At 37.5% G+C, this 54,390-nt stretch overlaps 2 protein-coding genes and 1 pseudogene across 3 annotated transcripts; 1 reads left to right on the forward strand and 2 right to left on the reverse strand.

The window, feature by feature from the left end:
* The first annotated feature begins 686 nt into the window (after window positions 1-686).
* LOC143892050 (ribosome production factor 2 homolog) lies at window positions 687-4,614 on the forward strand. Its single transcript, XM_077396522.1, is given in 6 exon segments — window positions 687-692; window positions 3,169-3,414; window positions 3,697-3,876; window positions 3,878-3,937; window positions 4,029-4,094; window positions 4,192-4,614. Coding segments are annotated over 6 exon segments (621 nt in total). The 3' UTR covers window positions 4,255-4,614.
* An 11,132-nt stretch (window positions 4,615-15,746) lies between these two features.
* On the reverse strand, window positions 15,747-26,979 carry LOC143892197 (protein argonaute MEL1-like). Its single transcript, XM_077396654.1, has 22 exons — window positions 26,372-26,979; window positions 24,967-25,175; window positions 24,711-24,860; window positions 24,459-24,592; window positions 20,496-20,605; window positions 20,172-20,278; window positions 19,848-19,986; window positions 19,621-19,737; window positions 19,308-19,415; window positions 19,134-19,205; window positions 18,486-18,605; window positions 18,234-18,405; window positions 18,017-18,147; window positions 17,769-17,906; window positions 17,540-17,682; window positions 17,404-17,466; window positions 17,020-17,083; window positions 16,797-16,932; window positions 16,639-16,712; window positions 16,457-16,551; window positions 16,343-16,374; window positions 15,747-16,251 (listed from the first exon to the last, which is right to left on the reverse strand). Exons 1-22 carry the CDS (start codon window positions 26,798-26,800, stop codon window positions 16,070-16,072), a joined length of 2,925 nt encoding a protein of 974 aa, XP_077252769.1. The 5' UTR covers window positions 26,801-26,979; the 3' UTR covers window positions 15,747-16,069.
* Window positions 26,980-50,809: 23,830 nt separating this feature from the next.
* Window positions 50,810-51,716, reverse strand: LOC143845926 (inactive poly [ADP-ribose] polymerase RCD1-like; annotated as a pseudogene). The gene is made up of 2 exons (XR_013234566.1): window positions 51,667-51,716; window positions 50,810-51,515 (listed from the first exon to the last, which is right to left on the reverse strand). The product of XR_013234566.1 is annotated as an inactive poly [ADP-ribose] polymerase RCD1-like (transcript).
* Between the last annotated feature and the right edge of the window lie 2,674 nt (window positions 51,717-54,390).

Consider the following 54,390-nt stretch of genomic DNA (forward strand, 5'->3'; position numbering starts at 1 on the left):
CGCCAAGCTGGCTTCAAAGAGCAGCGAAAACCTCCCGCTCTCGACAGTGGAAGGACAATGAGATAGTGTGCCTGGTTCCTAATACGCCCTCGTGGCTGGACTTAATTGGACTACCACTTTTAAAATATTTAAGATAGTGTCGTTTGAACGGTAACTCAGGCCTTTACAAAATTTATGTCTGTCAGGCTTACTCACCGAGTCGGGAGTTACACCCAAAGCCCAATATTAACATAGTTCTGAGTTAGGCCGAACCGCCGCCTCTCTTTTTTTTCGATTGTTGGAGATTTTATCAAAAATCTTTAGGAATTTTTTGTTAACGTAAATTTATACAAATCTAATAATTATAATGACCAAAATTAGTAAAAATAAATCATCAAAAAAGTTCAAAAATAGCCCTTCTTTAGGATCGAGGCACGCCGGAAATAGCGCTACCCTTAGAGGCGATACACCTCCTTCTGCGCGGGGTTTGTCAGCCTTCATCTCTCAGTGATACAACAATCCATGGGGTCTTTTCTGTGTAGGGAATCGATCCCTCGAACTCTCAACTGCCCGTATCGCAAACACAGATGTAAAAATCTAGAAGGAAAATCCATGCAGGGGTATTTCCAAAGAGAAGAATCGGGAAGACTAGGACCTTTTTTCCAAAGAGAGAGATTGTCCCTTTTGTGTGAGAGAGATTATAGGGAATGAAGGTATGAGATTTGGAAACGTCTCCAACCTCCCAAGATTCCCTCTAGCGTCACAATATCTCCTAATAAATCCCTCTCTTGTAACTTACCTGAAATTTAGATATAAAGTAAAACCTCTTAAGTTCCAAAAACATTAGGAAAGGTAATATTAAAATATCATTAAAGATTTTAAATCATAAAAAATCTAACAGAGAAGCGCTTAGACATTTCTGTCCAAAAACATCCTCTTCACAGCTGATTTAAGTGAGGGCCATTCATGTCCTTTCATCTAGCTCTAGTGAAGTATAAAACATGAAATTTTGAATTTGTGTTGTGGGGATTGGTATTTTTACCAATCTGAGATTGGCAGAGATTGCTACTGAGAACTAAGAACAGAGATTGCTACTGAGAACTAAGAACAGCTATTGCTTGTATCACTGTTTTCATGTTTTCCATCAATCTTCTTCCTCGTTGTAAGCAAGACATAACTTTCAATTCTCTGTTGTTTCCATTTCATCCCCTTGATTGGTGTTTCAACATTGAATTGCTATCATGTTGTTTGCAATTTCTGTATTGAAAATTATTAAGATCAAAGCCTCTTAGCAGTTCTGAGTTTCTTCTATTTTAGTGTCATCCTATGATTTGGCCGACACTTTGAATTTTAGTGCCATTATTTCTAGATTTTTAGGGGTTTCCATGTCAGATACCTCGTATCCATGTTGAAACTCGGTACACGAATCTCTGTCCACGAATCATGATTATATGTACTTTCTATTTTAGCGGTATCCCCGTTTCTAAATTTTGGGAGTTTCCCGTGTCCGAATCTCCGTATCCGTGTCGTCACGCGACACTCGTGTCCATGTCCACAAATCGTCATCTGTTGTAGATCAGATTCATTGCGGTTATTGTGTAAATTGCTGTTCGGAATTGATAGCAGTAGAATTGAGTTATGAAACAGCCTGCTGTTCACATTAGTTCAACCCAACACTGGTCTCCCTCTCAGCTATTTAATAAACCTCAGTTGACCTGAGCCATTACAAACTTTACAACGATAGAAGGATTAGTAGAATGGCTGAGCTATCCTAATTTCTGTTACAAATCAGAACTCACATTCACCTCATCTTACCGTCAGCTGGAGTTTCTATTAGAATGGTTGGAATTGAAGTTGTTACTTGTCTGAGTAGTTGGGTTCGTTACACTTATATCACAGAATCTGCTAGCATTTAATCGGGCCAGCCTTTGTTTTAGGAATTATCCCTGAATTCTGAACTATGAAGGCGGAGGAAATTTAGGACTGAATATTTCAAAGCTATTGAACCTAGGCATTCAGACTAATTTGTCTCACATTAGACAGCCCTCCTCAAAGGATATTTTCTGATGTTCTTGGTAACATTTCAATTTGCTGATTCCTGAGAATGCTGGCATGCTTGGGCTGTGGTGGACAGATTTAATGTCCTGGGCCAAGATATCTGAACTGCTTCCTAGTTGACAAGAAGCCCACTTCTTTGGTAATGGGAATTGTATTTCCTGATTAATGAGAAGCTCACTACTTTTTATATTGGATCCCTCTTTGTATGTATTGGAAGCATGCTTTCAAATCTCTTTTTTTGTACATATCTTATAAAGGTAGTACAAAAACTTGTCTCCTCTAAACATGTGTGTTTCTTCATAAAATATGGCTAGCAGTATGATTTTGGATAAAAGTAAGCACCCTTTTGAACATAGTTTGTATCTTAATAGTTGATAACTTCTACTTGAACCCTGTGATGTAATGATTGAAAATTTGAAAGTCGGCATGCTTCTCATTTTGTTTAGAATTTGTATCAATGTTTTTGTGTCTGCTAAATTGGTAATTATAGTTGAACAGATATCTTTTATCGGATGAATGTGCTTGGAGTTTAAATGTTCAGGAAATTAGGACTATAGAATACTTCATATAATTCTTCGTGTACTTCATCAGTTCTCCCTTTTCACATTGCTTCCTCTATGCATCTTGTCTTTTCTCACATCTTTTTATTCCTGCTTCCTACTTACTGAATTTTCCAGTTTCCTAGAGCAATCACTTCCCGCTCTAGCAACTATGATTTTGAGCGACATATATCACTTACATTGACACATGGGATACCTACTAGCTACATGCTAGAGAAAATCAGAAGGAAGAACAAAAACCATGGCATATTGCAATAGTCTGGCTCAATGCCACACCGTGCTAGGATACGTACTTTAGACATGCCTTTCCATTTGAAAAAAAAAACACGTTTTATTGGGTTGCCGTTTAATTCTCTGTTTAAAAGTTTTACAGTAAAAAAAACTCCCTTTTTTGAGGAAAACACGTTTTAACTCATTAAACACCTTTTTTGGCAAACTTTCGTGAAGCTTTTGGAGCTGGCTTGTATATGTGCGAAAGTAGAAAGAGTGATGCTTGGGGGTTTTTTTATCTTGTTCGACTGCTTTTGTTGTTGCACTCACTCAAATACGTCTTGCAATTCTGTTTTTGCAGTTTGGTTCTCATTCAAAGAAACGACCCAATAATCTAGTCTTCGGACGGACTTATGATCATCACATTTATGATCTTGTTGAGGTTGGTGTGGAAAATTTCAAAACCATGGAGTCATTTTCATACGATAAGAAGTTATCCCCAAAAGTGGGTTTGAAACCTTTCTTTGCATTCATTGGAGAAGGTTTCGAAAGCGTAGAAGAACTGAAACATTTGAATGAAGTCTTGCTCGATCTCTTCCGGGGAGAGGTGTGTGCCTGAAACACCTTGACATTTTTTACATCCTTTGAAACGTCAACTCAAAATCAAGCGAGAATAACAGGAACCATGGATATTTAACAATCCTGGCCTACATGTGGCACATATGACCCTCTTTTGGGTTGACTATTACATGTGGATTTTTAATATCAAGGAGTTTTGAACCCAGGATCTTTGCTCTGATACCATGTGAAACAACCAATTGTTCCAACAGCTTAAGCTGCTGGAGATGGTGTTATTTAATCTTTTTATACTTTAACTCGATTTGTGTAGGTGACAGAAAACTTGAATCTAGCTGGGGTAGACCGTGTTATTGTATGCACTGCTGTTTCTTCAAACACAGTATTTTTCACTCACTGTGCTCTGCGAATTAAAAAGCCCGCCACGGTTGTCCCAAGGATGGAGGTAGAGGTGGGGCCCTCCATGGACCTTATAGTTCGGTGACATCGTCTTTCCCAATGTTGAACTCAAGAAGGAAGCTATGAAAACTCCTTCTGAACAACATAAAAAGAAGGTTGATCACTTGACCCCCACTGGTCTAAAATCTGTTTTATGTTTAATGTTGTTATGATGTGCTGATTAGGAGTCCCATTCTTTACTTTCAGGTGAAAAATGTTAGCTGCGATGTAATTCAGGGGAAAATTGGGAAGATTTACATTCCAGACCAGCAGGTGGGGAGATTTCTATGCTTTTAATCTGCTCAAGCCCAGTAATAAGCATTGCCTTATCTGCCTTTTGTTTGCTTATTGTGGTCTAATTTGTGTTAAGGTTGGAGGTATGGCGCTGCCCCACAATGCTAAGGGGATGCAGAGGGAATGCCCGCGAAGCTAGGATGAACCCAGAGGGGGGAGGCATGGACCAAAGAAGCAGAAGATGGGCCCAAAATGAAGTTTTTTTTCTGCAACTTTTTTGTCATAAGATTTTGGGATTACATTTATGCATGTTCTTCACCATCTGTGAGCTTAGATGGTCTTTGACTTATTTTGACATGGTGGTGATAGAACACCGTTCTATCATATAGAAAATAAAGAAGAATATTGATAGATTGAGAGGAAAAGAGAGAAGAAAGTGAGCTAATTCGAGGAAACTCAGGCCTCCAATGAGTTAATTTGAGGAAACGCGACCTCCAACGTGCCCAGCACTAAACGTGATTTTATTTCTTGCTCAAAAAGCCATCCGGCATCTACATCTTATAGAAAATAAGGATAGCAAAATAGGAAATAGGAAAATAGAAATACAGTGCAATATGAAAATCTAGCTTAATTAAAATCTTCTAAAAAAAGGAAAGTGATCCTAACAGGTGGGCTGGTATTAATTTTTTGTTTTTTTAATGGGTTCTTGTAATTCCCATGACTATGAGAGGTGAAGAGAGTATATTATATGCGTTTGAAAGATGAGCTACGTTCCTTTTCTTGCTGTCTTGTAAAAGAGCTTTGTTTTTTTTTACTTCTCTTTAAAGGAAAGATTTTATTAAAACCAAAGGTATAAACAGGAGTATCCAGGAGAAAAGGTGTCTCCAAAAGTTAATGAAAGACGGATACAGCTGAGATAGGAATACAGTCCGCTCCCCGCCTATTCTTCCACCCGGATTTCTGCAGTTTTCTTTTCTCTCCCTCTCTCAAATTTATCTGCTTCACCTTGGAATTTCAGTTCAATTGATGTAATTAGATCCTTGGTTTCAGTATAGGGTCTAGGACGAACAAGTAAAGGCATCTACTCGAGGGTAAATTCTTCTTGGAATAATATATCATAAAAAAAAATATCTTTCCAAGCATATAGGGTCTAGGACGAACGTGTAAAAATTCAAAATTAGCAAATCCCAAACAAATATTGATGTTTCCCTATATAATATGGGTTTTTTACCTTCTTTTGAATCTTGCATCTAAGTCATCGGTGATCACCCTCCATCAGATGATAAAAAAACTCATCATTAGATGTAGGGGTGCAAGTTTGGCCTTGTCAGGCCTTACCCGCACCGAGCCCAAACAGGGTCTGGGCTAAGATTTTCCAACCCTGAGGGTGAGTCAGGGTTCATTTTTCAGGCCCTGACTCAGAGTCTGGTCGGGTTCAGGGTTAATACCTCGAGTTAGCCCGACCTGTTCCGACCCTAAGTTTTCTATTATAGAATTGAACCATCTATCTGTGTATGTTTCTTTTGCTAATGTTTTTTATTATCTTGGATTGATGTTTCTTTATATTATTATTAATTGTCTCTGCTGCCCGTCATGTTGTTGAATTCATTTTGTCTTATTTGTTCCCTTTCTCTGTTTATTGATCATTTTGTTCTATATGATATGTGGTTGCTTTATTTTTGGCACTCTTAACAGGTATTTGCGCTAGGGTCGATCAGGGCCGGCCCGGCCCACCCAATCAGGGCCAATAAGGGTGGGCCAGGGCCGCGTTGAGCCCTGTAGAGCGGGCAATGTGTTGAGGTTTTTCGGTCCTGACTCAGGGCGGGTCAAGGCCCGAGATAATGGGATTCAGGGTTGGGCTAGGGTTTTGAAAAACCCTACTCAACCCGACCCTGTTGCAGCCCTAATTAGATGTTTGAATTGGATGGTTAGCATAATTTTTTTTCGCACACAGGAGATCCAAAGCAAGGCCTATCAAGTTAACAATCCAAATCAATCATGATAGGAACCCATTACCCATTATGCCTTAAGAGGACGCCCCACATTGTATTACAAAGGGGTAAACGTCAGGTCGAGTTGAGGCCAATCCGAACCGACCTGAGGAATCATTTACTCAACCCGAACCCGAACCCGACCCTAGATACCATTTTTTCCAACCTGAACCCTACCCAGCCGAGCTTTTAAGCTTACAACAAAAAAAAATGATAAAAATTGTAGGGTTTCACTCGGTTAGGATTGCCCGAGCCCTAAACCCGACTCGAGAAGCATCTGTCACTTCCCCATCTCTCTCTCTCTCTCTCTCTCACTCTCAGAGCTTTATATATATTCCCTCTCTGCTTGCCTCTCTTATTTCACTGGTTTCACTTTTGAGGGAAAAAAGGTAAATAGAGAGGCATCCATAGGAAGCCATGAAGCCTTCTCCAACATATATGTACCAGGACTACGTTGAAGACCACGGCGGCGTGGCCGTAGGCATGGATTTGGACGACGCCGATTCCCTCGAGTTATTGACCGACGTTAGCACCATTCTCGACAACAAACCCGCCGACTCTGATTTCTTCAACGCCTTCGACGACGATTTCGATGACACCGATATCAATTGAATCTGAAATCCTTCGGTAGGGTTTTGTTTTCTCGATATTACTATATGTTTGATTCCATGTAAGATGGAAAATTGGAGTTTGATTTTCATTGTTTATTATCATATCTTTCAATGTTTCTGAATTGGGGTTTCTAGGGTTTTGATTTTTTAATGTCTCTATTTCTCTCTTTATTAGGTTTTGGATATGTGTGGATTCTAATAGAATGCTATATGTAGGTCTTATACCGTTGCTAATGATATCATGCTACTTTGACACTTCGTTTGCTATTATTGATACATGTACATATAAATGAAGAAAAAGTGAAGAACCCTGGCACTGAGATGGTCAGATACAATAGAAAACACACAAACAAGACTACTAAGAAATGTATCTACAAATACAGAGTACTTAAGGGGGAAGATAATCGAATAAGCTCACATGCAACAGCCAGCCTTGAAATGCCTTTCTGCAATCGTCCCTAGCAATTCCCTACGTATAATAATAAGAAAAATAACAGAGAGTAAGCTTATTTGGTCTTGTGGGCTTGAGCAGTTCATTAACAATATTAAACTTAGACGCAGATGAGAACTCTGCCAAAGTATATCTAAGTTGACTCGGGCCCGTCAAAGGTGTTGGCTCAAGGAGTTTTTAATAGTGCATTAAACTATATATAACATTGGTATATTTAGTTGGAATATACCATTACCTTTGTTTTTGCATAATCTTACATTTGAGTTGTTTGAATTTAAGAGTGTTGATACCGTGTTACAACCAGACTGATTAAATTTTCTTCTAATGTTATTATCATAGTGTGATTGTGTTAAAATCATTTTTTTGGGGCTCCTTTGTATTTTAATTTCTAGGATTACATCAACTCTACTACTATCCTTCATATCAAAATTACAAGGTAGATATTTCTTTGTGTCTTTAATTGTTTTTGATGATATGTGATTATATTATTTTGCATTTGTGTTCTTGACCTTGAATATAAAGCCTTCAACTTGGTTCATATAAATTTCGTCATCAAGTTCTCTAATAAAAAATGTTGTTTTGAGCCAATTGTTGTATTTCAAAGTTATTGGTTGCAGATGTGGCAATTAACATTCAAATTGTGGTTATTCTAGTAACCGATTAAGTGTCTAAGAAATTGACATCTTTTCGTGTAAAACCTTTAGCTACTAATCTGTCTTTATATTTTTTGATAGAAACATGAGTTCTTAGTTTCTTTCTAAAGATCCATTTACCCCTAGTTGTGTAAACGGTAAACCTAAAGGTGGATCTAGTAATACCCATGTATTGTTATACACGATTGACTTTGTTTCACTCTTGACTTTTTCTTTCCAAAAAGATGCATTTGGATATGAAACAACTTCTCTATGGGTGTGTTCCAGTGAGAGTAATAGAGGGTAAAACATTTGTTTGCCCCCTACACAAAAGTAGTGATTGTTTCGATGACTGTATGTCGGAGAAATTACCTTCTCAATGGCCGTAATTGCCTTTCGTCACTCTCTTCATTTACCCCAAAATAGAGGAAGTCGCATGCCCCTATTGAGGTAGTAAGTGGAGGAAGAGCAAGTCGGAGTTGGCATAAGGGTAAGTCAGAGCGCTTAAGATGAAACTCGGAGTTTGCGGGCTTGGGGGCAACAAAAAGTGTACTCTTTGAGAGCAACAAAAAGTGTACTCTTTCCCATTCTCGAACCTTTCCTCTTTCTCTCTTCCAACCCTCTCTATCACACATGCTCTTTGTCTCTGTCTCACCCTCTCACGCTGGAGCTCCCCCTTTCCTTTCTCAACCGATCTATTTCCTCCCTCTCTCACCGCATCTCCTTCAATCCGAGGTGATTGCGCGACTCTTTTATGGAAATGGTGAGTTGCTGTGATTTCCTAGGGTGGCTTGGATATGACTTGTCAGTTGAAGTGCTAATGTGTTTGGAGTTGGACTACCCGTCGATCTTGTTCATGCTAGTTCAAGCTACCACAGCCTCTTCTTTGCATTGGTGGGATTCTGCAGATTGAGCTGATGGGCAGGGTTCAGACACAGGAATTGCAGGGGTTATACTATATGTGTGCGCCATGTTAGAATGCAATGATCACTCACTGGTTATGTGGGAATTGAGGATTTGGATCCTGTTGCAAGCGTGATGTTTGTGATTATGCCTATGAGATATGTTGTTTCTCGCACTCAATATTTGTCATTAGGCCTATTAGATATGTCACTTCAACTGCTTGTCGTTCATATACACACCTATGATTGTGGGCCATGCAAAACACTAGTGTTGAGTGTTAGCGTTGAGAGTGTGAAGTGTTCTTGTAGCAAAGGTTTAGTTTCCCACATACGGACTCACCTAGCAAGACCCCCTTGAAATGCCTAACATGCTCACCCGGGACACCTTGACTCCCATGACACCAACTAAAATTTTCCATTCTGCCACCCAGTAAATTTTGTACCAGGTTTATAACAAAACAGAAGTGTTGCACACATGCCCAAGGATGCAGCATCCCGCAGTTCCCTTACCAGTGTCATGGCCGATAGTGGACACCGAAAATTGCGCAAACAATGACATGGGGCAAGAGTCGTAGAAACACACCATCTGGTTTTTCTTCGTTGTTGAGTCTTGACTTCACATTTACCATAGAATCAAGTCTTTCTATTCGCAACGCAATAAAAATAGTGATCAATGAATCGATGTTTGATTGAATTTACCACTGTTAAGTAGCCCAAGGAGTCTAAATCTCAACAAACCAATCTAGACTATACAAAGCATTCAACTGGAAAGATAAAAGGATGAAACAAAATACAAGGAAACCAAAGCCAAAATTAATAAGTAAGAGAACTTCTAAAAAGCTGAAAACTAAGTCCTTCTGACAACATGCAAATTCAAGAACCAGCATAAAAATGACATTAGTTTCGTATACCATCAAACACAGTTGCTTCAAAAATGTTGCTGGAACAACAAAATCACAAAAATTGCAATATGCATGATAACCCTTTTGGTTAAGAAGAACTGATGATGCTCTTACTGAGCCAAAAAGAAAAGGGGGAAGAGAAAAGGACCCAGCTACTTGGTGTAAAAATGGACGGATTGTAAGAGTTATACATTCTCCCCTACAACATGTGGTCACTGGAACATTGGAAATCAAATACCCCTCTTAGTTTACTATGCACATTGAAACAACGGAGATTAGTTCCCAGGTAAATCAATGCAGGGAAAGTTGATTCTTTCGAAATGGTTTACGCCGAAATTGATTACCCTCTAGTATTTACCCTCACTGGAACAGATCCTAAATGTAGATAGATCTTCTTGTCAAATACAAATGTAAAAATCATGACCAAAGCTAGTTTCTGAAGTCTTTCCTAGCTCTCTCATTTCTTCAAGGTTCCATTTCTTCACCAAATACATTATCGCCACTAGGTGTAAGACCAGAGTGTCTTTTGAGAAAAAGATCCCTAGAACTGGAATTTAAAACATAGTTTCAAAACTCCCCCCTGCTGTCGTGTACTCCCGGAGTCAACTCCCTTTTACCTTGGCCGTGTTTCTTTTAGATTCCGCATTTTGCCCTATAAAGTCAAACAAAACTCCTTTGACTCTACCGAGTTGTGACCGCATCAGCCGGGTACTTGACTGCACCGTGCCAAGTTAACTCGGATTTTCTTTGGCTGCATTTTGACCAGAATTTTACTTCTCTGGATTCTATAATTGAGCTTGTCTCTAGATTGTCTAAGACATGGTCTAGCATTCAAAAGGTATATAGAGTAACATCATAACCTTGTCTAGTTGTGTCCATGCCTAGCATTCAGGATTCTGACAGGATACCGAACCAGATCCGGTTGAACAACACTTTCCGACTCATTCCTTAAAAAATTCAGTCTGGAAGGCTATGAATCATTCTCACATTTGGAAAGGTTGAATCTCAAAATTTTCTACAAGTTCCTAGATGTAGAAAGTGAGTGCATGACAGATGGATCCTGATACAGTCCATCTGTTATGATAAGCTTTAGGGAAGGGGCGTGGGACCCACATAAACAAAGATGGGTACCTGTAGATTCAGTAGCTTAAAAGCAGTATGTGAATCCTCATGTGTCTGTAAGTAGTGTTGGCTAGAGGATATCTGTTGTTTGGAGATAATTCCCACTGCAACTAACACACCTCCATCTTTCTGCTTGTTGGACAAGGTCTGATCAAATGTTGGTCTCGATTGATTGAATGTCCTTATAAAGATCTCAATATTCTCATATGTTTTCTCCTATTGGCTGGTACCTGGTGGTTGAGATATCGCTAGTTTTTAAGCACTCAAGACTCTTAATTAGGGTTATTGACTTGAACAGAAGGGAAAAAGTGCATGCCCCAAATTGGAGTCAAGAGTAGATGTTCTCTATGTTTCATTTGGCGACTGGGGAAGTGTTGGGAGATGACACAAAAATCAATGGTGGGAGGAATCCTACTTGCAAGATGGAATGACAAGTTGGACAAACAGCCCGTATTGTAGGTCCAGACCTAAGTGGTACGCATGGTTTTAAAGTTTGGTTTTGGGTATAATTTCGGTGTTCACCGAAACCGTAATTTTGGTCTGACATTTGGGTAGAAGCTCACGAAATGTCGGTTTTTTGGCCGAAATTCTGTGAAGAAATAAAAATTAGTATTTTATCGAAATTTGGACCGAAAACTGGCTGAATGGCTGTGTTTATTGCATTTAAAAAAAACTCAAATGCAGTCATCAAGAACATGCCTAAGCCAAAATCGGGTTGACTCCGGCAAGCTAGTGACTGACCCAACATTATTTTTTTGATTGACTTAGGTGAGTCGAATGAGTTTTTGATTGACTTGGTAGTGTTGGATGGATTCAGTTATATGTGGCGAGTTTTTAAGCATTGGTTTACAGTTGGGATCATGTGCAGGATCTGTCAGTTTTTTGGGTTGGATCATGTGCAGGATCTGTCAGTTTTTTGGGTCTTCCAATCGTAGGGAAAGAATTTATTTAGTTCGTTGGCTTTTGTAACAATGGATTGCTGATTTTAGAATTTCAAAGGACAAGGTTGGATGTTGTAACAATGGGTGCTGATTTATTTAGTTAGGTTTCAAAGGACAAGGAAGTCATTTTAGAATTTCTTACATGGATTGCTGATTTGCTGGTATATAGGCGTTGTTGCAAGTTTCAATGGAATGGTGGGCTCCTTGAGGGATAGTGATTTAGTTTGTGAGAGTGGGGTTGGGTTAGGGGGCCTTATGCTTAGGGGAGAGGGTCTTATCTGTCAAACAATGGGAGGTAGGTAAGGTCGATGATACCCGAATCCTTGGAAAACCTTTAGTATGCAAGTATTAGATAAGGGTAAGGGATATGCTTTGGACAACTAGATATTGCTCAATTCAGATTATCTGTTTCGGATGCTCTTATTCTTGCATAGGATACAACTTATCAGATTGCTTTTTTAGGACATCATGGGCTTTCATCTTAATTTATTCCAGGGTTTTGAGCATGCTATGTTACTACCGGAACATTTTTCACTTACCACTTGAACCAACGGTCCATTGGATTGATCCAAAATTATATTTTTGGATGTTGAATCTGTTTGCAGTATTTATATGGCCTATAATCCAATCTGTCTGATGAGGCTTTCAATCACACCTTGCATGTAATATTGGAGAAATACTCCTTACTCTCAGATTTACGTCCGAGTTCATGGTGCCTCCTTTTAAGATGAAGGAGATCTTCTTCTTCTTCTTCAAATCCTCAGGATGTGTGTTTTTTCGATCCTTTTTTCCGTATCTCCCACACTTACCAAAAATAGCAAGTTTTCGTACTTGCTATAAATAGTAAATTCAAGAGTTATTAAAAATAGTAAAATTGGTATGAATTATCTGTCCTTCCTACAAAATGTAAGATGGATTTATTTTCTCTTCGCTATATTTTCTCTTGAAGATATTTTCTCTCGTCTTTCCAACAAAATAGGGGAGAGACCTCCTCTTAGATATGTCACCTCAATGATGCTTATCTTATTCTTTACACATGTATAACCATGGTTTCAAATCTCGGTTTCAGAATGCGTTTCGGTCCTCACAGAAACTGTAATTTCAGACGAAATCCAACAAAATCAAATAAAGCAATATTTTATTGGGGAAATATTAAATAATGAATAAAATCCAGATTTTGTTGTGATATTCCTTAAATTTTGGAACAAAATTTTGCAACGTTTCGGGTTTACCTGATTTTGGTTTCGGTCTCAATCGAAATCCAAAATTTTGGATTTCGGTCAAAATTTAAAATCATGCTAGTAGTTAATCCCCAAGTTCAATCAAGAGAAATAGTGAAATTGGAAGCGATCAGCTACCAAAAATTCTTGAACCTTAAATCATCTAAGACACCAGGAAGGTCTTATACAATGCATTTATGATGGGAATTGGGCCTCTACCTACTTGGCACCTTCAGATGGCTCCCTTTTGTCTTTTGTGTGTAAAAAATGTGAAAATTTTAGCCCGTGTGGGTGTGGCTCTTTGGCTTAAAGTCAGGTATGCTCCCATTCCCATTGACGCGATTTCAAATCCTCCGGGCTTGCCCAATGCGTACATGATTGCGTGCACACATAGGGAATAGTCCGCCCTAAAAATTAGGGTGGGGATACCCTATGTCATAAAAAAATGTGAATTTTTTTACCATATCTCTGTTTTTATCATGGTCATTCTGGTGGAAGAATTAAAATTAAATCTGTGAGTATCTTTCTTGTGTTGAGATGCCGAATAATAATGTAATCACGTAAAAACAAGGCAACTTTCCCAACATTTTGCATGATGATGTAATATGTGTAGACTCATGCCCACTAAAACATGACCATTTGAATGAGCTCTTCCTTGAGCTAGGTCATGCACTTTGTAACATTAATCATGGGATGGCATACTTAGTAGATGTGCTTTTACAGTTTTACATGCTTTGCCTATGGAATGCTTAGAGTGGCATGTTGTCTTATGGTTCCCTTATTTTTCAAATCACCCAAGGAATTTGATTGTGCACAGGTTTCAATGTTTCATATTGGGCATGATTCGTTCGTGCACCAGCAAATCAAGCCCAATATGGTGATTTGAAAGTGCATGTTGGCACGAGCAAATCAAGCCCAATATGGTGCCAATATGGAACGTGTGCACAATCAAATCCCTTTGGTAATTTGATAAATAAGGAACCCATACTATGCTGCCACTCTGATCAAGCTTTATAAGTTACACGGTATTTGATTTTACACGTTAGAAATTGATATGTTTGCTTTTACAGGTTATAGGTTTTTTGTACCTAGTTTGTTGAAATTTTCCAAAATTTAAAATATTTTTTAGAAAAATTCTTCTCCCCAACAGTAATGACAATTTATAAAATAAAAATAAAAATAAAATATTTTTTTACTTGAGGTCGTATGTCAGACATAAACAAATTAGCGGTGGTCATGACCGCCGGCATATTTATTTTTTTTCAATGATTGTTTTAACCTGTTTTCAGGCAGCCATGCCCGTCGATAATGACGAACTTTTACCTGTGTACACAAATAACTGTCGGTGAAACCTTCACCAACGCCATAGTGACCGAAGGATCATGTACCACCATAATTCGCCGGAAAAAATATTACTGGCTTGACTTCTACGGGGTCCTACCCGCCGGTAAAACCATACTTTCTTTCAGGCTCCTTTACTTTCTTTCACAGATGAAGAAGAAATATAACTTGAACCGACGCTGTTCAATTTTTATTCAGTGACCTTCAATTTGTGATGATATCCCTCTAAATTAATAATAATCATATAATTTCCCTCTAAATTAAAATAAAAATAAAAATTCCCAGAAACATTTTTCTTGTGAAATGTTTTTTCATACAATCCAAATATGGCTAATATTCCTGCTCCTGAATAGAATGAAAAGCAGTCATTCTATCACAGTAGCTATAATGGGAACGAAAGGAAAACAATTTTCATTCAAAAAAAAATATATTACATAAGTTGGGTTAGGCCAAGCTTCTCATTCTCTGTGGAAAATCACCTTTTTCTGCCTACTTTGGCCTTGCATTAAGCAGAAACAGGATAAACGTGTATCTTTAAATTCAGATGGAACTGAATCCTCTGGCTTTTTCTTTCATTCTCAACAGTGGAAAATCCGCATAAGCCATTCCATGAATAGTTGCCGAATGCAACTAATAGAATCAAGCTCCTATTTCGGAGAAATTTTAGGGCCTCTTATTTGTATGTAATAGTATTATTATAAGCTAATCTTATTTGTTAATAGGACATTAAGCCTAATTTGAAACCTTAAAAATGTAACTAACAACTGCTATTTGCTTATTAGGTTTAGGAGGCTAATTTGGAAGCCTGAAACTGTAATTACAACAATTTGCATATCAGGTAACGAGGCTGAGTCGCCCAAAATCTCGAGTGTACGCAAACAGACCTTAATTTAGAGAGACGTATGCAAATTCAAACAATGCTTAGGCCCCTATCTCATGGGGTAGTTTGTACTCAAGAAAAATTTGGGAAGCTGCAATTGAAAAATTACAACATTTTGAACCATTGATTATTCCTAGATACAGGACGATCTCTAGAAAGATGCACCTTCTGAGTGTGGACAAATGGAGTCCAAATCTACCGCTTCGTATAGAAAGACACAGATCCTCAGTAAAATAAACCATGATTGGTTTTGGAAATTGTGTTGCCCAACCCGTGAAGGGTGCCAATCGAACAAGGGGGGTTTTATTAAACAATGGGTGAACTTCAATGTGAGACTACAAGCTTCGAGTTTTGATAATCTAACTCGGGTGAATGAAGATAAAATCTGCTTAAAAGTGAGTTGGAGTGGCTGCTCTCACATGCAACAGGCCATCCGCGAAATGCCTTCCGAGAAGGACACTAGCAAATCCTCTGTACTTTTCATATTCCAATTATCAAGAATCTAAAGTTTAGAACAAATACCTTGCAGAATCAGTCTACATACAGAAGTTACTTTATTCATAGAGGAACAACTAAATTCAAGCCTGCAACTCAAATTTTGTTCCCATTGCAAAGAATATATTAGACTCATATTAGAAACCGTAGTCATGATTTTCCAACTCATGTTCTACACGGCATCTTAAAAAAAAACCTTCACAGGCAAAAAGATAGTTTTGGTACTTCTCATATTCCAATTATCAAGATTTTGAAGTTTAGAACAATTACCTTGCAGAATCAGTCTCTATACACAGAAGAAACTTCATCACTAAATTCAAGCCTCCAGCTAAAACAATTCTTAGTAGAATGTTCCACCTCTATTATAAAAGAAGAAAGACTTCAAAGTGGTACTCCAGCCAAAAACAATAAAGCTGTGAGAGCTCACTTTCTACCAAAAGGTGCTCCAGCAAAATGAAAGAAAAAGTTCCACAAGGAAAATTTCTACTAGGCCTTCCCACCTATTCAAAATGGAGGAAAACTAAAACTAACAGTAAAACATAACCTCTTTTACGTTTTCTTTAATCCCTGGAAGTGGCCGAACCACCAAGTTCCGCTCCCTCAGATTGTTGCCACCAGGCCCGCCACCAGAAGAACCAGCATCTGATTCACCATCCAGATAGTCCCTTGCCCGAAAGGCTGCCAAATGTGCGTAATACGCAGGAGGAACTGCAAATTTTGTAACGTTCTTCCAATTAAGATAGAGACAGCCAAAAATTAAATCAATAGATTCAAAATTTAAGATAAATTAACCACGAACCTATGGACACTGACCGAGTGCAACGAGCATACCTAAAAGCAGATCAAGGAACATTAAGACAATTATAAAAATACAAAAAAGAGGATGAGTAGAAACAATGAAGAAAATCCATACGTGTAGCACAACTTGTTAGTCAGCATTTGCAGCTCATCAGCGGTGAACTTGTTTTCATCCAGTAGGACATGATAGTGCGTAGGCCGGCTAGTCCCCTGAAAACCAACAAATCATGAACAAGTGAGAGAATGAACCAAGAGAATGAACTGAGGCAACTGAAAATTAATGATTTGGGAGGTTACCTGTATCCCAGCATGACTACAGAGATAAAAGTCAAACTCGGTTGGGTGGCATATCGTAGTATCGACAACAGTTCCTGATCACAAGAAATTTGCATGACAATCTTGACCAAAGATGAGCATCCTAACAACAAATAATATAGGAACACAAATTTCCCTACCTGGCAAAATGTTACCACTTCTGTCAGTCAAATCACGATTACCATGCTCAGCTGGGAACAAACGAGTGTGGTGCCTCTTTTGAACAACAACAAATGTCACGGGTGGTAGATAGCCTTCTTGTAAAGAGGCACAAGCCTGAGAGGGACAAGTGAATGAGGGGCAAAATTTCATCAACAGTAGAGAAAGAACAATGAAGTTCAAGTTTTTAGTAAGAAACAACACCTTTCGAATAGCAACCATCTCCTCAAGGAGAACTTGGCTAAATTGACCTTCACTAACCCCATCCCTGCACTTCCATCAGACAAAATGGATCAAAATCCTAATAGTTTTTAAAACATGAAAAATTTAGGCATTATTTCATTTAGGGAAATCACATCAGCACAACCTATTTTGATATTTTCACAAACCATCTTGTCCTTTAGTATTTAATGAGTTGTCAAAGGGTTATTACATTTCCAGAAAAGCTCTCACAAGCCAATTATAGAAGAAAAGACAGATGGGTTTGTGCAAAATATCAAAAACTGGTTGTGCTGATAACATTTCCCTTTCTCTATACATGATTAAAAAAATATATCTTTTGTAGAAACACCAACACTGAAAATTTACCGATAGAATATGATGCGATGAGGCTTCCGCCCCGTTGTTTTAAAAAATGCAACCAAATGTTCCCTGCAAATATCAGAAGGGATTAAAATATTGAATTCATGTCAACAAAGCACTAGCTATACAAATAACAACTAACCTTATCAATCCTCCATGTACAACGCCTTTTTTAGGATCTGTTGAAACATTATACAAATCTGCAATTATCTCCTGCCGATGTTGCTGGGCTGAAACAAGGGCCCGGTATTTAGTGACCTCTGGCCAATCCATCGAAGCCACAACCTACAACATACATACTAAAAATTAACATTTACCAACCTAGCAATAGCAGCAATAAGCAAATATAACATTAGCATAGATTCACGCACCGCGGCTATTGACGGACTAGAATCTTCACCAGGCTGAGGATGTGTGACATCAGCACCAAATATGATAGTAGGAAGATCGGTTACATGAGGTAATCGGCCAGACAAGGCATCAACTAGAACTGTGTTTCTTCCCCCTACCTATTTACATCATTTCAATCCATATCAAAACATCAAACCCATCTATAACATGAAACCAAAACATCAAACCCATCTATAACATGAAACAAGAGCGTAAAAGAAACACAAACCTTCACATTAATTTTCAAGGCTACATTTTCAAGATATTGTTTGTTATCACCCCTGCGGTTGAAGGCATTTTTTGGCAAGCAACACTGAGACACTATACCTAACTCAGTTTCACAGATACGCTTGATCATTCCTGAAGGCAAATAGTAGAAATCTGATCAGTTAAATAACTGATGCTTACTACATAAGTCCAGGACTCAGAGGCTTGGGTGAACTTACCATATGACCCACTAACTTCGGGTAGCATAACAATCAACAATTGAAGTTGTTTCACCTTTGTTCCCATGTTAGCAAGTTGTGAAGAAGATTTTCTTTCAATATCTTCAAGAGCAATTTTAATCCTATCAGGCCGGACAGAAGCAATTGGAACAAAAGGATTTGGGCTGAATTCCTACCAAGAAAGAGAAATAAATTCAAGGTGCAAGTACTAACAATAAGGATTATATAAATAAAGAAAAGACATGTCCCTACCATTCCAATAGCATTACACATGCTAACCAATTGCTGGCAAAATGATAAAATGTCATTTGTATTTGCACGTGACAAGTTTAAGCAGGTCCAATAGTCAACCTTGCCACCATTAACCATTTTCTGCATGTATTCAACAATTAGATTACTTCAAAAATCCAGCTATATGGAAACAAAATCTTCTCACATGCACCTTTCATAGACGCATGAGAATCAATGAAAAAAAGATTTGAATGGGTAAATTTGTATAATTGAGCACGCAGATGAGACATTAGTTAACCATGACAATAGCTAGAACAGGTAAATTCGTATCTTTGAACATCCAAATGAGACATTACTTAACCTTGCAAGGAACAGGAGAGAGAAAATATTTACATCAAGCTAACTAAATAGTGCGGCATAAAAAAAAAACCCGCACTAATGACTTGGGATTAAATAAATACACCTTTTTCAGACTTGTATCAATGAGAAAGCAAGAATGTACCAAGTAAGACAAGTTCATTGCATTCAATGGAACAACATAAATAAAGACAAAGAATGCACAAAATCAGTGTCGCATATGTAGGCTTAATGAGGGAAAAATGAAGCAACAATTCCAATGAATACAAGGTGCATGTGAGAAGACAAAGCATGCACAAAGCCGGTCATCACCTTATTAATCATGTTCCATTGTCCAACACGAGGCCGACAGTTTGGCTCCCGGCCAGTTGAATGATACTTCAGCTGAAACAACAAAAAGAGAAACATTAACATTCAAAATGTAACGTACAAATCAGCCAGTGCATATATCGGCTAGTAACGGAAAGTTACAGATTAAATAATTACTTCTGGCGGTGGTAGGACTCGGGCTTCAACAGACGCAAGTCTGTCCTGAATGCGAATCCCAAACTCTTGTGCATACTTATCATTATTGTAATTGTTTTGCTTAACCATCTGCAATATAATACACCAAAGAGCTTAGACAAATACAAGGAACTAGTAAACAAAGAGAAGATGATTTACTAGAGCGAGATGCTCATATTTTGATCTCAAAAAATGGCTATCCATTCAGAAGGGATAAGATAAACCCCTTTCTTTAATTGTGTGGCTATGGAGGCATGCGCATAGTTATTTCAGTTAGCAATATTGAAGAGCGTACCTTGACAATATTCCCCTCCCTAACATTGGGGCGCTGACATGTTTCTCGCAAAATCGCAGTAACCTGGCTTTTAGTTAACTTCTTAGAATACTTCTGGCCTTCATCTATTTTGCATACCTGAAACACAGAAATGTCAATGATAGTTCAAGACTGAATTTTGCACGGAAAGTACGGAAATTGCAAAGAAAAGAAAAAATAAAAGAGCAAAAGGGCAGCAAAAAAAATACCTCCATGGGTAAATAAATGGGCTTGTTATCGCTGCCCGCTTGAAGACAAGGCCAGTAAAGATGCCTTAGATGATAATTGTATCTGTCTCTGAAGTGTTGAACAACAGATGTCATATGCCCCTGGTCATCAACAGGAAACCTAAAAAGAAACATCGTATATTACTCAATATTTAAAAGCCATTGATAAAAACACACCCTGACAAACAATTATAAAGCAAAGCATTAACTGAAATATAGTGACAAAACATTGAGTGATGTCCGGAGACATAAGTAGAAAAGCACAATAGATGAATACCTGGGTAAAAAAAGAAAAAATATGCTCACCTCAATTGGCTGAGTGGTAGAGATGTGACCCCTGAAACTCGGTACTTTATTGTTGCATCCTGCCTATGGGTCGCTACAACTCTTACTCCTCTCAAAGCCTTCTTAATCTGGCAAAAACACAGAAGAAAGGACAATGAAGATTATGATAGCAAGCTCAATGAAATAATTCAGTCGAATACACAGAAATTTTATAAGCTACAGACCAGATTATTAAAAAAAATAAACAAGTAAAAAACCAAGTGATTTATGATTTAACTTGGAACAGTAACACCGCTGAGGAATACACTTCTAATTTTGAAAGGGAAAAAAAAGGAAAAAAAATACCTTAATGCGATCAGTATCTAGCATTGGCTTGGAAACATCACGAATATTGAGAAACTTGGAAGCAAACTCGATTATCGGAATCGGCTCATAAAAAGATGTAGCTGAGATGTCTGAAAAAAGAAAAAAATGGGGTTGTTAAATGGCCTAAAGACATCAAAGTATAGCAAAAAATTAACTTTGAATCTCCATTCAAAAAAAAATTAACTTTGAATCCTTTGCATAAACTTCAAAGCAAAATAAACACCAAGAACAAGGGTAATATCAGTTAAAAGCAAAACATACCCAAAATACAAATAAGTGTTGCACTGGAGTATATACATGGGATGGCCCATACAAACAAGTGTTGCATGAGCTACTGAGAAATTAAATAGAGAATATGTTCTTGGGATGGCATTTGGCCTCGGGCATCGTCTTGCTGCAAGGGTTCATAAAAGCTCCCCCTTTCCACTCATATCTTTTCTCCTTTCTTGATATTAAAATATTTCTTGATCTTGATCCTAATCTCTTTCTTGATCTCGATCTCCCTTTTCATGATCTTGATTGTCTTTTTTAAAAAAAAACAATTGTCTATTCTTTTCTCTTTATTCAGCCTGAGATCAGTCTCTCATCTCATTACTCTAGCTATCCCTCTTTCCCCTCTTTGAGACCACATGCATAAGCACGAACAACTGAGGCCCGAAACACAATCTCAGGTGTGGATTCTTTCTTTTGGTTCCTATTAGCCCACCCATATTTTCCCCTTAACCTTAACCCTTATTATTCTAATCTTATTTCCTAAGCTTCATAACCTGATCCTACGAACCTCATTAGTATTTTATCCTGTTAGACACCTTTTGGGTCATAATTAGAAATTAGTTAGTAGATATGATTTGATTTATAGACTTATATAGAGATTCTATTTTTTTTTTATTAATTATTTGATTTCCCTTTGATTATAACCCATTATTGGAACTTTGTTTGGGTTAGCTGACTTTCTATTGATGACTTATTTAAAAGCTATGAATTTTTATGAAAATTCTAGCTGTTTTTGGTTATTATGTGTTTAATTTGGTTTGGGAATGTATGTTGCTACTAATCTGAATTTATAAATCATTCTTATGCTCCGAAGTTCCTAGAATATGATCCATTAACTCTAGGTTTGGATCAAATCTGGTATTAGAGCCTAGGTTTGCATCAAATTCTTAGCTTCATTCCAAATTATAATTTAAATAGTGTCTGTTAGACGACTAGATTGGCTTCTTATATACTATCGCTTAAGGCATTTCGCGGATGGCCTGCTGCATGTCAGAGCGGCCACCTCATGAATGAAGATAAAATCTGCTGAAAAGTGAGCCCATATGGCCGCCCTTTTTTTTTTAAGTCCAGCTAACTTTCCCACAGAAACCCAAGTTTTACAATATTAATGAAGCCAGAGGCTAAAAGAGAGAAGAAAAACACAGCGGTAAGATTCTCTTCCAACAGACCGAACTGTTATGACTCTTTAATGGGTGTTGCTCATCATTTCCAAATTGTGGCAACTTGCAAGATGTTAGAGATGCACAAAATATGAGTTCAAAGCGACGAGAGAAAAAAATTTATGTGCAACATCAGGCAAGAGGGTTTGCATCTGATTAATTGCCACTCCAATGACCTACACTTTAAAGCAAGATATCCTAACATGCATGTTCTTTCCACCCATTTAATATACTCAGCATATATCAACATCAAATGCATGTGAAATCGGCTGTCCAACAACTTGGAAATGGTACCCACTTAGCACACCCAAATAGAGAGCAATTAGGAACATACACCAAGTTTGTGTGCAAGGAAACTTGAGATTTCAAGAACATGAGAAACTAACTAATTCCTCTAGTTTGTGTACTGAGTACTGACAGCCAGCTCCTTTCATTTCACACATGCTCTTATAAAGGGTTGTCTTAGTGTAATATGTTCAACCATAGTCACAAATATTTGGCTTGGGACTCTATAGGGAAGTATTCACCTCAGGAGATTTTAGATTGTTTTTTGTTACTTTCGTCTTTATAATGGGAAAATTTTAGAAAAATAAAATATTTAATAATATATGAAACTTTACAATTTCAAGAAAATAAAAAATATCGTAAAATTATCGCAATATTATCACAGTAATTTCCTAGTAAATGATAAAAATAAAAATATCCTTAAATTTTCTAAAATCTCAGGATTATTTAGGGATTTTGTTGTTTTATCAAAATGCCAATGTAAAATCGCATTATTTTGAAAAAAGAAGATATTTGTGTCTATGTGTTCAACTATGAAAGCAGACACTTGACGAGAGTACAGTGTCGAATACTTGATGGAATATAAGATAGAGGGCATTTTCTTTACTTATCATTTTTCTGATAAAAGATTGTGGTGATTTTTTTTCATTTATCTTCCTTCGTTCCGTTGTGCTTCGCTGCTTTTGAAATTGAAAACCTCACATTGATATAAATGCAATCAACTAGTGATTAGATGTATCATATATTTCATCTAAAGAACAGAGCAATGGCAATTTATAGTTCAGAAAATACAGATTATTTTGATTAAGTCAAATGAACAAAACCCAACACTATAGTATAGACCATAAAAAGTAGCAAGAAATAGTGGCCCGAAATTTAAGCATAGATAATGGGAAAGAGAAGGAAAAAGATCACACCCTTCTATCATGAAATGTTATGTGGGGTATCACGTTTGGAGCACCATATCACTAAATCTACATATATAATGCAGTTTCCCTAATTCTAAACAAATTTTTCTGTACCTAATGGAGCAGTTTCCCACTAAATAAGAAGGGACTGGTTAAATGCATTAAAAGAAACATCCTGATCCAAGGCTATAGCAGTAACAAGGATTGGAGTTCGGTGGTTGAATAGATGGAAATCTCACATCGATTTCTATTTGTAAATGGGGATCCCATATGTTTTTCAACGTACATTTCAAATATAGGAGAACTGTTGGTAATACGATCATGACATCACTCATTAACAAGTACACAGAGCTCTCTTATAATAGGCATATTATTATTACCGGTGAATGTTTTTCATTGGAAGAAGCAGGCATATATATATGCAGCCGTTACAACATATGCAAAAAATATAAGATCAGATTAACAGTTATAGTGACAGTAAGTCATCACTATGTAAAACATGATTATTGCTATAATAAGGAGTGACTTCATTCAGTTTAAATTCAATTCCAACCCCAAGATACACACGATAGAACCAAGAAACGCATAACCCCGATATCACCTTCAATATTGGCATGACACAATAGTATACGCATTTCCCCTATGGAAGCACAAAAAGGCACAATGTTCAAGCATGGAAAACTAGATAACCGAAATGAAGAAAAAAGAAATCTTATATTGAAAAAAAAATGTAAGAAGTCAAAGAACCCCACATAAATCCTTGATACATGCATTTTAAATGATAAAACATATCTCAAAACCCTTACGGCCAGTTTGAAGGTCTAAACTTACGGATTTGTGTGTGCATGGAAAATTGTACACAGCTTGTACAAGTCCCAAATGGGGAGTGAATCAAATTTCTAACCGAGATATGAACAAGCTTGAAGCATATAAAAGCAAATGCATCCACCAGGAATGTATGTGGGAATGTTTTTATAGAGCTATTGAACAAACATTGTGAGTTACGCAAATTTGCAACCCAAAAAGTTGGAAATTGCAACCAAAATTGAAATTCATGTGAGCGTCCATGTGCATCATAAATGTGTACCGAAATGTATTTGGATAAATTTGAAAAATGTCCTTGAGCTGGTGGAGGATCCAATTTAAATTTAATTTAGTGCACTAGATATAAGTATCAAATTTAAGAAATTCACTTTTGCCAAAAAATCACAAAGATTCAAATAACAAGAAAAAACTACCAAACTAAGGTTAATAAAAACAAATAAAAGATGTAAGTAAACTTAATGAGAAACAAAATATTTAAGTAGAAGTAGTACCAACGTTAAGGGACAGCCCCATCTGAGTAGGACGGATGCTCTGATAGAATCCCCTCCAGCACTCTAAACCTTCACCTATAGGTTTAGGTTCACCCAGGTTAGGAGAGAAGAATGATCGTCCCACGGTGGTATAACTGTGAACAAAAGAGACAAACAGTTAATGCAGCAAATATAAGTACACACACCCATCATGCTAAAGTAATTAATTTGTAAGTGCTTAAGTAATTAATTTATAAAGACAAGAATGATTACTTGGCTGATGGTGACTCTCTCAGTACCACATCCAACACTTGAATAGTTTCTTGTGGTTGATCCATTTGCCTACCAGCTAAGAACTGGTAAAGATGATGAAGATCAGCTCGAGCAGCGAACTTGATGATGACCTTGAACTCTTTCTCCTTTCTGCAACACCAAAACCGCTTTGAGAGTAACCATCAAGCCCAAAATAATAAAATTGAATAGAATTTACGAGTAAAAGAAAATTTGAGTATTGGAAAAGCAAAACCACCTAGCAGCTCCAGGCCTCCCATCTCTATCAACCTTTTTGACATGAAACTCTTTAGACTCAAAGGGCAATGGCCCAGCCGTATACATGCTCTTTCTCCCATCAAAAGCAGGTTTTCTCTTCGCCAAATGTGATTCTCCATAATCATTCAAAAGCTGGGAAATAATTCCCCTGTTGACACCCCTTGAAGTAACTTCGGGAGAAATTGATACCTAAAAGCCATTCAACCGAAAGTAAAAATATAGTATTAGTGCAGGTAAAGTAAAACATATACTATTGGTGCCATAAAAAGAGAAATGCAGAAAAGAATAACGATAAGGACAGACCATTTCAAAAAAAAATAGCAATAAGGACAGTACAATTCTTAGAATTTGTATGCATGGTTTATTTTTAAGTGAAAAAAGATTCTCATGTATACTTCAAGAACATTAGAAGAGCACTTGTATTGAAAAGAGCAAAAAGCAAGCTCATATTGATCGGAAACTGAGAATAGGATAAATCCTTGTAAGAAAAAATAGATCTGAAATTAACAGACACATAAATACACAATGAGAACTGAGGCTCAGCAACAGCACTACGTATCAAACAACAGTAGAAATATGAAGTACAAAACCTTAATCAATTGCAAAACAAAGACAAAAATTATTCAAATGGATTAAGATGATGGAATAGATAGATTACACACCAGCAGAAGATTCAGCAGCCATTCATTCACACCATAAAAGAAGATAAATCATAGGTATGCTAAAAGGATCAGCATCATGAAGTAGGCCGAAGGAAAAGAGAAAGTAGCTTCAGATTAATGAAAAGAAGAAAAAATCCATCCAAATTAGAAAAATCAAAAAGGCAAAGTTAGAACAAAAAATCCGAAAAACAAATTCAGGTTTTTTTTTATAAATACAGATCAATACATATGAAGCCCCATCAACTGCATTAAAATCATTAAAAGCCAGAGAACAAGCATTCTAAAAAAAGAAAATATGGAAAAAAAAAAAGAATATTCAACGGCTAAAAATAGAGTAAGTAAAAAAAATTAGAAATTGAAAAAAAAAAAGATAAAAAATCAAGAACAATGTGGGAAGATCTTTACGGAAAACAAGCAGAAATCGAACTTAATTAGAGAGATCAAAAATAATAATAATAAGATAAAAAAACAAAATACAATCTTAGAAGATTTTTACATAGAAGAAGCAGAAGGATAGATGACATCCAAATAAGGCAAAGAAGACCAAAAAAGTATGCAAAAATAAAAATAAAATCTAAGAAGATTTTTACAGAGGATATATGACATCGAAATAAAGCAAATAATAAGAATAAAAATTACTGAAAAAATCAAATCAAATCAGGAAATATAAACAGGATTATGAAGCTCATGGATCGAAAAAAAAAAAAAAAGAGTGAATCTCACATCGTAGTGATAAAGCTGCTTATCGTTAGATAGTTGGACTAAAAAGTGATTAGCCTTAATCATGCATTTAGTTCCCATCTTTCCAAATCCCGGCCGTTGAGGGAATCGTTCGGCCTTTGATGACACTGGAGGTGGTTTTGATCCTTCTTGAACGACAGAAGGCTCCGCTTTTTTTGTCTCTTCTATAGAAAGTCTCTGAATCTCACGATCCAAAGGCATAGAAGAAGAAGAAGAAGATGAAGATGAAGCAATGCTAGACGAAGGAATTTGACTCGGATGAGTCTGAATCGGTTGAGTTTCAGCACCGCGTCCTCTCCCTCCTCTTTGTGAAGATCCTCCTCTACCTCTCTCCGATACCGGCGCCGGTGCCGGAGGAGCTCTCTGGCTGGGCGGATCATTCCTCCGGCCACCGCCTCCTCGTCTCGACATGGTAGAAAACTAGAAATAGATGAGAGTAAGAGATGGAGAGAGAAAGAGAGAAGAGTAGGAAGAAGAAAAGGTCAGAAGTTAAAAAGAGGGTTAGGTATTTGGTATTAGAAGGTGAGAGTAGGAAGGAGAATAAGACGGGGAGGGGAAAGAACGTGGACCGAGTGATGGAGGGAAAGAGGGGGGGTTTTTATATGGAAATTGGTACGGGTGGAGAGTCGTGCGTGTGAAGGGTTTTGGGTTTTTTTTTAGAATTTAGAGACAAAAATGTCCTTCCTTCTTCGCCACGGAACACACTCACCTGGTTTTCCTTTTTGTAGTTTGCTTCTTTTTCAGGAAAATGATATTCGAGGAAAGTAGTTTCCTTAAAAAAAAGTTGGAAAATTGTTTTCCACGCCCCTAGGTTTTATAATTTCAACGCCAATGGCTATTTATACTGGGAAATGATATCGCCACTACTGTATTTTTAATATTACAGGGTTGATCCAAACCCACTATAAATCGAAGGGTTAGGATCAACCTATGGAAATTATTTTTTGGGCACAGTGTGGCCCATCTAATGGACGGTTTGGATCATCCTATGGTGCTGGCCATAACATACTTTTTAATAATGTGAGGAGCGCGATCATCAAAATACGGTAGTGGTGATATCATTTCCCTTATGTATAAAAAGAGCGAAATAGGAATATATAGAGATTTTTTGAATTTTTGAAACTTAGGATTGTTGAGAGGGATTTTAGGAGTTTAGAATTTTAGAATGTTAGGAAAGGGGGGATATGGAGAGATTTTCTAGGATTTTGAGAATAAATAAGGATACGGTGACCGAGTTGGAAACCCATGGTGGAAGTCTAGGGGTGGCAACGGTTCGGTTTTACCCCCAAACCGAAACCGAACCGAACATGCTTACCTCCGGACCGAAACCGAATCGATGAGATGAAAAGAGGCACATTTATTATTTTCCGATGAAAAGGGCGCATTTATCATTGTCCAAACCGAACCGAACTGAAACTGAAACCGAAACCAAACCAAACCAATCATCAGTTAGGTTCTACCGAACCGAAATTTGAATTGGTTTTGGTTCGGTTTCAGTTCCGTATCGGTTCGGTTTGGTTGATTTTGCCACCCTTAGGTGGAACCGAATAGATAGCACCTTCCCTTGATTTTTAACTTTGTCCCTCCATGATAATGGCAAAACTATGCTTCCCAATGCTTGGTAAGCTCATTTCTCATGGGTAAAAAAAATCAAAATTGATAACTTCCCATATTTTCAAGTGAAATTGCAAACCTACTCTGCATTAGAATTTTTCCCATGAAATATTATTTTCTGTGGAAAAAATTTCATAATTTGTTTCCCTAGATCTAAATGCCCACTTAAGGTTTTAAATGATGGCAACATATTTTGCAAAAGAAATGCTACAAGCAACAAAAATCAGAGGAAGGAAATCGAAAAACTCCAATCACATCCTGGAGAGATATCGAAACGGGTGTACAATCAACCTTGCTATTCACAGATTCCAACACATTTTGTTAAGTAACCTAGTGTCGAAGGGCATGTGTCATCCTTACCCATCCAATGAATCCCATTAAGTTACTCTCCTTCAACCATAACACCATGTAAGTCATTATTCGTGACTAAACGGATTCTTGCTAGTAAAGCAAACAGTTATTTGTTGCATTTGTATGGGCTAAAGGACTTAGTATATGCCAATCTGGTAACTCCATTCAACTCCCGTAGGTGGCCTTCGAAATCCCCAATATTGGATTCCTCAGGTTCGTTCCGTCCACATTGAGCTTGATAAAGTCTAGAGTGGGGACTGCAACTTGGTCTAATAGAGCACTATTACACACCTTTGCCCGAGCTCTTCTCAAGGTGGATTCTCAAATTCCCTTGGTTTTAGAAGGATACTCAAATGAATGGGGAGAAAATGTTTTGGTTAAAGGAGGTAAATTCTTATACAGAGATTTTATATGGTTTAAGCCCGTAACTCCGTAAGGTACAGTACTTTCCAAATATTATTGTATAGCTTGCACCATAGGATGATCCAAACCATCTATCGATGGGCCACAATGTAAATAGTTTGTACTGTAAAAATCATTTCATGGGATGATCCCAACCCTCCTATCAGTAGAGATTTATATAATAATATGTAGTTATTCTCATGGTTTAAAATTTCGATTTCGGTACAGGTTTTGGACTTCCCATATTTCGACAGGTCGAAATTTGGTAATAATTTAAAAAGAATATTTAATTGATTTCGAAATTTCGGAGCCCAAATTTGCAACATATTTTAAAAAAAAAAGATTTCAATTTCTCGGGATTTTGGACCGAAATTCCCAATTTCGGCCAAAATTCGGAATTTCGGAAAATTTAGGTTTCGGTCCGAATTTCGGTCGAAATTTAAAACCATGGTTATTCTATAGATTAAAGGGCTAGGATCATCCTATGGATATGATTTTTGGTGCCCCGTCATCCAGTAATGTAAGCCGTTCAGTACATTTTGACAAATAATGGACTCACTTCCTTTGTATGAAACACCATAGTAGTTTACTATGGAATTCTAGCTTACATTTTCAGAGGGCTAGTTTCGGAATTAAAAACTACGCACTGTTCCGTTGAGTATTTGTAAGTTCTGTAACCTGACTTTGAGATTTAACATTGCGACTGTCAAATCAATACATTAACATTAGAGATAGAGGGAGAAAATACATGTTACATCAAACATTAATGTTAGAGATAAAGAGAAAAAATACGTCCCATCAAGAGATCAATGGGAAAATGAAGGATCCGGACAGAACGACCAGCGCGATACCCAATTGTGGAAAGGCTATTGATATTGGAGCTACAATAAATTCTTTTATGGGACGAATTCGACTTGTCATTTTGGTTGCTGGGTTTTTTGTTTTTTTTTTCCTGAGGTATGTGGGAGAAAAAAAATCCAAGAAAGTAGGAAAAAAAAGTCCTAGAAGCATCCGGTAAAATAAAAATCCCATATTTGGTTGACCGGACTATGGTGGGAAAAAATTATGAAAAAGGAAAAACACCATTTGCCAAGTATAAAATTAAAGAGATTTTATAGATGTGCAGCTCAATAAACCCATATTTTTCAAAAAACCCACTCCATAGGATGATCAAAACCATCCATTTGTTGGGCCACAACACTCGTGCCCCAAAATCATGGTTTAAAATTTCGACCCGAAATCTGAAATTTCGGATACTGGTGGGGACCGAAACCGAAAAATTCTGAAATTCAATTTTCCGCCATTTATGAAATTTCGGATTTCGGTTTAATGACATTATTTATTTAAAAAAATAAAGTGTTACAAAATTTCAAAATTTGGGTTCGAAATTTGGAACCAAATTACCAAAATTCGGACCGAAATTTCGGTTTTTGGTGGGGTCCAATACGGTTCGAAACCAAAATTTTAAACCTTGCCCAAAACTCACTTCCACATGATGATCCTAACTCCCCAATCTATACAAGTTTCCATAATGGCGTCCCTCTATAGACCAGAGGGTTAGGTTCATCTTATTGATATGATTTTTGGGGCACAACCTATTTAAGTTGTGGCTAAGCAAATGGACAGTTTGGATCAAAATATGGAATGGGTCGTACCTTACTTTTTTTAAATATGGGTTTTTATGGCCACACAGTATAAAATCTCTGAAATAAATCCCATATCTACAAGCTGCTACGCACAAGAAGCGCCATTCAATATCAACGTTAGATTTCTCTAGGTTTACTTTTGAATGTTCACTCTGAGGCTATGTTTACTTGCGCTCCCGGGAAAGCAAATTCCTGGAAAACAGCTTCTTTTTTCCTTAACAAGACCTTGACAAGACAGAATTCTGGTGTTCACTTGCTTTCCTGATAAAGTAACAAGCCTAGGTGAAAAATGTCAAATAATGACATGAAAATTGCCAAAAATGATATGAAAATGTCGCTTTTCTCACAAGTGTGGGAAATCAAATCCCACTATTTTGGTCGGATTTACTTTCTAGGAAAAACTAGTGAAAAAAGGTGGGCAAGCAGTTTCTGTGAACAGGCGCGGGAAACCTTTTCCTACATAGTTTTTCTGGATTTCTTTTCCTAATGCTACGTCAGATTCCCGGAAAAACAAGTGAACATAGCCTTAAAGCAAGGTTATTTTTGTCATTTCCGTATAACTCAAATCCTTCCATCGAACATTTGTCTTTTTCTTTTGAGCAAAACGATTTCCCGTTTTCCTAAGAGCTGTCTTCATTTATTATGACTATATCTCCTAAATCTCATAACAGTCTTTCGGCGATTTAATTGCAATCATTATTACTAATTAAAATTACTTACATTTAACTCTGCAACGAAATCATTAATCTGTTTTGAAATTTTCAGTGCAAGATAAACGGCAAGAAGACGGCTGGGCTCTTTCCCAAATCCCAATCAAATTTTGGGTTTTGCATTGTAATCGAGACCGTAGATCTTTTTGACATCTTAAGGCAAACCCACATGGTCATGTACGAACTATACCTAGTAGAAATCCAATCCTTTTTTAACAGGACCTTAAACGGAGCTTAATAGGTTAAAGGGTCAGCAACAATTAATAAAGGTCTCCAAGTATGATTATTTCCTTCAGATTTGGGCCCACCAAGGACTTTTCCAGGGAATTTGTCCGCGCTGTTGCGTACTCGGAGTCCACTGTATGGGGCCCGCCATGGCTTTGGCCATGTTTAAAAAGAAGATACTTACTTAATAGTTAATAAAACTTTATAGTTGTAATTTTTTAAATGAGTTTTTATACGGTGTAAGCCCATCTAGTCCAGTATTTTTGGAAAAAAGTGCTGTACGGGCTGGCTCACACCTCGGATGATCGAAGCTATCCATTTGATGGGGCCACAAAAGAATGAGTTGTGCTCAAAACATCATTTCTATAGGATGATCCTAACCATCAGATCTATAGAAAAACTGCATATTATGGAAAACTCTATAGATAGGAGGCTTGTTATCATCCTACGGAAATGATTCTTAGGGCACAACCTATTTAAGTTGTAGCCCATCAAATTGACGGTTTGGATCATCCTAAGGTCTAAGCCATACAGTACCTTTTGAAAAATACTGGTCGATACGGGCTTTAAAAAGAGAGAGAATATCAGCACCCCGTTCATTTGATAAGGACCGCCTCCTTTATTTTTCACTTTTCTGCCTTTAAAAAGTCACACACGTCTCCATAAACAAAAACCGTCAAAAGGAGTTTCAGATTCCGGCCGGCGCGGGGTCTGACATTCTTTTTATAGTTTCGCTCCACGTAAAATAAGTGGTGGATATTGGCACTACCATGCTTTAACAATCGCACAAACCCAACTTGTCTTTTCTTTTTGTGGGCTTCCGACGACAGCTTTTTTGAACTGCAATAGCAATACCCTTTGACAGCTGTTTAAGTAGTAAAAGACAAGCAGTGTCTGTGTACTTATCAAAATATTATAGTGCCAATATCAGTAGCTCATAAAATATTATAAGAAGAAAAAAAGAAAAGCAAAGGAGATAAGATGGGCCCAAAGAAGGGAATAAGATAAAGAAAAGAGAACGAGGTTTGGTCTGCTTACGAAGGAAGAAAAAGATTGCATGACGCGTGAGAGACGAACATTCCATTTTCTATTGCAAACCTTCTGTATTTTCTGGAAGAGATGAAGACGAAAAAGCCACCGAAAATAGCCCAAAATCTCTTGATTTGCCTAGAGCATTACGTGTTCGTTCTGGTTTTTAGAAACAGTAGTGGGGCACGCTCGTAATTTTATAGCTTTCTGAGGTTTAAATCTCGATTGCAGTAAAAGCGACGCGGGGACAGCACGTTCCTTCCACGTAGGTGGTGGTTAACAAAGCATGTGTACGGAAATGTTGAGGTTTTATTCTTTATATCGGCGATATCTCGTCTCTCGTGGTAATTCCGATATATCGGGTTTTTATTGGTTATGCTAAGGAAGAAGATTGAAAAAAAACACGACACAATCTCGCTATTTCATTGACTCATTGTGTTACGAACATTTGCGCTTTTTGTGAGAACGCAATAACAGGCCTAGGCCTCCGTACGTAGCGACCTCGTCAGTAACACCTTCATTACTACGCACTCCATGTTTTTGTTCGTTGAAATAAAATATTCACCCCCTTTTCTTTCCTGCGCCGCCCCTTGTGGGCCCAATAAAGTAGCTTTTCCTGACTTGGAAGTTCGAACAGCTCAACAGCCCACCATCTAGCATATACATTTGTGACTGCTCTTTAACACTAAAGGGGGCTGTCCCAAGTAAAATAAAAAAGAGACGAATATATCATGTCCCATGTGAGTAAATTTTCGAATGCAATCGTGAAGTGTATTATGTTTCAAAAAGTAGAGTGGGGCCCACTTCGTAGGATAATCCAAACTGTTCATTTATCGGGCAATAACATAAATACGGACTACCCTGAAAATCATTTCCATAGGATGAAATTAACCCTCCTATTTTATGTTGTGGCCCAACAAATGAACGGCTTGGATTATCATGTGAAATGGGCCCCACCACACATTTTTGAGAAATACTGGAGTTCAAGTGCGCACACCAAATAAAATAGCCACAAATCAAGAGAAGGGAAATTTAAGAAAAAAGGAATCAGTATTCTTTTCTTGTTTAAAAAGGCAAGGAATTGCTTGAAGAACAGGTAGAACCAGTAGAATCAGCAATCAGAAAAGGGAGTTTTTACATTCCCTCTCGTGAAAGCAGAGTTTTGTGTACGGAAAAGAATGAAGGAACATAGCTTTTTCCTTCCCATCTTACGAGAAAGGGGCGTGGGTTAAGAAAGGCATCTTCCTAAGCTAATTTTGGTCATCATAACCATGGTTTGAAATTTCGGATTTTGGTGGGGACCGAAACCAAAATTTTCCGAAATTCAATTTTTCACCATTTACCAAATTTTGGAATTTCGGCGAAATTTGGGTCCGGAATTTGGAACCAGATTATCCGAAATGGTTACCGAAACCGAAATTTTAAACCATGATCATAACACAAAAACATTAATTTGATATTGCTCGACACTATATGTGGACCGGGTCCCAGCCAAAGTATAATGGGGCTTAGTATAGTATAGTAAGAGTAGTGTGGGTGGTGCTTTCATAGATAACACGATGGCAATTGTAGTTAATTTCATGTACATGTAGGGTGGGATACTTGTAACAAGAGAGAAATTGAGTAGCATTGTAGTGAGGTTTAAGTGTAAAAGGCAGGGAAATTCAAATTTTAAATTAGGAGGGAAAATGAGCGGATCTTCCACATTTGTTTAACAAATTACAGATCCAGGACTAAGGAACTGTTTCAGCTCACATTTTTAAAAGATTCCAAGCCAAGATCTACATCAACTGCGGCGAGAAAAGCTACTTGTATTGAGACATTGAAATGTAGACTTGCGAGGCAATTTCGTAGAAAGCCATTTTGCAGCTCACCTCACAGCAGGTTTTGTCTTTTTCATTTAATTCATCTGAGGTGGCTCTTCTCTCCTGCAAAAGTGAGCCATGAAATGGCTTTTTGTGAAATTGCCTAACAAATATCTATTCACATTAGTAAAAAAGTGGACATGTAATAACTAAAATATTTTATGACATAATTTAGTAAAGTTGCAAAAAATAAAAATAAAATCTTGGTTTGTAGTAAACTAGTAATTATCATTGTTTCAACAAATGAAAATCAGAGAGCTCTCCTAGCTGCGGAGTTGGGTTTCATAGCTAGCTTGATGTGATAACGAAAAAGAATTGAGCAAAAACATTGGATTTTTTTAGATGTGTTCAGTCAGCCATAGATTATATAGATTACCAATTAATGTTTCTTGCATACCATAAACGAAGACAGAAATCAAATGGCAGTCGCAGCAGCACCTAAAGAATGGAAGATGAGCATAACCATCCATCTAAAAGAAACAATCCATGCCCGCATCAATACATTTGATCAATAAATGGATAGATCCCTTTCATGGGGTTTAATCGTACGTGATTTCAAATCACTCATGGACTTTGCTAAATTCTCCATGATTCTTTGGGGACTTGAACTTTGAATGTGCGGACACTTGAGAGGACTCCGGCGGTAACTTTTTAGAGTCAAGCAGACATTGAAATCACACTTTAGTCATCAACAACTACATCACCTTGAAGTCCTATAGGTTTAATATTCACTTTTTACTACTACGGTTTGGGTTTGTGGGCCATACTAAAGGATCTAGATACTAGTGTGCATTTGTGGGCCCCACTAAAGCCTATTAATAAGTAAAGTTTTTTTGGCCTAAGTAGTGGGCAGAACTTACAGGAATCCACAAATACCAAATCCTTTTTAATCAAGAAATTTAAAACTGCGAATATTCTAAAATCCAAACAACACTTTACAGAAAACATTAAAGACACATGAACTGGAAAATTTAAAGTGGAAATTTAGAACATACAAGCAAAAATTTTAAACTCAAACAAATATGATTCATGCCTGTTACTAGGCAACTACGCATTCATACCTCCACCGCCCAGTTTGCATTCGCAGTGAAATTAATTGAAAAATAGCATGAACTCACTAATTACTTGGGTAAAATCAAATGTTGAACCAGTTGCTCAAAAGATTTAAATGCACATAGCTAACTAGCGTACGTCCACAATGAATTGGTTGCAAAAACTTGCTAATTCTTGTGCCAAAATATTGCAAAGCTGAAGATCTTGGTGGATTCGAACCACCATCCTCTTGAGAAGGTTGTGTTCAGACCTCTTTTCTCAAGCGCTTTACCATTTAAGCTAAAGATTCATCTCTGAAACAAAATATATCAGTGTAAGGTATATCACCTAACAAAAAGATAAAGTTCAAGAGACTTGTTTACAGGAAAGGTTGTAGTTGCCATGTGCATGTATCTTCCCCATTAAGTTGTGATGAACATGGGGTTGCACTAGGCCATGAGGGCTGATGTCTTTTTGGTTTTGTTTGTCCCCTTCTTTCAATGGAAAAACTCATAAAAAACAGCTAAAAATCAGAAACTCCAAACTCAAACTGACAGGAGTTAAAAGGCATCAATCTACAGCCATGCACCCACGGATAAAGGAAAGATATCAAGAAACAAAGAATACCCAGTCTTAGAAAAGATACTCAGTAGCTGTTCAAACTACAATCTTAAACCATAGTTTAACTGCCCCCTCTTTGGACAGGCATGAACCACAATTTGTAGGCAATAAAAACAATCATGTTATTACTGATTACTTCCTATGCAAATAGACGCAACAACTGATGAGATGCTGATATTAAAAAAGTATGCTTCCACATGCAACAAAAAAAAGGGCGGCCCAGTGCACGAGGCTCCCACCATTGTGAGGTCTGGGGAGGGCTAGATGTATGCAGCCCTACCCCTGCTTTGCAGAGGCTGTTTCTGTGACTTGAACCCGTGACCCCGGTTGCGCCAAGGCTCGCCCTCTGCTTCCACATGCAACAAACAAAACAAAATATCATTAGCAAAATGGCAAATCAATGAATTAAAATACTGATACTGCAGGCGCTAGAACAGCTAATAAGCATGGAAATAGTGACACAGTTTGCAAAATTTGAAGTGATTGAAAAATACCTATCTCTGGGAAAGTATCAAGAGTATACAAGATCAACATGAAGCATGAAAGTAAGCCATCGAAAGGCAGAAAGCTCAAGTGTAAACCTATTTATTCAATACCCATCCCACCCCATTGCTGTGGTTTAGAGTTGTGCAGTGCACCCTGTTCCATCTTAAGCAACAGAGCAGAAAATTGCAAATTTGGTATCCAAATCAAAATGCAAAGAGAGGACCAGCTTCCTATAAAATGGACAAGCCTATGATGCATTTCATCAGACTTTAGTGGAATAATGGCATTCTCTCAGTGTTCACGGCTCAGGGGCGTGAAACTACCACTTTACTCCAAAAGCTTAATTTGTTGGAGAAAGGCATTATTGATCTTTTGTACTTTAACACCCCCCCTCCCGTGTGGCCCATTTTTCTAGGGTCAGCCTACACGTGGCACATGTGGCCCCTCTTTTGGGTTTGGCCATTGCATGTGGATTTTGCTATCAAGGAGGTTTGCACCTAGGCATTTGCTCTAATACCATGAGAAACAACCAGTTACTCCAAAATCTTGAGCTGTTGGAGAAAGGCATTATTAATCTTTTGTACTTTAACAAGGGGCGGAAGAGGAAGATCCCCATCACCCCATTGATTATTCTTTACAAGCTTTTCGTCTTTCTCATCATAACCCTGCAACTTACACACTTGTAACCTGAGCTTCCAATCCCAAAATGGGTGCTTTCTTGAATTTTTTGTGCAAAATATCCACATTGCTCTTAACCCTCATCTCGGCATCTTCCAGGAGAACGGGTTTCTGAAAAATAAATTTCACCACTCATTGGTGGGATTGATGCAAGGTCTCTTTATAATTTCACAGGCTCCCATAGGTCCGCGAATGGAGCGTGTTTGTTTACATATCCTGCAGTCTATAACACAATCTTGTTCAATGTACTTGACTTGTGTAAGTAACTCAGGCGAAATGCCCAAATACTCGCTGATTCAACTCAAGCATGCCGTCACATTTGCATTTTGTATAACAATAATTCCCAGAAGAGAAAGCCTCGATGATGAATGAAATACACTAGGCGGGAGAAGTTCGCTGCAACTAAATGGGAAAAAGAAACTACAGACCATAGATTCACCACTCAATTTTCTTACTAACTAAGCTTGTACAAGACAAAAAAGGGGTGAAGGGTTAGGCTCCCTCTTTAGTGTCAAGATAATTTGAAGTCCAATAATGGAGATCCTTTCTTGTGCAATGAAGTTATTAGAAAATTTTGTGCCTGCCAAGATCGGAGCGCAATGGGGTGTTCTATGTTTCCAAGCAGGGCAGCTTTTTTTAGAAGAATTACACTTGAATCCTAAGATCCCTACAAGATTAGAGATGCCTTGGTGGATTGTAGTTGTTAAAGCATCAAATAATCTAGATTTCCTAGTATTTGCATTTTTATCACTAATGCAAACATGCAATTCATACTTGTACCACGTCTGTATAGGCTTCAAGATAGAAGGAATTTCCTTTTCTACTCTACAAACATATCCCAAATCAAACATATAAGCCATGGATCCAAACATGTAGAAGACTTAAGATGTCAAATATAGAAATTTCTTTTATTTTTTTATGTGTATTGACTGATTTTTCTGTTCTCAGCACAAGTTTGTAGAGAAATTCTAGAAGTAGAAAAGAAAGCCACAAAAAATAACAAGAAAAACAGACAGAAGAAGTAAAAGTGGTTGAGAATCCACTAACAAAACAGAAGAATTCTACTACAACTAAAAACAATTAGAATTGAAACAAACATGCAGAAAAAAGTGAAAAAAGAAAGAAAAGATGCACAAGGTAAAGATATAATGAAAAGAAAGCTGCATACCTTGGGGGAAACTGGATAAGTAAATATATCAAAGGACCCACAGAAGCCCCTTCAAAGAGACAAACTGCCATCGATAGACCCAGTCCTTTCCTGTGTTCCAAAAAATGATAAAAGAGAGCCATCCTGTTCAAAATTTGAGGCTACACTTGAGGGGAAAAGAAAATGATTTTAGAGAAGAGGGAATGACAAAAAACCGACAAGGGTCGTGAGGAACCCCCCAATGTTCCATAAACCAAAAACATTGGAATGGATGACATATGAGAACAAAACATTGTACGGATTGAATAATCAAACTACAAAATTGTAATTTTAATCAGTTTCTGCATCAATGAAGAAGAAAGATAATTGAACTGTGATTTTGTTTTAACTTTTTTGTTTAAAGGCTATGGGTCTTGTTGATTTTAATGATGCTCCTATAATTATCGACGGAGGTTTGATTCAATGTACAAATTCATTGTTGCCAAGGGAAATTTTTGGGAAATCAATGTTTGAGACTGCTATTTTTCTGATGAAATGGCTGCTCTTTAGCTGGATAAGCTGCTATTGATTTTTACGTGGTGGGTTCTTGGAAACACGGAGAATTAAGGTAATAAACACCCTCCAATTGGGCCTTTGGAGGTCAAGAACAACCACGGATAGACCCCTCTTTGGGGCATTGGTGCATTGGAGAAGATAAGATCAGGTGAAATAAAAATAGTTTCCTGAATCAAGAGGTTTTTTCGTGATAGAGTAAGGTGGCTATCGAAGCAAAGTTCCTTCACGGTTACAGGTCAGCTTAGTTTCTCCTCACATATCCTTTTCTTGTTTTTCCTTTCCTTTTCTCTTGTTTCCAGATTTTGGGTTGTGATAGGTTGCGAGGGAAGGTAGATGTGACATCAACCTCTTGTGAAATCTGGTAAAGAATTGAAGATTCAACTTTTAATGGAGAATGCTAACCCAAAAATTCTGTTGAAAGATAAATAAATTAAAGAAAATGAAAACAGAACCGACTGTGGAAGTAACCTGAGCTTAACCTCATAACATCAAAGTCTTAAAGATCAAGTTTATTTATTTATTTATTTAGAATGGTAATAAAGATCTAGTTTATAGATAAACAAGAACTACAGACCAGCATATGCTGGTTGTAAATGAAACAGAAAATATCAAACCCAGAAAAATTGTTTTTGTGATAACAAAAAGACCAGAAAATTCAGTCCGTGAATTTTGAGTTATTCCATGTTTTCATCATGAATCATCACGGTTCAGTGGCTCTATTTCAAATACTGAATTTGTGCCACAAATCAAGGCACAAATTTGTGTCATCCTCGCAGCTCTCAAATTCAAGGAAAAAGGTCCTGAGAGTTTATCTTCTTCACCGACTCATTCATCACTGAAAATTGTACACTTTTGTTAACTTTTTTTTTTTTTATGGGTAAGCTGGGGTTAGGCAGGACCCCCACCGGATATATTAATAAGAAAGAAAGATACACGTGAAGCTTGAAAAGCAAGCCTTCTACATGCAGAGGGGAACAAACAAGAGAATCCAAGGTAAGGATTTAACAAACACGAAAGCAACACAAAAAAGAGGCCAGCGGCCCCAGAAAGAAACAAGCGGGAAACCAACGGCATACAATCGCAAAACCAAGAGGCGCAAAATAAAACAAGGGGGACAACGCCCACACTGCTGCACAGATCAATGTAGGCAAACTCCCGAGATTATCCTAATTTTAGGACAGGCTTGTAGAGGGAGGGAAGAATGCATGAGGAAGGGGGGCGGAGGAGACAGCTGGGGACTTTCCTTTCTTTCTCTGAACCTTTTGCCACTTATCATAATCAGATTTTGAAGGATCTAAGTCTTCAAGGGCAGAGAAACTGTTTTTATGCTCGCAGGGTTGAGGGGAATGCACCTTGGAAGCTTGATTGGTCCCATTAGGGGAAACACAACTGTTAGTAGAGAAGTCTACTGATTTGCTACAGGTGATAGATTCATTGGGGAGGTCAGATTTGGAGGGCAATGAATTCCTCGCTGATTGAGAATTGCTAGGATCTCCAAATCTAGAAACCGGCTTCCACACTTGCTTAGGGACTGCCCCAAGCTGATTTGGGCGCAAACAACATTCATTAGATTTGTGACTAAAGTCTACACAGAAGCTTAAGCTGTTGGAGAAACGCGTTATTTATCTTTTATACTTTAACACTCCCCCGCACGTGCGGCCCACTTGGCAAACACGTGGCACATGTGGTCCCACTTTGGGCCGACCATTGGATGTGGATTTTTGCTATCCGGGAGGTTTGAACTCGAGACCTTTGGCTCTGATACCATGTTAACTAACCAACTTCTCCAAAAGCTTAAGCTGTTGGAGAAAGGCGTTATTTATCTTTTATACTTTAACAACTTTCTTTCCCTCAATGAAATTTGATATGTTTAAAAGAAGAATTGACGCATCTGAAATACGACTTCTCTATTTCCTTTCCAGATTTAAAGTCCATCATGAAAACCAGGTATATCCCAAACCCAACAAGGCAAAGGGACAAAAAATCCCTCGTTTTTCTTTCTACAAGTTACCCATTCCCTTGTTTTATGGGAGAATTCATAATTAGCAAGGTGGGAAACAATAGCGAGAGAGAAGCGATGCAGTAAGTGGAAGAGGGAAGCGAGAGGTTTAGAAAAGAGAAAATACGAGAAGCAAAAAGTTCTAAAATAATAAAGATGAAACATGTGAGAAGCGTCATTCCCTCGTTTTTCTTTCTACAAGTTACCCATTCCCTTGTTTTATGGGAGAATTCATAATTAGCAAGGTGGGAAACAATAGCGAGAGAGAACCGATGCAGTGAGTGGAAGAGGGAAGCGAGAGGTTTAGAAAAGAGAAAATACGAGAAGCAAAAAGTTCTAAAATAATAAAGATGAAACATGTGAGAAGCGTCATTGAAAGTCAACATGAAGTATGTAATAGGTCGCATTGGAAGCGAACAAGAAGTGTAGAGAAAGGGTAGAGTTGTAGTAGGTTTGGATTAATATAGGCAAGGATTACTAGTAAAGAAGGCTTCTAGACCGATTAGAATTACAAGTTTTATGATTATTCATGTAGATTCAATGTTTACGTTATAATTCATGTAGATTTTATGTTTAAGTTTTTGGAAAAAGATTCATAAGAGTTTGATTTGAAACTTAAGATGAGTTTTTAATTTTTAAATACTCTTTTTTTAAATATGCTCCTTTGGCATTATCAAAAGGAGTTATAAGAAAAAATAATCACCTAAATATGAAGCATACTCTTAATTAAGAGGAAACCATAGAAGCATGCGAGAAGCACATTTCTCCTAAATTTGGGAAGTGAGAACTTAGTTTTTGAAGAGAGCTCCTGGGGAAGCTTCCTGTCCAACTAAGAAGTTTCTGGTCAACAACAGGATTTCGCTAGGCTCACGGCAAGAAATCTCAAATCAGTCGAAATACCAAACTCAACTCAGTCTTTGTGCCAAACTAGTTGGGGTCACCTAAATGAATCCTTAAGAAAATTTTCATGAAGAAGGTGAAAGAGCCTAATTGGCTCAAATTGACTAAGTCTAATCCTGACAGTAGTTGGGTTCGTCTACATGGATCATTTTCTTCCATTCTCTCCTATCCAAGGTCATGTTCTTTGTTATGTTCCTAGCCATCAAGTCTTTCTTCACTGTTTCTAAAAAACAAGTTCTCTCCGGAGTTCCAAAAATCAGTTGTGTGTGGTGGTTTGAAGTGAACTATTCGGAAGAATAGAGGCAGAGGCAAAAATGGATTCCCCAAGCCAATGATGTCTCTGACTGCGTGAAGTGGTGGTTTCAGGACATGTTCAAGGAGGCGAGGGTTACTAGATAGATAACCAAAAACTTGAAAGGGCAAGCACAATGACTACTCAAAGCTGGACTGTTGAAGCAGTGACGGTCAGAAATAGACAGCAGCAAAAATACCAACAAGGCGAGCCGCGGGTGTTCATTGTGATGGGCCTAGGGATTAGGGTTTGGCTATTAGGGTTTAGCTATTCAGGATTTGCTAGTGACCATCACAGAAAGGCATTTCGCGGCTGGCTGTTGCATGTGAGAGTAGCCACAAGGGTTCACTTTTCAGCAGATTTTGTCTTATTCATTTTATTCATCTGAGGTGGCTGCTCTCACATGCAAGAGCCAGCTGTGAAATGCCTTTCTACGATGGTCCCTAGCAAATCCCTCTAAGAAAAGGCGAGGGAAAGTCGATTCAACATGAGCAGATATACAAAGAATCCCAAACAATAGCTAGAAAGATACCACTCCAATCTGCAACCAAAGGCCATTGTCTCACAGAACCTACTGGGGAACCAGCAACCAAAGATAGACTCTTCGAAATGTTCCATTATGAAAAATGGTGGAACTGGAACGGTTTTGGAATTCAGAAAATCCAACGAAAAAAGAGGGTTGTCTGAGTCTTTAGAAATGAAGAACACAAGGGGAGGGTTTTTGGGCTTGAAATTCAATGGGAGAGAGGGGGCTTTTGGTTTTAAATTCCACAAGGAAAACTAGAAAATATTGTAGTTTTTCCGAAATTAAAAACATTCATCATGAGTAATTACCACTCCGCAGATCCCAAAACCATAATCTAAAGCTAAAATTTCAAATTGTGTCAAGAATAAGAAGCTTATAGGATTCTGTTAGTAAAACTAAAAGAGTATGTACCATGCATATTACTAATAGAGGAGCACGCACAATGCATATATGGTGGGTCATCTTTGATAAGCATATTACTAGGACAATGGAGCCCACATGGAAGCATTCGAAACAACTGAAGAATAGCAAATTCAGATGATATGCCCATGGATCGCAATTTAAAATGCACCCCCATTCAACATAGGGCCTGATAAGAAACACACCAGAAGGCGTATTTTAGACAGATTTCAAGATTAAAATCAATAATGAGACATTAGCTTTTAACTTCACCACTAATCGATAAGCATAAACTCTACACCATAGCTACTACTATGGTTTCGATTGACGATAAAAGCTACTTTAAACGTTCTCAAAAGACAAATATATTGTTCTCAGAGTCTACATTTCCACACAGATCTCACAATTATGCTCCGCACGCACAACATAGAAGCTGTGAAATTAATTCCCATAGCATAACTAACAGAGCCATAACGAATTCATTCTCCATGTATCTGCCACTGCATCAAGTCCTAACAAACCACACTTCAAAAAAATATGATTCAAGTCTTAAAAATTAAATGAGATAATCTAAAATTCGAAGACAAACTGATATTCAGAAAGTTGAGAACAGATTAAATACTTGGTATAGCAAGTCTCGTCCAATGTCGCCATTCCAATTACAAATATCAATCACTTTTGAACGAACGATGCATAAGCTTCTGATGTGCAACGCTGGGATTCAATGGTGGCTGTCAATTCAAACACGAAAAAGGAATCAAACAATCAGTTAGTTAGGGCCTAAATCTCTGAAAATATAGCTTTGTGCAACATGATAGGCATTCAGCATATATTAAAATGTCTGCAGGTTCCAGCTAGTATTTATCTTCTTGTTCCTTCTATTCAGTGCTAAAGTCAAAATATCAGCACTAGGGGTAAGAATACTGAATGAGTTCCTAAAGAATAAACATTTCTGTAGAGAAGTGAACTGAAATGGACCCCACAACATTCAATGTAATGCAAGAAAAAAAATTCTTGTGGAGAAATGAATTGAAATGGACCTCACAACATCCAATGCAAGTCCTGCCTTTATTATTTGTGCATTTACAAGAAGAAGAAAAACCAAAGAGAACATCAGATACAGTTCATTTCCCGTACATTTTTACCCCACAACATCCAATGTAATGCAAGAAAAAAATTTCTTGTGGAGAAATGAATTGAAATGGACCTCACAACATCCAATGCAAGTCCTGCCTTTATTATTTGTGCATTTACAAGAGGAAAAAACCAAAGAGAACATCAGATACAGTCTTCATTTCCCTTACATTTTTTTTTCAAACAAATACCGAGAAGAAACATAATTGGACTGCTGCTTACAAGGTATGAGCAACACAAACAGGTGCAGCTCTCACACGAGCTAGCATAAAGAAAGGTGTTCGATGGCAAGCAGTAGGCATTCAAAAAAAGACATCTTGTATTCAAGGAGTGCTAACATGGGATGGTCATATACCTTGGATGAATGGGTAACATTATCAGAACCAAGGCATTTGCTCAGGACAATGTTTCCGAACTGAAGGCTAAAGAAAAGAATGATTAAGTCAGGACTCGGTTCTACCTCTTGCATGAGAATCCAAAGTTGATAGATGGGCCGACAGATACTACTAGTTACAGACTTACAGGAGATCCACCATGGTGGATCCCAGATCATCATGGATGATCCAAAACTGACATACCCACAAAGGTTTTGACATTGTAGTAATGCATGCATCAAGAAAGAGGACATACTCACCAATATGACTTGTAACTTGTGTTCTTGCACACAAGCAAATCTGGTAACTATAAAAATCACTCCAAACTCCACAGTGTTTTGAATGGAGAAGATCTAGATCTAAACATACAAAAAATGCATTTCATCCAGATAAAAGGAAATCATGGCCCAGACACAGACATAAATCTCAATTCTCAAAGTTGCTTTGGACAAGACTAGTAGCAAAGGCTCAAGTGAGACACAGGATGACAGTTGTTCTAAAATTGCAGGAATGAAAGCTCCAATTACACTAGAAGAGTCATCTGAACGCACTCGTAAGCCAACGAATGTGAAGGAGTTAGTATGCTACATATTTGGATCCATCTTCCCTGTGACTGTGAAAGTTTTAAGCCAACAAATTCACTATCTTGTATGATCCTTTACACATTAAACACATGCTTGCTAATCTATGCCTTCCACCCTTCAAGTGTTCATAGGTACCAAAAGGTCCAGCCCGACACTCCTAAGTTAAAATGGATAAATAAGCGATTCATTATCTTTTCTGCTCCTTTACACATGAAACACATGCTTGCTAATATATCCCTTCTACATTTCAGGTGCTCATACATTAAGATCTTATTCGTTGTCACTGTTGTCCAACAAAAAGCCTCCACCTAAGCAACACACCTTGAACCAACATGATATGATACCATTGACAAAGGTGACAAATCTAAAAGGACTTGTCAAGAACATCTCATGCCCAAACTATCCTGCAGAGCATATACAAAGAAATATACACTCTAGCAGACAACCACCTTACGCCTGTCCCTTTTGTAGGCATCTCAATAAGTACTCCTAACAGCTCTACAGAATCTATAGGAAACACAATGAAAATCCCCCCAACAATCATCCTACTGAAACCTAACATGATACCCCCTACGCCTACCCCAACTCCAGACCTAATACTGTTCTACAAAAATGAACTTCCTTGCAGGTGGCAAAGCCCTCACCTCTTATTTACGAGGCCAGAATCCCACCATAAATGCCCTTCTCCATGCATTTCAGCAACCACTTCCTCTACAAACTTTCCTTTTCCTCTTCAAATCCCCATGTCCATTTTCAATATAAAGCTTTCATTCCTCTTTCTAAGATTTCCAATCTCGATGTCTCTATTCTGTTTTGATTAATGCACCTCTTCCCAACTACTTAAATGAGACTTGTGCCAAACCTCTCCCCTTGCAGGAAGTATCTTTAGATCCTCTTTAACCTATCTACCACTATCCCCAAGGATTTTCGACAAGGCTATAAAGTCGAGAGATTAGAGGCACTGACTTAATTGGTATAACTAGTGTTTCAAAAAGCGGATGACGTGGCTGAGTACGGTTGACGTGGTCATAATGCGAGAGTTAAAGGAGTTTTTATTGACCATGTACGGCAAAACGCGGAACGCAGCCAAGGTAAAAGAGAGTCAACTAGGGGGAGTCCACGATGACGCAGGGGAGTTTTAAAACTATGGGTATAACATCTTTTCCCAACAAAAGAAACTGGCACTTCCAAGTAGTTAGCATCCCTCCCCATCTCAATAACAAGAAATAGAGGAAACTCTTGAATTGATAACCAAATAAAGGTGAGAGATAGGGAAAAAGTTAAGAGAGCTTATGAGACTAGTGTATCAGGTTGGAGTTAAGACCTTTGGAGAATGATCACTGACTATGGAAAACATTGTAAGAAAAATAAACAACAAACAATGGTCTAGAACCATCGAATATAGGACTTGCATGTCTTTTAAAACAACTTCATTAATAGATATAGAAATGCAAAAGTTGAGATCTACTACTGAATTGTCAAGAATTAGGACTCAAACAAAATTCACAAATCTAATGAATGGGTTGGCGAATCTACTATGACAAAAGCACAAATTTATCAAGACAGAAACGCAAATCTACAAGGACATAAGTGTGAGTCAGTCTAGCCCAAGTTCCTACGGTGTGAGTTCACAAACTGACTGAGAGAAAGTCTTGGCAGAAGATATTTATTTTAAGCTGGGAAGCAATCCATATGAATTGAAAAACCATCATATTTCATGAATCTAGTCATCCAGTTAATTAGAAGGTTAGGCATGTCCAAAAACCAAAAAACTCTTCCAAAAAATAAAAAAAATGCCTGCTAGCATGGGTGTGATTTAAATCTTTTAATGCAAATGAAACAACTAATGAGATGATAAATCTCAATTGAATGCTTTATGCATAGCCTCTCAAGCAAATCACGTTGATTCAACCAAGATCATAATGATTTCAAAACAAAAACAGCCCATAATAGGGCAATAACGAAAATAATTTCCGCTAACTGTAAAATACTAGATAACATTGATTACACAAATTTTACAAAAGTTACATTTACAAAATATTGTAAAACAAAGGAAATGGAGAAGTTTAGAGATCTTGGAATGTAGTAGTTATTACTATTTGTTGTTCACATTGAAACTCAAAATATTGTAAAACAAAAGTTATATTTACAAGGTCACCGAAACAACATTAAATTCCTGAATTAAAGAGGTTTAAAGTCTTCGTGGCATGAGGAAGTAATTTCCCCTTAAAATTTCACTCGTGGAGGGAAATCTACCCCTCGTGGTGATGAACACTTGAGCTTTCTCCAGGCATGACGTACCATGTCAAACCAAAGTTGGTCAAATGAACAACCCCCCCCCCCCTTCCCCCCCCCATCCACTGTCGTACTCCTCTTTGATGTCCTAAGAAAAAGTTCTCAATGACGAGCATCTGTCTGTTCAATTGCTTTGTTATTGATTTGTTTCAGGTAACACAATGGCAGAAGTCATCAGTGTGTTCAATTGCTTTGTTATTGATTTGTTTCAGGTAACACAATGGAAGAAGTCATCAGTGTGTTCATTAAAAATTCATAATGTGATAATGGCAATATAACCTATCACCGTATGGAAGGATTTCAACAGGTATTTAAAGTCCTTGCGAGGTGAATTTTAGGGGCATTCCCATAATCATCCCAGCAAAAGAAACCTTCATTCTCCCATGAAGAAATGTGGGACTACAAGTTGCTGATGCCCTAGGTAAAATGTTTGGGACTTGTCCCTCTGGTCTAGATAATGACCATCACCACTGGGTGGCATTGCGCTCCCATTCCAAGTTGGTGAGCTCAATAATTGCAAGAAGCGGATTAGCTTCCAGCTTGCCACCACATTGCAGTTGCTCAACCGATCATTAGAGCTTCATGTCACGAGGTGACAATTTGGCTTACCACATCTTTTATAGGCCTATGGGAGCCACAAGACAAGCGTGGCGAAGTGGAGAACCTTCCGGAAGTCTAGAGATTTTTAGGAGTTTCTAGGAGAAGTCTAAAAGTATGTAGACAAGTCTAGAATCATGTAGAGAATTATAGAACATTGTAGACATCCCTAGAATTTCTCCAACATTTTCTAAGTTTTCTTTTTTATTATTATTATTATTATTTGTGATTCTTTCAGCCCCTACCAACTGTCCACGCCCCACCACCCACACACAGATCATCATGATAAGATATAGATAAGAAGATAATATCATTCTTAGGAAGAGAATCCTATTCTAAACCAGTTGCCTACTCTATTCTAACTATCCCTCATTTAACTCTCATCTAATACTTGATGATCCAACTGTCAGATTTGATCGGATCTTCAGATTTGAACAGATCTGATCTGAAGATCCGATCTAATAAATTCTAATAAAAAGAGGCATTTTCAATGCCTAATCCCAAAAGAGGTTTATGTTTCCAATCCTTGTATATCCCTCTACTTCATAACTGGCAGCATTCCTCTTAATAATAGGTTCAGGAAGAAAAGAGTTTTAGCCCAATTAAGACTAATCACTGTTATGTATCCGTAAATACAGAGTTTGATCACAATACAAACACTAAAACACATTATAGTGTTCAATATACACCATATTATCTTATATACTTCCAATCACCTATTGTACTAAAGACATAGATCACATAGCTTTAAGTTCTTTGCATGCAATTTCAAGTTCTTTATAAGTAACATAGGACGTACTCTAGTATATATACTAAGAGAAGCATTTCTTTCTCCAGTGCATGACAGAATCACTCCTGCACGAGGGGACGGTACCCGTGCCGAATGGCGGCATCCCATACTTCGTCGACGTCAAGCATCGTGTTGCCGCACTCGTGTGCATCCCACTCTTCCAATGCGTGCACAATTCCAGCCACGCGCCATGCGCTGAACACACATGATTTTAGCAGAAATATATGGCTTTGATAAGTCCCTTTGATTTTAGATCAACAAGAGACACTATTTATGGCTTACATGATAGCCTATATATTTGTAGGATTTGTTATTTATTATTTGTGACTTAATATGGTAAGATGGTATTTTCAAAAGATGATAAGACATATCTTTCCAAAAATAAAGGATAAGCTGGTATTTTCTAACTATGATTTCCACCTATGATTTTGCGTCTATATGCTTGTATCAGGGTGAGCCTTGGCGCAGCGGTTAGGTTGCTCCATTGTGACCTGGTGGTCACGGGTTCGAGTCACGGAAACAGCCTCTCTGCAAAGCAAGGGTAAGGCTGCGTACATCGCCCTCCCCAAAACCCGCAATGGCAGGAGCCTCGTGCACTGGGCCACCCCTTTTTATGCTTGTAGGATTTGTTATTTATTTTTGTGGTTTAATATGGTAAGATGGTATTTTCTAACTACGATTTCCACCTATGATTTTGCTATAAAAAACGCAATACAAGATGTGTTTACAAGAATACAAACATGCATAGAAGAGTGACAACTACATTTGTGTGTGCTATATATATATATATATATATATATATATATATATATGAGGAAAAGGATTGTGAGCTTGAGCGTTGGAACATATTCGTGAGCTTGAGCTCAAAAACCATTGAGGCCCACATTGTTAGGATGATCCAAAGCATTCACTAGAAAGGGCCTTACATAGATAGGGTGTGTACAAAAAATCAGCTCCATAGGATCATCCTAACCCATCCATTTGTGGAGGTCAAAATGGACAGACCACAAATCTGCCCATTTTTGCCCTCCACTTTTGGAGGGGTTAGGATGATTCAATGGAGCTGATTTTTGGTACACACCCTATCTATGATAGGCCCTTGCAAATGAATGGTTTGGATCCTCACAGAAATTGTGGGACCCATGTGATTGGTGCACTCAAGCGCACCATTCCTTATTAGAGCTTGAGCGCACGAACATATTCCTCTATATATATATATATATATATATATATATATATATATATATATATATATATATAGAGAGAGAGAGAGAGAGAGAGAGAGAGAGAGAGAGACATGTATATGCGTGTGTGCGTTCTTGTCTTTTATAGGACTCTCAAGTTAGTGCATATTTAATGAGTTTTCATATTCATTGCGGGTTTAAAAATATATTTTTTTAATGGTTGATTTAAAGAAAAATTATTTATCCAAATTTGATACTGAGATCTATATATGTTGCAATATTTTACAAAACCAAGAGGAGAAAAAGGAATATATGGATGAGATCAATGCAGACTTTGAAAACCCTCACTACTCGACTTCAAAATACAAAACAATATAATACCGTATTATTTTTCATTATGTGATCAAATTACAGCCTATAAAAGCTAAAAGCAACTTAGCATCATCCAAAACATGCACAGATTATCACCACCTAAAGCTTATGTTCGTCGTGCTCCTAAAACTGAGCAAATTTCAACAAAATAAAGGAACCAATTATAAAAGATCTCTCAACAAGGCTTTTGGTTTTGTTATAAAGTGCAAAAGCCATGTATAACAATCTGTAAATTAGTGACAAAGCCTTCTTACATCGAGCTGAAGTCTCTGCAGTGTAGATTTCAGCAACTTGTCTCCAACAATCAATCTCAACTTTTTAATCAACTCTTCTCGCGTTATCTTTTTCCTCTGGCAAAAAATCCAAATGACATATAAATGCTACTGTACAAAGAAACAAAAAAGACTTTTACAGCTTTCAAATACATCAATCAACTATTTTATCAAGAATACCTTGAATTCATCATAGTGGTGATCAACTAAATCCTTGGCTGAGGGAGTTATGCTGTTTTGAATCGCAGAACACAGTCTTGAAAATGGCATCCACGGTGACGTGGGCATCTTTACAACCTCTGATTCACGAGAAGCATGCCGACCGTTTCTTACCTATATATATTAACAAGCTAAACATGAGAATAAGTCCATTGCTGTTTAACTAATATATCATGCAAAAATCCAAAACTTTCGTCTTCCAAACAGGGAACGCCATTTTCTGAAACCTCCTCTTTCACCTCAACCTCCTTCAACCGAGAAGCCACGGCATCATTGCGTTCTTTAGGCATGAAACTATCTACTCCACTAATCTCAACCTCGAGCTTCACCTTAATCATTCCACCATCACTCGGCACATCATCACAATCAAATAAAATCCTAGGGAAAAAACACTTTGAAGACTCATCGATCCAAGCAACAGACTGCTGAACACCAGAACTTATGTTAATCATAACCATATGGAGGAAATCAACAACATAAACACAGCTCTCCATTGACACCTCAACACCAGATTTTCGATCCCAAAATGCTTCAATCAACGACTAGGCTACGTTCTCAGGAAAGTCATTCCATTCACCATTAGAAAAAAACATAACGCGTTGAGGCAATCCACTCTTGACAAAATTAGTATAATTGTAGACAGTAGATTTCCTAGAGTGGTCACCAACACACACTGACTCATGGTTTTTCACATCAACATGCGCGAACTTAGTCCGTGAGGCACCCGCACCAAAGATAGAGGCAGCATAAGGAACTGCTCTCTTCCTATTCGAACCTAAAACCCTAGCTGCATTAACGTTCTCCATACCAAATTCTAGAGTGGAAAGCCTAGAAACAAAGGAAAACCTAGTTATCTACAGAAATTTAATCATAAAAAGGGACAGTAACAAAAAATTGGTGATTGAGAAAGCAGAATGTATGAGAACATGTATCAAATTTGAAGCTAAAATGAAAGAATGAAATGAATTTTCTTACTTACAGTGAAGAAACAAGGGAGAAATGAGAAACCCTAACAATCGAAGGAAGATTTCTGAGTGTGTATTTGGTGATAGCTGAGAGGAGGTAGAGGAGCATATAAATAAGAAAAATAAAGTATACGAGAAAATCTTTACGGAATTCAAAATGAAAAAGAAAGTGCTTGATATAGAAAACTCTCTTTTCGACTTTAGCCGTCAAAAGATGCCTCGGCTCGGCTCGGCTCATGAGAGCGTGCGACTGTGCGAGTAGAGGTCATAGTTAGCAAAACGTGATTCGGCAGGAAAGGGCAGTGATAAATTCACCCCCATCTAGGATGAGTTCACCCTGTATTTTTCAAAATGGATGAGTTTTTATATGGTGCATGACCGTCAAGTCTCGTGCAGGTAGTAAGAGGCTGTTGTTGGATCAAATATCGAGGGTGGTACTGGTACTAGTATATCCATACCAGACTTGACGGTCGGTCGAGAATTATATAATTTATCAGTAGAAATATAGGTTAAATTGTTAAATGATGGTTGTCCTTAAAAGAATTTATGGTAGAATAATATGGCTAGGTATTTTTAGGGAAATGATATTAGCACAACACTTTTTGTTATGGACATGGTTGTAGCTTGTCTTTTCTTTTTTAATTGGCTTGTGAGAGATTTTGGAGACCGTGATAAGTAATAACATTTTAATAGCTCTTTAAACTCTAGAAGACAAGATAGGTGAACAAAAATACAAAAGATGGTTGTGTTGATATCAGTACACTTCTTTCATGGTAGAATAATATGAGCAGTGTCGTAGTGAGCCTATGAGGGAATTTTGTTTTCCTTTCATGATCACTTATGTTATATTTTCTTCGCAATAACATTCTTGGCTCAATAGATGCGTTAGTCGCGCCGCGCCGAGCAATGTCGAGGGACTATACGAGAATAAGCCAATTGAATATTGAGAACAAGATATGTTGGTTCTTCTTGATCTGACATTATCAACACCTGGGAACTTTGACAAAATTTTGTCTTCAATCTCAAAGGTTGATTGCCTGTATGCCCTAAACATTTTTCTAGAGATCTCCTCCTTTTTCGAAAGATATCCTCAAAATCATTATTCATAACCTTTCGAGCACAATCAATATATATATATATATATATATATATATTTTTTTTTTTTTTTTTTTGAACCACTTTTATTTGCCGGAGTACCAGCCTATATATTAGATTCTATGGATGAAGGATCTAAGTGACAGAAAAAGCACCAAAAAGATCAAGAGTACGATATCCATCTATTTAAGTTGGGGCTCTAAGAAACCTATTGTAATTCTAAAGATTCTTTTAATCATTATTTTCATATTAAACATATTTAATGGTGAAATATGTTGGGTGAGCTGATCATTTCGGCCCTTATTTTTATGCAACTGCGCCTTACAATTGGTTTGGAGCAATCAACAATGCTCGGCTTTCTAAAATACTTTATTTATTGCTTAAATATGAATCTTCTATGATCCGACATATCTTTTATGCCTGAGAGGTGATCATTTCGGCCCCAATTTTTATGCAACTTCGCCTTACAATTGGTTGGGAGCAATCAACAATGCCTGTCTTTTTAAAAATACTTCATTTATTGCTTAAGTATGAATCTTCTAAGATCCAGATCTTTTTACTAAAGTCCAAGTTTAGAAGCTAAGACAGTGAAGCAGATCAACCCTTGCGGTGAATTCGAAAATACATGTCAATTAACAATGGAGGCGATGCCTTGGTCAAGATCTCCATCGACTCAAAGGTGAAGCAACCAAAACTATTGTAGACATCACTATTTTTTGAGTTCTAGCTCAAATTTAAGGTCATGAAGTTGAATTTACTATCAATTTCCGGGATTTTCATTGAAATCACTTGCACCACTATGAGGAAGTGACCAGGGGTTTCGTTTTTTGTTCTTATTTTTTCATTATGGAGACTAAAAAAAGATGTAGACTCTAGATTCGTCTCTCTAGCCTCCTATGATACAACTAATTGTACGAGATATATAAAGATTAGAGAGAGTGAGATGAAGAAGTAAAAGATGGGAATATATTTCTCCAATTCATTGCCCACATTTTTTTATTTTCCTTGAAGTGCATACTTGAGAGTACTTCCAGATTCCATGAGAATAGGTAACAAAATCCGACCTATTCAACCCCAGAACCTGAGTGGAAGGTGGCCTGAAATACACGTTCTACGCCCGGAAGATAATACGACGGAGAACATATACGTGCCATTTTCATCATAATCATGAATATATATAGTACCAAGACCGCTTTATTACTGAAAATTGCAACACCAGAACAGGCTCCTACATTATCGAATTAGTTAGAAAATTGTGGGTGCTATTTGATTTTTTATTTTTATTTTTTTGTAGCTCTAAAGAGTTTAATTTGGAAGATCTTGAATTAAGGCTATCTCTAAGGTAGGGAGATTAATTAGAAGTTTTTAACATTTCAAGTTTATAGTCATTAACCATTATACTATTATTATTGGGAAATTACATATATTTGCCCCTTTTCTTATTTGGCCCATCCGCTTGTAGTGTAAAAGGATCATAAATGCACTGGAGGTGGCTGGCCCGGCGAAGATAGGTGGGTGAATATGTCACGTTGCTTATTATTTTCTAAATGGGTGAATATAAATGGACATTTAAAAAGAAATGACTAACAATTAGCATTCAAGTTCTAATATTTATAAAGAGGAACGCTTAGACGAAGGGCATC

Source organism: Tasmannia lanceolata, unplaced genomic scaffold, assembly GCF_043159265.1.
Source record: "Tasmannia lanceolata isolate RefF3 unplaced genomic scaffold, GAP_Taslan_0.1 ptg000015l, whole genome shotgun sequence".
Classification (NCBI taxonomy): domain Eukaryota; kingdom Viridiplantae; phylum Streptophyta; class Magnoliopsida; order Canellales; family Winteraceae; genus Tasmannia; species Tasmannia lanceolata.

Bases quoted from the DNA above. Each gene is read 5' to 3' on its own strand.
- LOC143892197 (XM_077396654.1), bottom strand. From the start codon at position 26,800: ATGTCGAGACGAGGAGGCGGTGGCCGGAGGAATGATCCGCCCAGCCAG. The intron at 24,861-24,966 runs GTGGTTTTGCTT...TTGGTGTTGCAG, and splicing joins GGGAGGCCTGGAGCTGCTAG to AAAGGAGAAAGAGTTCAAGG. The intron at 19,416-19,620 runs GTACGCTCTTCA...ATTATATTGCAG, and splicing joins GGGAGGGGAATATTGTCAAG to ATGGTTAAGCAAAACAATTA.